At 40.2% G+C, this 72,089-nt stretch overlaps 1 protein-coding gene and 1 long non-coding RNA gene across 3 annotated transcripts; both read right to left on the reverse strand.

Annotated features, from left to right (window-relative positions):
• Window positions 1-4,164: 4,164 nt before the first annotated feature.
• Window positions 4,165-30,174, reverse strand: LOC134137957 (uncharacterized). Its single transcript, XR_009957783.1, has 4 exons — window positions 30,077-30,174; window positions 7,325-7,428; window positions 5,947-5,997; window positions 4,165-4,335 (listed from the first exon to the last, which is right to left on the reverse strand). It is a non-coding gene; the product is annotated as an uncharacterized LOC134137957 (long non-coding RNA).
• A 23,921-nt stretch (window positions 30,175-54,095) lies between these two features.
• Window positions 54,096-62,542, reverse strand: FAM110C (family with sequence similarity 110 member C). 2 transcript variants are annotated; one of them, XR_009957784.1, is made up of 3 exons: window positions 61,474-62,542; window positions 58,720-58,750; window positions 54,096-57,914 (listed from the first exon to the last, which is right to left on the reverse strand). XR_009957784.1 is itself a non-coding variant. In XM_062571133.1 (2 exons), the coding sequence occupies exon 1, from the start codon at window positions 62,540-62,542 to the stop codon at window positions 61,499-61,501; it is 1,044 nt and encodes a 347-aa protein (XP_062427117.1). In that variant the 3' UTR covers window positions 54,096-57,914; window positions 61,474-61,498. The 2 variants fall into 2 exon arrangements, 1 of the variants encoding a protein (XP_062427117.1); XM_062571133.1 differs by lacking the exon at window positions 58,720-58,750.
• Between the last annotated feature and the right edge of the window lie 9,547 nt (window positions 62,543-72,089).

The raw sequence follows: 72,089 nt of genomic DNA on the forward strand, positions 1-72,089 counted from the left end.
TGATGCCTACTCCTCAAACTCTGTCATCAAGTTTTGACATCTTGTATGTGTTCACCAAAGGATGTGCAAGCAAATTAAACAGAGGTGGAGCTACACTTAGAAAGTGACTAGTTTTCTCTCCATGGAGACACAGCTCACAAAGCCAAGCAGCAGAAATGCTGTCTTCTGCTGTTTCTTCTATGTGCTCCTGAAAGGGCTGCTGCTGCTCTCTGTCAGTCTGTTCAATGTCACTGAGCTGCCCTATCTCCTAGCAAAGACATTTTTCTGCAGAAAAAGCCATTGTTCATAGGCAGCAGAGCTGCTAACATGAATCAAGGGGCTTCTGACCGCAGGAAAGGGGCTGACCTAAGATCAATCATTATTAAGGAAACAGCTCTCTCTGCCCACCAACCAAGGCTGTGATTTCTCCATCACTCTTCATTCTCTGCTAGGTTTTATTTCAATTTTCAATGGCCACCCAACAAGTTTTCTGGTCTTGCTGCTCTCTGTGATGCAAGGAAATCATATAAACATAAATTTTTCCTTGAAAAATACAATGAAATAAAAAATTACTTCCTAAAATGTGCTCCTTAAGAAGTCTGCAAGGCTGTAGTTGGAAGACTGCAGATAATATGCAGAACTGCATTAGATGTATTGCATTTTCTGTTAAGTTTCAGTTAATGAAGGTGGCGTAAATTCTGGGAGATAATGGCAGTTCAAGAGGTTGTTGGTAAATCCTTCTATAGCATATTTTAATAGCAACTGGCTTTCCAGATGATTGAAATGAAAGATGTGGCAGTCAAAAATGCCCTAATCATGGCCAATGGATAAAGAAACCACTATGAAGGGCTATCCTGGGATATGAATAGAGTATACTTTTTTAGTACTAGAAAATTTGATCAGGAAATGCTTTTGCTTTGGAATGCCTAGAGATAATGGCTCAATATTTCCTATAACAGAGAGCAATCTTCACCCCAAAATAAGCATGAACTGTGAAATAATCAGCATAGTATTAGCATCTGGGAGTGAAAACCACCTCCTTGTGTCTGCATGAGCTGCACTCAGACTGGGAGCTGAAACGAGTGGCAGGAAAGATCGGAGTGGGCTCCCAAAGTATGCTTGCATAGAGGAACCAGTCAGTGATCTCTCAGCTCTTTAAATCAATGGATATGTCTACCCTCAGCATTTCTGTCTGACCACCACATATTTTTCACAAGCTACCATGCACTTTTATAGTATAATATGGATCCCCAGATCAGCTCTAGAGCACTTACTATGGCCTCTTAGGCCTCCGGTGGACTTCAAACTGTAACATGCAAACCATAAATGCGTATGTGTAACATGTATAGGGAACTGAGGTGTATTCATTTTTTGGAATTCTTATTTTTAAAAAAAGGCAAGTGAGTTCAGCCTCTGAAGCTGAAAAATGTGTTCCAGAATGGATCACTTACTTACTTCCATTTAGCTCTTGAATGGATGCATATTTTGAAAATGGTTAATATTTGAATACTTCATTAAATATTTATATACTATTTAATAATCATGAATTTAATAATAGTCGATATTTCACATTAAATGAATCTGGCAGCTGGCTTCTCAAAAGAACTTTTTAATACTTGAGTCCAAAATGTGGAGGATCACAACATTGCAACTGTTTGGGGAAACAATCCACATCCCTTATTTACAAGCACCCAGTAGCAGCTGCAGCAGCACAAGAAAAACAGAATCCAGCCTTTCTCTAGACCCTGTGCATTTGACGCCTCAACTTCCTGCATGGTCAGTGAAGAGAGAGAAGCACCGCTGGGAAGGCTCTAGAAAGCTGCCATGACCTAGCAAGCAGAAAACACAGGCCCAAAGGTGCCACAGCCTTTGCTGCTGGGGAAAGCCTGGGTGCCTGCTCTCTGCTCGAGAGCCAGGCTCTGAAGGCTCTCGCGAGGGTGCAGGCCTACAGGTTGAGGCTTCCCTCTGTTGGAAACAATGGTGGGTTTTGCACTGTAGTCAGGGGCTGAGATACGTGGTTTTGAGGCTTTTCTCAGCTGCGATTCCTCTTCCCTGGACAGTGCCCTCACGTTCAGCATAGGGGTATTCATATTCAGAGAAGATAAATCTGCGAGGTGGAGTTGGGCAGGAGGGGAGAGCGAGGAAGAAGAGGCTCCCTCCTTATCCTACCTGATAAGTACAGGTAGGAGCACAATTAGATAGCAAAGATTAAGCAAGAATCTGCAACCTAGTGATCTGGGCATGCACAGAGTCCTTGCAGGGGCAGAACTGCATTTTGTTCCCAGATTCTGCATATATAAATAGATCATTGCCAGGCACCGTCTTGCTTACGAGCAGAGTGTCATATGTAGCCACCGTGAGTTGCATGGACCTCTCAGTCCAAGCGGTGATAGAAACCAGGCAGTACTAAAGAGCAGATGTTCTTGGTGCTCTTGGACATCAACATCCAAATTTCACAGTTTTCTTTCCTTCCAACCAATCTTTTTCTTCTGTGTCACAACATAGAATTCTGTGTGGCTTTCACATTTATGATATTGCACAGTCTTTCCAACCATATTTCTATTTCTTTTATTCCAAAGCATGACACACTACTCATAAAATGCTTCACCCCCACCCTCCAAGTTTTCAGTAAAATAATAACAGGCCTGCCACGACTTGTGTGCTTCAATCCTTATTATTTCTGCCCTGTTCTCAATAGACATTTCTGTCAGGGAGTATAAAACTGCCAGATCCAAGTTGTGTGCCAAAGAAAACAGCTGGAGTTCGCAGAAATCCCTTAATCATTTCAGAAAAATGCTAAAGGAGGATTTTTGTAATTACAGATTTCATATTTTCTTACTTGATGTTCCACATTGGGCTGGGAAGATTTTTCTATTGATTCCGTGATATCACATAGGGCAGAGAATGCACAGCTGGCAAGTTTTTCACTGAAATAACTGTGTTGTATTGTTGCCACTCAGATTCATGAAATAAAAATTCTACGCATAACTTTTTTCAGCAACCTTTAAATTGTTATTTTCCTTATTAAATTAGAGCAGCATTCAGAGTAAGTGGTTTGGTGGAAAAAATTAATTATATCTCAAGTTTGTGGATTAGTGTTTGGCAAACTTAACATGTAACAAATCAATGTTATTTTATCAAGATTCTGTGCCAGATATCCTGCGAGCTAATATGCTGAGTGTAGAGTATGGAAAGAAGCAAAACTTTTGTCATAGTAGAAATTCATATGAATGCTCTGTGAGACCTTAAAAGTGAATGCTCTTTCTCCGTCTTTGATGTCCACAGTAACCCATTTCACAACCTCCCTGGAGCTTAGCCAGGAAGAACTTCTTAATATCTGAACTCCTGTTTCTGTGCTTCATAACTGTGCTTTCTCTTTAAGGAATTAAAATAGGACTGAAATTGATCTGATATGAAGTTCAGCAAATGAGCATTTGGAATCATGCTCAGAGAATCCCTCCAGCAACATATTAACGTTTTGTTGGCAGATGCATAGGTATGGCCAGACAACATGTACCTAACTTCTGGTGAAACACTCAAGTGTCCCCTGTACAACTGTTTCTTGTCTACTTGGATGTCATTCCTATCCCTGCTCTTGAGGAAGGAAGTTTGCTTAGCAGTCTGAGCTGGAGTACCTGCCTATTCCTTCTCTGTGAGTTTTTCGCAGAAATTCTTTGTTGTGCCCTAGGCTAACCTTGTGCTCACATAGGTATTGCGCAAAGAAGTTTATCTGACTTAGTAAAAGATAACACATATACTCACTGAGTCTCTCATTTTCTGAGATTTTTCTGATAGGAATGCTTGCTGCTGAAAGTGCTGAAAGCTCAGACTTTGGAAAACTGATTTGACTTAGGAAGTTAAATTAAAAAAAGAGAGAGAGAGAAAGAGAGAATTCCTAGCTCTATATTTATTTGTATACACATGTATAGTGATAGGCAATCATTATATGTGATTGAAAAAGTACATGAATTAATAACAGAAAAGAATTCAATGTATTATTACAGCAGATTAATGAACAGCTGAGCATATCATTGAATAATCAAATTTGAAGATAACTTCAATATAGTACAGTATAACTTCTGTCCTCATATCTTTCTCCATTTTTTATTAGAAGCTTAGTTCATGAGCCTATTTCTAAAACTTTTATTAAAACATTGCTGAAAAGTGATATATTCTGTTGTGTAATACTGAATTTTAGGACTTTCAGCCTAGCAATATAGAAAGCTGTGAGTCAGCAGCAGCGGAAGTGCAGAGAGTCTGCAGAGCAAGGCAGAAGTTCCCCTGATGCTCTGCCAGAAACCTGAGCAGAGGCTTAGCACCAAGCCAGGCAGCGAGAGGGCTTTGAGGCAGAGGTAACTAAGGTGGGATAAAAAATAGAAAGCAGAGAGAAAGAAAAAAGAAGGTTAAGGGCGATTTTGGTTTTCTTGCTTTGGTTTGTTTTGGTTTGCTTAGAATTAGGGGGCAGAAAAATTTGCTTCAGTCTGGACAATTTTGGGGTACAAATAATGAACTTTTCTTCACAAGAAAATGGTATCAGAAAAATGTAAACTCTATATGAAAAAAATAGCATATGCCAGTAAGAATGCATCAATGTATGCTGATGCAGCTTGTATCCATACAGAGTATAAGGACAAAGTTACAGCAGAAAAAGCACTTAAGTAGCAGATGTAAAGTAGACTTCACTGCATTGGGCAGATTTCCATATCTACTTTTTTCTCATCTTTTCAATTACCTTTTTAGATGCAGCTCTGCAGCCGTCTCATCTGACAACAGATTATGCTAATTGGGTTTATATAATTTCTAATTAAGGTTATAGATCTCTGTATAGGTGCATATGTCAATATCACAAGCACAAATGTGCACATGTTCATACAGAATATTGTAATCCTAAAAGCAAAAATACACACTTTTGTTAGTTACTTGGCCAACTGAGAAATGTAGGCAGTTAGTCTATGAGTAATAACGTGTTATGCTTCTTTGGCTTTCTTTTCCCCTCTTGCTATTTTTTAAATCTAAAACAGGAAAAACCAACTTTGTTTAACAGTGGAGCTTCTAGATACTTTAAAAAGAATGCAGCAAAAATAAATGTTTAGGTTGAGTGTGCTCTGATCTGTTTAAAATAATTCATGGCTGTCTCACTTTGGGTAATTATTGATCAGCCTCTTATTTTTCCCTTTTTTTTTTTTTTTAACTGCAGTGTAAGCAGCTGCACTTGTAGAAGGCTTTGCGAATCTGGCTAATTTACTACAGCTCAGCTTTAGCTCAGCCACAGCAAAGCTAATGAGGCTGCTGACCTTGAAGACAGGAAGGTTACAGGCCTCACAAAGTGCATATAGTACACTAAAATATGTTTGTTTTCTGCCTTTTTATTAAAATATATTTTTAAAAAACTTTATTGATATAAATAACAAAGAGTTCAGAACAAGAATTCAGAGATTAGACAAAAACATGTTCTGTAGCTATTCTTATGAGCCTCTTACTGCAGAGCCTGTGCTGCCAGCTTGTTGAAGATGCATTCAGCTAATGTTGAGAAATTCCTTCAGTTTTCGTGAAATGTAGCTCTAATCCTCCTTTGACTATCCAATCCTTTATCTTGAAATCAGCTAGCCAACAGGTCAGAAATACTGCTTTGGAAAAGAAGCTGAAAATTTCCATCTGTGCCTGCCATAGTCTTAAATCAAATAATATATTCAAGCCAGACTATATTTAAAACTGGTATTCCTTTATACATTAGATACTATCTTCATGCAGAACATTTTTAGTTTTGATAAGTAAATCATTGACCCTGCATCATATGGCTTGTTAAAGTGTTTGATCGTCCTGGCAATATAAATTGGCTTATATTTCTTATCTATTTCTCTGTCTTTCCTCTCCTTTTCAGCCTATATGAAATGTAGTCCAGTCTGATGTTTTTTTTGTTATACCTTGAACAGAAATGACAAAACCAAAACCCCCCAAGGATATTACCTTCTTCCAAAATTTCATTCTTCAGTGTTCCTTCAAATGTTAGCCTCCAGTCTGAAATAACCAATCAGGGTGAGAAGGAAATGTATCTGTTCATGCTATAAATACATATCTACTAGGAATTATGCTGAGCCTTTCAATTCACAAAGAGAACTAAATATTCTCAGTGTGGTAGCGACTACTTGTCACCTGATTTTGATCTAAAGGTGTTATAAAGGCTCTTTTGCCATCATCATGATTATACTTAATTGCAACAGAAAAGCTCTATAATAAGCACTTTCTGGACACTATTTTGAAGAACTTACAGGGTAATGCAGGTTCCTTGCTCATTACTGGCATCCTGTGAAGCATTTCTCACACTTCCTTTGAAAAATGTCATCACTGCTCTTCTGTCCTAATAGATGTCTCCTACCCTGCTGTTCCTCTTTAATTCCCTAATCCATTTTGGAATAAAGCCTGCAAGAATACTGCTGAAAGAAAATGAGTCTCTAGAGCTTTCTTTCTCTCACTGTAGTTGTGCAGAGAGTGTAGAATGACAGAGTGTTTGCTAACAATATGTAAATGGCTTTCCTACAAAATCTATATGGAGCAGGCAATGCTTTTTTTCCCTCCTTTGGACAGTGAGAAAGAGGAAATAGTCTCAGATAACTATTCTGCTATTAACTCTAATTTTCTTTGTCTCTATATCTTGTGCATCATGCTTTTAGGGTGATGATTCCACTGTAAAGACAGTTCCCCTTGGCTGACATGGCTTCCAACCCTTTTTGCATGGCTGTTTGAAGTGCGTGTAAGCCAACCACTGCTGCAGTGTGCGTTGTGCCACTGTGGACAGCACACTGTCAGATGCAATGGACACACTTAAACCAGTCTGAGGGGACCAGTTCTGCCAGGGATCATGCAAAAATAAAGCTGGATATGATCTTAAGAGTTCAACTGGCTGCCCCAAGCAAGGCAGGATCAGCTCTACCTATAGCATTACTTTTTTCAAATATTTCCAGGAATGGAGATTCAGTAATGTCCCCAGGCAATCGATCTGGCACTTCACTATCCCTGTCATTAGAAAGTTTGCCCTACTACCTAACCTGAATATTTCTCACTGCCATTTGAGGTCCTCACAGTGGGATTAACCTTGCTCAGTGAAAATTCCCACATTAATGAGAGCTGGGAAAAGTTTCAGATGAAATTATAAGGCATGTTACAAGTCTGCCTGTGCATTCTGCGTTTCTAAAGTGCTTTAAAGCATAGGTGAAAACTCAAGAGAGGTTGCATTTCTACCTTTAGTGTTAAAAGTGCTCTGTATCTTTTAAGTATAACGGGTAGCATCTAAATGCAAGGTTATATGTGCCCAGGACTTATAATCAAGTTGTGCAGTGAGACATACCTCACCACCTCTGAGTCCTCTGGAGAAGCAGCACAGGATAGATCGGGCATCCCAGTGTCCTTCTTGTACCCGTCATGCTGGGTGGTCCCATGAGTCATTTAACTCTTGCAAATGGAGAAACAAGATGGAATACATCACCTTTGGCAGCGAGGTGATTAGGAAAGCTACCTACACATAACATACCTTTCCCTGGAAGAAGGTTGTCCAGGGTCCAGAACAAAATCATGGGATGCTTTTTCTTAGAAATGGTAAATGGAAATTACCTGCTTTTGGATGTCTGTCAGACTTCCCCTATAAATTCTGGAAAAAAAAAGACTGATCTATAGAACAATAATATAGTTTTAAACTTTATGTAGATATGACAACTGATTGATAACTTGTAACTTCTCTCATCTTCTAGAGAGCATTTTGATTAACATAGTTGATTTTAATTTGAAGTTGTAAGCATAGCTACAATGACAGGGTTAAAAAGAAAAATATGTAAGGATTAGAACGTATTTAATCTTTTAAAACTTGGATTTTGCTTTGCTTATTATCTCATATCCAAACACTGTTCTGAATATGAGTAAGAATAAACTCTTTGGAGATAAAAGGTCAGATTTTGTCATTGGTTATATATGGCTTATATTTGTTTTAATATCAGATAATGTACATAGCTGATCTAAAAACATGTTTTTTTCCTGACTTAACAGAAGAATGTTCTTGCCTAGATTGCAAAAATACATGTATACACCATGCTGTGAGCTTTTATTGTCTACTGGGTCTAATGACTGAACTGCCAAAACTAGCAGTAGAGCTAGAATAAATAATGAACAGATGAAGAACTCATTCTTGTATGATAATCCAGAGTTCCCTTATCTATAAATAAGGATCCCAAGATTTGCAAATGAGGAGTACAAATGTAACATGAATAAATGTTAGGAAACTTACATCCCTGATAGAATGATATTATCTGACAAATAAAAATACTGGATACCTAATCTAAACAAGATGGACACACTGTAATAAATGTCTGTAGTACACTCTAAGTTAAATGTCCATAATAAACATGGAACATGCTTTACATATTGAAACTTAATGCAACTGTCTCTGCTTGTGTGCATTTTTTCGTGTTTATATTCACAGAAACTATTTTTTTGTATCCAAGTTGAGCAGAAGTAATATGAGATATCCTACAGATATTTTCATCAATGATATAGTAATTGCCAATAGCTCAATTTTGGTTTATTTTAAATACAATATATTTAAATGGTATTGGGAGATCTTTATTATTATGAACTACCATTTATAATATTCTAGAAGTACAAATATTTCTTGCAGTAACTGAAATCCAGATAAGTGTGGGATTTTTTCTCTTCCAGACTAAATATTTTTACTCAGTGTGATCCCATATTTTCTAAGTGAAAAGTGCTGGCTTCCATTAGGAACAAGAGAACATGTATAGGATACAACTATGTTAATTTAGAATTAGAAGTGATAACAGTGTAGCAGAAAAATGTTTTCAGATGGCTATCCTCTTGTGTCATGTAAAGAAGGAGCACTGGTAGATATTCTTCAAAAAATATTGCAATATTTGCAAAGACACTTCAGTGAGATCTTAAAAATCAGGCCAGATTGTGAACATGATTATTCTGCTACTTACAGTCAGTGGCCTCTTTTTAGTTAAAATAAAGCAGTTGCATTTTGCATGACAGATTACTCCTTTACACATCTAGCTACTTACTCTTATCTAGCAATACCATTGAAATAATAGATTTCATCTCATGAGTAATTTTGTCCAAGTAAAGATTGGCATGCTTACTTCAAAGTGTTTATACTGACATAGCTAATACTAATTCTTCTTTATGTAGATTTACACTGGTAAAGCTGCATCCATAAAGAAGTCATATTTCTAAGTTCTGGCAGCTATCCTCATAAAAATTAAGACTAATACAATGGATATGTTCGCTTGTCTTCTGTATTTGATGAGCAGAAGTTGAAATGGGACCTAAATCCATACTTGAAGCTGAATATGATATTGGAAAAAGATATAAAAAGAGAAGAATAATGACAGTGAAATGAGAGTAATAACAGATAAAATGGTTGATGCTGATGGAACTATATAAAGTGGAATAACCAAGGAGTCTTAAGATATGAATTATTCTTAATATACTTACATGAATTTGTTGCCTTGGCCCATCAGCTATTAGTCCACATGAGTCTTTCAACTAACATTTATACATACGATTAGGATATCTAGCGAGAAGATTAATGCAGCCCAAGAGATGAAATGTACAAATAACATTAACACTTTCACATAGACTCAGTAAAGATAAATAATCTAGACATTTCATAGATAGGAAAATCAGTAGATTTCCTAGTGCAAAATTGTTATGCCAGGAGATACCTTTGACTAGAGATCAATGCAAGGATATTGAATTTTGCAGATTTTTCTTTTACTTATTGCATTAACATAGAGCATGTAATCTGATAATAAATTAGAAGCTCTGAGCATATAAGTATTCACATCCTGCATGACCACAAGAATGCAAATTCAGTTTGGGTATGGAGGGCTCTAGAAATCAGAAAAACATGGGCTTTAAACCCTGACTGAAAAAAAAAAAAAAAAAAAAAAATCCTGTCTTAGCCTGGTTGTGAAAATAGGCCTGGAAATCATAATTTCCTAGATTATCTCTACATGGAAACTAATTGAGTTAATCTATTTTAATAATTTTGTAATGATGGTGATAAAAGACTGCTAATTATTTTCAACACATTTAAACACACCTTTTTTATATCTAATTAGAATAAATCTCCTGAGGGACTGGAAAATAAATTAACTTCTGAAACTCGATAGAAATCAGGAGTCTCTTCTATAGTAAATGAGGTGTGATTACTTTTATCCATAGTGAAAGTTAGCACTTTAGTAATTCTTCTAAACCTACAGATAAACTGAGTGACATTTCTTCATCAGTTAGGCCATACTTATGGCCCAACAAACACTCCAAGCCAATTTATATGGTAGATAACTTTTCCATAAAATTTATTAATAATGATAAAGTTTTATACATTTTCCAATTTTCCAAGAATGTTGAAAAAAATTAAGCCTGTGCTTGTATGCATATTTCAGATAATGGTTGCTGTATATAAGATTCACAGTGCTGGTTAGTTATACTCTGCATAACCATAGCAGTCCTCTTTAATATTTCTTGCTTTTCACAGGATTCATGACTCTCATTACTAATTAATTCTCTGCAACAGATATATGGCATGAAGGTAAGGTATTTAATGAAGGACTGTAAGATATAACCTAAATGGAAATAAAAAGAAAGAGGGAAAAAGTTAATTAAAATGCAATAATTTACATCACAAAATGAAAGCTGCCTAAAAAATAAATTGTATGAAAGACCTGTTTGATATTTGGAAGTTTTGTTGACTATGGGTTTTTTTAATTAATTATGACCATACACTCTGGAAATAGTTCAGTCTCTTCTATATAGAGTTATGTTCAATGAGATAATGAGAACTAATTTTTACCTCCAAGGTATTTCATCTGGAGTATAAATGAATGTTTAGCATGATTTAAAGCTGTGTTAAGCTATTTTAACATCTGTAGTATCAGATATGGGTCAGACTTACTGTCTTAACCCCTGACATGTTCTTTGTCAGTCTTTGTGCTTATAGGGAGCCATTCTGCCAATCTTTGCTTTTGAACAAGCAGATTAAAACCAGTGAATTACATATAAATGCCTTGCATGCTAATAGATGTGTAGTTACTAAAAAAAATAGCCCCTTTTGGGTTCACAAGCAATTACCATGGAGTTTCCTATAACCAACAATGTGGGAAACTGCCCTTTTACCACAAGGTGGGTCTACTTTTTTTTTCCCCAAATGTGTAACCTAAATAGGATGAACAGAGACAGAGAAAGAAAGAACTGTTGTTGGATGCACATACACTTGCTTTTGGACTATTATTAGAAGTGTAGCAAGTCTGACAATGCAAGTAAAAGTGACTGATACGATAACAGATAGTTTGTAGAGGGGGCTAGAGGAATGGAAAACACCATAAGAAACACCAATTTAAGAAAAGATATGTGTGGAGAATTTGTCATTAGTATGACAAATTCACCCAAAGACGAAGTTTAGGAGAGATCTGCAATATAGATTCTGTGTGAGCTGCCAGATTTCCAGTGAATATAGGACCTTAAAATCTGTCAAATCAGCATCTGTCTTTCATAGCATATGAAATACTCATGAGATATTTCAGTTCCACTCTAGTAAAGGAGAAAAAGACAGCGGCCATGATCTCTGCTTTGATGTTTGCAGAAAAGCTAAGTGATCAAGGATTTTTGAAAGGGTATTAGGAAAATTACATACACTCAAGTGAAGTCTTGCCAGGCTAAATTAACTATGCAGGATAAATCTCATTTGCAAAAATGTGGAATATAGATTGCTAGATCAATAAATTAAAAGAACAGAGGTTGCTGCCTGTTTTTTGCTCATTTTCTGCCTCTTGGGAAGAAGAAAAAAAGATATAATCTGTTTACTCAGTGGAATAATTACAATTTTGAAGAGCATGCAAGTACAGTACTAAGTAGTTACCCATCAGTTTGATGTTTTACTGAACTTTAACTTATCACAAAGTCATTGTCAATCCTGCACCTAGTCAATGAAAAGAAATAAATGTCCGATTGAAGCCTTATTTTCTGTTACCATTTCCTCTGATTTAGAAAGATGATCCAAAATGAGGTTTTGAATGGTTTTTGAATGATTTTTATATATTTTTTCATTGACTTTGGGTCCTGAATGAGTTTAAATGAATGAATATTCATTTAAATGAATATTTAGAATTTTATCTTTAAGGTCTGTGGGAGGAGAATGTCTCATACAAAGTAAGTTTCTGGTTACAGGTCTTCATCCGGGACTCAGTGAAGCCTATGAGAACCTTCCTTAAGATTTTTGTGGGCACACAGCTAGTGGATAGAATGGCCACTGTTCATTTCAGCTGTAACTACACTCTGTGGCAAAATAATGGTGGAAACTATTAGTCTGCTAAAAAGGTGCATGCTGAGGTATATCTTATTGTGTGAGAAAGATACAGGAGAAACAGCAAAAAAAACCAGAAAAATAAAAGAAAAAAAGCCTAAGTTGTATGTATGTAAGAAAAAAAGAGATTGGGAGATTGCTGATGAGCAGAAAAGGGGCTTGGTGCCCAGGAGAAAGCAACTTTATAGTACTGTTTGATTCCACATACGGGGCTCCAAGCAGAAGGAATCTTGATAGGGAAGGGAAGTTCCTCCCCTCCACTTTTAGGGAGCTCACATTTTAGTGGTGGCATTGCTGGAAACAGGGCTGTAGGTCTACTAGTCTCCCTATTAAATCAGTGTTGTGAGGGGGCCATGAATGCTCACATTTTTGGTGGTGTTGCTGTGAATAAATGGGATCACGTAAGAGAAATATCTGACTTCATCAATTTCTCTCTCCAATAGGAACAATGTATAGGACTCCAAGCCCAGCTGACAAGTCAAGATGGGCAACAATCTCTAGATTTATAGGTTGAGTATGTATGTATATAAAAAAAGTTTCTTCTGTGAGATGGTCCCTCTGTAAAACTCCTATTTCTGTCAGCTTAGATTAGCTTTCTAAACTTCCTAGCCACTAGCTACATGCTTAACAGCACAGCCTTGTAAATCACCTGTCTCACAAAGGCACTTATGTGGAAGAGCTGAACATCTCTGAAAATCAGGCCATTTCATTTTACTGCCTATGTACGGATACAGCATCTTCAATTAGGCATATAGAAATGTTAGCAGTGGGATTTTCTGAAACTTGATTGCTGCTTGCTTATCAGAGCATGCTTAGAAGGTTTGTTTAGTGCCAGGAAAGACACTATGGCAATACTTTACTAGCCAAATGGACAGAATGACCTTTCTGAAATGGCTCAGGAACAGGACGGGGCTGACGTGGGAATATCTATGCATGCAGGAGGATACACAGAAACTCAGAAGTTCAGCTGATGCAATGAATAATTTTCAGCTAAGAAAATGAACAACCTTTAAGGGTAAGTGTAAGGAGTTGGCTTGGACTGGGAAACGTGGCTAAAAGAAGAGGACAGCAACACCAAGCATGTGCTAAGCCGGTTGCTGACAAGCTTTAAATGATGCAGCAGGCTATAGTTTTCCAATTCAGAGATAATGTTCTTGAGGAAGCTGGATCCCTTTGCTTTTCACAAGCAGTCCTCTCCTGATACCTCTTTCAAAGCTTTCAGCCCTTTGCCAGCTCTGCTGTGTGACAGGCAAAATCTGTCTGTGTCCTCTGCACTGGGTTGCTGGCTCTGCTGTGAGGCCAGTTGCTCAGGGATGAGCTCTGGCCCTTAAACAAGCATGGCTGCAGCACACAGGCTAGGTCTTGTGGTGAGTAGTGGGTGAGGTAGTCTGCAGGATTTCTAGGTCAGCTTCCTGCAGAGGTCTGAAGATCTCTGGTTTATCTTATTTTTCGGTGAATGAGACAAGATTGTATGGAACAGATCAAATACCAGCGATATGGCTGGCATGTGCCAGGGGCTATGGCTCTGTCTGCAGCCAGCGTATAACCCCTGCCGAGGCTTGCTGCGTGGCGGGTGGCCTGCCCGCCGTGCCCCATAAACGTGTGTGACCTCCCTCGAGCTGCAGAGCAGGGTACAGCTTCTACTCTAAGGGTGTGGAACAACTTTGCCAGGCCGTCCTAACTAAACCTACAATCTGCTACCACGAACAGGGGGCAGCCACTAGACCTGGGATTCTGCAGACAGCATCCGTCCGCTGAACTCTCTCCAGATTCGTAACTGACTGTTGATATGAGTTAGGTTTCATCAAGTGGTTCAGCTGTACAAACTGCAGACACTGCTAAATGGTGTGAACTCCCCAGGGCATAAGAGGGAACAATACAGGTCTTTTTACAGTTCTAAACTAATTCCTGTGACGTGCTACGAGGGGAACAGAAGTATGATCCCCTTTTTTAAGTAACTGCAGTCTGAAATAATTAAATCTTAATTAGTGAACTGTTCTAACTTGCTCCAGCTCAAGGCTTGGGGTGCTTAGAAATGCCAGCCAAGCCATGTTTTTATTTGGATAATAAAGGGATTACTAATTTACCAAAGACTATTTAAATATTAATAGCTGAGGGCTTGTGCCTTGATTGAAGTGTGGGATTCTGCTATCAGTGAAATCAGTGGTTTTTTTTTTGTAGGATTTTAAACAGTAACAGTTCAGTGGTAAGAGAATAGTTACCTTGTGCTAACATTACTCTTGCAGCTATAAACACCAGATAGTCTTGCTATATTGACTTCTTAATTGTCACCAGTCTGCCTGTCTGTTTGAAGAAAATAAGCATCTAGAGGAGAAGGTGACCTGAAATTGATTCCAGAAATTCATGGTTGCCCTTGTCTAAAGAGCAGACTTAGAACCAGGTAACTCAGTTCTGCACCTTGGTGGCTGTGTTACAGCTGAGGTCACAGATGCCTCCTTCTCCTCTTGCAGATTGTGCCTGCTCCTCCTTGGCACTGACATATGATCTGGTTGCAGTTTAATTTAGTCGTAGGACTGGCATCGTACTCTGTGGTCTCTGCCTTCCCTCTGCTAAAGGATTCATTCCATTTAGAGGAGGATGAACAACATCCACGGTTACTGTAAGAGGGGCTGGACGGAGCTGGCAGTGAGATATAGAGGTTAAGATTATATTAGTAAAGAAAATAGGACCAGGGCACACATTCCCATGCTAGCACATGATTGTTCAAACTGACTGACTGGTATAAACCCTGGTATGGCTTTGGACTGTACCAACTACCTCCCTCCTGACGAATGCCCCAGCACAATCTGGATGACAGCATTTGTCAGGGCTGTTCCTAAAAGGCACTATGATCAAGGGAGGAAGAAAGTTTAGCCATATGGATGCAAGGTGTGCTCTGACAGAGCCTCAGGACCTCATTTCTCACTAGTCTAGACAAAGTTGGAGATGCCAAACATGTGGCCCTCTTTCTCACATGCACTGAGAAGCAAGAGCATCAGAAGGATGCCTTAGCCTTGATACTGTAATAACATAGCTGCTCACAAGCTTTACTGGCCTGAGATTTCAGATTTTTTTTTTTTTTTTTTTTTTTTTTTTTTTTGTAGTAAATGCTTAGGCTATGTACAGATTCATGCTGGAAGCGGGATGATACCTTCTCTTCTAGATGCTCTGTAAAAAGTCTGCACTCTTTGTGAAGACCCACACACCATGCTTTCTGCAATGCAGGTACAGTATATCCTAAATAAAACAACAACAGCTGGCAAATGTTTACACCTTGTGAGCGCCATTTCTTGCAATCAGAGTCAGTTTGTAACTTTGCCATGAATTACATAGCAACAAAAGCTAAAAGGCATTGTTTTATTCTCTGGAAAGAAAAATGCCTCTTAGGGTGCCTGGATTATCTTTAATGCCTTTGAAATTTAGCAGAACAATTTTCCTTGTGCTTTGGGAATTCACAGAGAGGGAAGAGAACAGCTATTAAACTGCTTTCAAGGAGTCTAAACTTAGCTAAAGCCTCTTCATGAATCCTTTCAACAATCAAGAGCACCAGCGGTAAAACAAGGTCAAAAAGACAAAAGCCTGTAGCTTGGCTTCACACTGTGTACAAATTAGGGAACTCACCACTATGTTTGATCTTTTAAGTAAAAAGAGTAGAGTATGGTTAAATTTACACTTTCCTTTGCCTTTCATCACTTCACCTGTGTATTGAAAGATTTGAATGGTGCCACTGCTTTATAAGTCAGCCTGTCTGGATTTCACCTACGTTTCTACACGTTCCGTTTTATGCTGTCATTGCTATATCTTGTCTTTGAACGGAAATGTTTGCAGTTTGGCCTGGTGAGATTTCTCTCCTTGATTGTGAATGCACAACCCAGCAGATTACTGGAGAATAAAATTTTTGCTTTTCTCCATAGCAGACTGAGCACCTATATTTGTTTTCTGTTAATGGGAACTCTTAGGCACCCTGGTCCATGAGCCCCATTCTGATTTCACTGAAAACTGAGGGTGGACGGCACTACAGAAAGCTGAGACTTACATGCTGATAATACCCAATTTGGCAATGAACAAAAGACTATTAGAAGGCTCTACTTGATGGGGAATCAAATTTCCTAAGCAGCCTGCCTTTTATGTGCCTTCTTTGTGGAAAGAGTTAGAACTGCTTTGTTGTTGGTGCTTTTTTTTTTTTTTTTTTTTTCTTTTTTTCTAAGGATTGCTACATTGCTAGTGCACTAATTAAATCTGGCCATTTGTTAAGCAATCTAAGTTATCTTCATTCCCAGCTGCTGCACAATGGTACCGTAATAGTTGTTTTTACGTAGATGGCTTGATTTTCATGGTAGGGTATAAGGTAATGAATTGTCTGTTAGAGAAATCTAACTATAAATGCAACAATATAAACACAGATTAAAGTAATGAAATTCGTGATCATTATAACACTGCTCTTCTATTTTATGATATAGTCAATCTGTCCTCCTCTGAAAGATAAAAAGCCAGGTTTGATGACTACTAAACAAAAGAACAGATGTTGCCTGCTCAAAGTTGAATGTACAGAGTGTAAAACCATTTCATATGACCTCTTAAGAGTCCTCTGTAAAGGATACATTTATAAAATATTTTAGATTGTGAAAAGAAGATAATAATAAGACTGATTATATTAAGTCTCAGCACTTAAGCTCAACACAGTATTTGACTGTGTATTTTCTGAGGACTTCTCTGAAATTTTCACAGGCTATTGCTGACAGGAGGACTCTGTCTCTCTGAGCAAGAATATGATAGCTGCATTATAATGACTGCAAGCCTGGATGTGATACAGATGAGCAATTTACAGGAGGCTTTTCCCAGATATGGCTTTCATAGATAGATATTACAACAGAAAGACTATCTGGGAATCAGCACTGATAATCATATCAAAAAGAAGCATTTGGGCAATAATAAGTAAGCCTTCCTATGGTGTTGTAACATTTTTTCAGTATACGTATTGGGTATTAGAGGAAGGATATTATCAGAGCATTCTCATGTAGCTGTTGTTGGTCAGTCTCATAGCTCTGATGTGAGGCATAGAAGATAGGAGTCACGTGAAAAGATGTAGCTTCACAGAGTGGGCCCATCCCTGTATCAGCTAGTTGTCTGAACTCCCTTTGTAGTCAATGGAGAGAAATGCACATACAAAAGTAGACAACCCCTTAGAGTCAGCAAGGGAAAAAATAAGGACCTCCAGAAAATGATAATCTCATCCTGTCTAATGTAGGTGGGTATAAGGTAAGTATTTATCATCTTCCACTAGAGTCATCTCTCTAGTGACCAGAAGAGGAACTTTAGGTGACTAAGGGACATGACTGAGTTTTAGTTGTCTAAGATCTGGTGAGATGAATCTTGTTCAAACATTAGTGGAATTATGTCAAAATACAGTGTACAATATGGCTTATTTTCCTCTGAAACATATAACCACTTTCAGCTATTTATGCTGCATATATACTAAAGGGTGTACCATGGTTTTAGAAATACTGGGATTATTAAAGTTCTCCAGCATTTGAAAATATGTGAAGCCTTCTGCACCCATTCCTCAAACTCTGTCTCTCAAGATGAAACACTTTCTCTTATTCTCTTACCTTTTCTCTCCATCTCTCCACACTTGTCTGTGATGGTAATGTTAGACTGTAGCTTACTTTCTGCCTGACCAGCCTGATTTTATTTCCAGGTTTTGAACAAGTTAGTGATTGTGGCTCAGGATGGATGTTCTTATTCTTTGATCAAAATATGATTTTTGAAGTTCTATATATCTTTTCATATCAGCTAAGGTTGCAGCTTTTGAAAAAATCTAAAGGAGACAAAATCAAACCAAAACAAATCCCAAAGTGTCTCCTCCATGAAGGAGAAATTAAAGTAGCTTTTTTGCATCTCAAAATTCTAGGTGATTATTATTAATTCAGTTGGTGAAAGCAGTCCTCACAGAAATGACTTAATGTAAAATGAAGTAAGGTAAATGACTCAGAAAATAATTCTTTTGTATTCTGTGCAAAACTGGTTTTGTTCCTGGTTTTCTGCTTTCTGGTCCAAATGACATGGAATGCAGATGAGAGCAGTAGACTCAGTCACAAAGGGAAGAAGGTGTTTAATAGTGCAAAGCAGAAGCCATTCCAGATGTAGTGCTGGTATGTTCCAAGTGCTGGTCTATTTAGTTGCCACCCCTTAAAAAATATTTGCCCCAGTAAATCTGATCCATGCTGTTCGAAATTACATCTGGTACATGCTGTTCCAAATTACATGAATCCTATGCAGCAGATTTCCTCAGTATATTCCAATACCTGGTTTCTCTCCAGCTATATTAGGTCCCACTAATGCTTGGATTTGTCAAAATACAGTGACTTTGGATAAAATGAGAAGGATAGGGAAGAGAAAAAGAAAAATCACAAACATTTCATTTTTTATGTTGTTCAAAGAAATTGAGGCTTTTTTTCATGCAAATACTGAATTTGAAAAGCAACCACTTTCTGATAACTTTTAAAATGTCTCTAATGCTCAGTTTTTAGAATGTCATATGGCAAAGAGGGAGGTGTTTTTTTGTTAATATGTATGCTCACATTTTTGCCTATATAAACCTTCTCTCTTGAGTAAAATGTTATTATGAAAGCAATAGATTATGTCTGCCTCCTAAAGCAAATCAGGACTTCCTTGTTTGCTTTACAGCATTATCAGAATGTCCTTTTTGAACACTCAACTATTTCATCAGTGCTAGATCTGAATTCTGTAAATTAAATGGAAGATTTTAGTTTGATTATGGAGTCACAGAAAACCTTAACCTGATTTCAGTAGAATGCATTGAAGTTGAACCTTTTTCACTAGTGGGCCCTGTAGAGGCTTTTTACAGAAAGCCTTTCCGTACTTTTAGCCTGTAGATCTCAAATCACTTTTTTTTTTCCTCCATGGTATGATATACCACAGGTTTTAGGTATCAAAAAATGTGTTCCAGTTAGATGGAACAACCCCTGCCCAATAAGAGTGTCAATTATACTGCTTTTTTCATGATTACCTATAGACTGAGTGAAAAAAAAATGTATGTCCTTTACTGATTTTACCTTAGAAGATAAATGCTTCTCAGCAGACAATGAGCCTCAGACAGGCAAAGTGATAAGAAGTTGTACCTCTAATGGTAGAGAAAAAAGAATTGCCCTTTCTATTTGTCGATGACCTGTTTCTTCTTCCAAAGCTGAAAAGGAGAGAAATTGGAATCTTGCTTTTTTGTTATTATTAACTGATGGATGATACTTATTCTTACCTTCATTAGTTCTCAAGATATTAAAGTTACAGATTATTGGCATTTTATATTTTAACTATTTATTCAGCTAATAGGAGTGTACAAAATATATATACAAAATGCATAAAATCAGGAGGAAAATCTCATATTTCATATTAATTTTACTTATGAGTCCATTTACAAACTCCTTGCGAGCCCAAAATTAAACAATAGACATAATTAGGTATTTGCCATGAAGTAAGAAGAAATCTTTTCTAACAAATTGCTGAAGACTTTTTTGTTGGGCAGGGAGAGGCATTAGCATGTAGACTGTTCTCTGTTAAAAATAGTTAAAAACATAGTCTCTAACTCTCATCAAAGTTCCAATTTACAAAAATCATGTTTACTGAAAATTTCACAAGGTCTGACAGTTTTGTTTACTTTTTACTCAAAAGCCCCAAACAATTTTATCACTTAGTGAATGAACTCCTATAAAATATATGTGATAAAATTTCAATAGAAATATTATGTGCAAGTTTTGTATTTCTTTCTTTCATTTTACTTCCCTTTTCTTCTCTAAGTCAACTTTTGAGTAAAAGGCCAAAGTCTTTGTACTATCTGTTGTTAGTAGTAGCCTTGATGGTCTAAGGATATGAGCATGTCAGGATTCATAGGGAGAGACAATATCGCTATTTGACTGGTTTAGTAGGAAAAATAGACTGGCTTTCAGCTGCACAGACAATACCTGAATATTCAGGTATCTCAGTATTTGTTTGTTTCTTCCAACAACTCTCTACTTTGAATTTCCTGCGCTCTGTTGATTCTTTTTCTAGTTGGACAGTCATCACAAACAAAAATTTGTTTTAAACTTTCATAGACAAAGGTTTGTTTTCAACTTTTATCTTACTCTGAACAATATCAACTAGAAAAGTATAGCTTGACACAGTTTTGTGGTATTATGTGCTATACACATTTTGTACTGCACATTTTTTTAAAAAATGAAATTCAATATGTTCTTTTTTAAGAACGTAAGAAAATTTACAAATAAAATTCTGGTCTTTTTGAAGTCAGTTTTGGCACTTGCTACCATACATCTAGAATTTCACCTTTCATGTGTGAGGCTTGTTTGGTTAATCATCCGTGCCTGAAGACCAGGATCTTATCAGGTTCTGAAGCAGAACCACTAGTGTCATAGCAGTTGTATTGATTATTGAGTTACACATATAACCTCGGGAGTTATTAAGGAAATATGATTACAGTTTTAATTTTGACACACTAAACCTATAGTTTATTACACACGGCAAGCAATATACCTGTTGTACAAGTAATACAGTATCTGGAGCTCTTCTACTAATTATATATAGATCCCTTTACAACCATCTGACTACGGATATATATAAGGGAGTAAAGAACAGATATGACTTGCAGAAGTACAGCTTGAATTTTGAAAACAATATACATAATATTAATCTAATATGTAAGCAGAGCATATTAACTGTGGTTGCTGTGCACTTTAGAAAGTTCAAATCTGTAAGTGTGAAGCTTGCTGGCTGGATTTGGCTGCCCCTGGAAGGCAGGCACCTCCCACTTGAACTTAGTTGTGCAGTAGATGGTAAGCTGCACTGTCCTGCCAAGCCAGATGCAGCACTTTACACATGCAGAAATATAACTTAAGGCCACATCAAAAATTAGCCTGGTCCTTGTAAGCTAAGCAATTTTTTGGAGTATGTCACTTTGATGTTTAAATATCTGGTTCTATTAAAGTTCCTTTGAAGGCAGTTTTGTAGATCTTAACTATAACTGTTTACTTGTTTATGTCAGTCACACAGCTTGAGGTGAAAGAAAGAATTAACTACAAGTATACACTAGGAGCTGCTGGGACAATCTATTATACATACATTAAAATCTAAATTTTAGCCCAGTTCTAAAGAAACACAAGTGGATCATCTGTCACTTACTTTGAGGAGGACCTACATTTACAAAGACATCAATTTGACATTGTAAAACAAAAATTGTGAGAAATCCAAAATAGATTTTAAGGGAGCAGAGAGGAATATTTTGTGGTCCTTGTGTGATGAGTGAGAGAGAGAACACAAGGAAGATACTTATGTTTTCAAACTCAAAAGAACTTCTAGTACTGATCACTTAGAAACTGAGAAATTTGATGTGTTCTTCTAGTTGCTTATATAGATCATGAGATCACTCTTTTTCCTTAAGTGCTCCCTTAGGTTAATGAAGAGCTGAAATGAATAACAGTATAAGTTACAAATAAGTAATTCACTATAAGATTTGCTGAGTGTCTGAACTTGTTTAAGACTTGTCATCTCAGCCAGGCATTTGAGAATGGGATGTTACACTTTGGACTATGCTTAGGACCATCAGTGATGTTTATTGATGCTGAACATTCCAAAATATTAGTACTTGGTTTGAATCTCTAAGAACTACACATGTGACCATGGCATGATATAAGCACAAACTATTTCTCTAGCTAGTAATCACCACATTTTTGAAATCTTGACCGTCTGTGGCAGATTTCCTATTGATTTCAACGACATAGGATTTTCACAGAAAAAGTTCAACAGAGACCATGAATGGACAGATACTCAACTAGAGAATTCAGTGGCATACATAGCAAGTTAATGTTAATATACTTGCGGTATGTTAAATCAGCAAAGACTTCAGCACATGCCTTTTATTTCATATGGTTACTACAGAGCAAAATGAAGGAAATGGTCTAGATTAAAAAAAATCTTTAAGACCTGTTTTTTTTTTTCCTCCTTCAAAATGATCATAAACCTCTTGTATCTGAAAAAAAGTATTCTATGTTCTAAGGATTGTTCATTAAGAGAATTATTTGATAACAGACACTTGGACTGGGATTTACCCCACCTAACTTCAACTACATAAAAATTAGGAATCTAGTTGAAGTTAATCCTCTAGACTTCCACTATAGTCAGTTGAAGGAGAAAGTCACACTGAGGATGACTCATTCCACTTATCCACTTATTTTAGGCAACTAAGATGGGAGGAATTTCTCTCTTTGGAGGCACCAATTTCTCTTCAACAGCTGTGCAGGAAATCTGCACTGACAATCTAAATTAGACAGTTAACTTTTAGATTGATAAAGTGAAGAGAGATGACTCCTTCCTTCCATAGTTCAAAACTTCAGAAACAAACTAAAAGATTAGGCTTCTCAGGGTTTATTCTTGAATTTTGTGAAAATAAAGAGTCTCTGAATTTTATAGAATTGTGGAATAATGGAGCATAAATGGGACCTCTCAGGGCCATCTGAGCCAACCTCCCATCTAAAACATGACTGACTTATACAGACTGCTCAGGGCCTGTTCTGGTTCAGTTCTCAGTAATACCAATCATAGGGCCACACAGCCTCTCTGTGCATCCTGGTCCAGTGTTTAACCAGTATCATGACAATTTTTTTTTTCCTACTGTTCCTTTGTGCCAAGAGAGGAACTGACTGGATAGCAGGAATTTGCCTTTTGCAATTTGTCTGATGGCTCTTGTCCTCTCACTGTGAGTTTCTAAGATGTCTAGATCCTTTTTCTTTATAAACTGCTACTGCACAGCCATAGACAGGAACAATACCTCCCTTTTTCTTCTCTCCTCACAGAATCACAAAATCACAGAGTCACAGAATGGCTGAGGCTGGAGATTACCTAGTCCAACATCCCTGCTCAGCAGGGTCACCTAGAGCATGGTAGACAGGGTTGCATGGTAGACAGGCCTTGAAGATCTCCAGAGAAGGAGACTCCACAACCTCCCTGGGCAACCTGTGCCAGGGCTCCGTCACTCTCACAGGGAAGAAATTCCCCCTCACGCTCAGGTGGAACTTCCTGTGCTTCAGTTCATGCACGCTGCCTCTTATCCTGTTACTGGGCACCACTAAGAAGAGTCTGGCCTCATCCCCTTGACACCCTCCCTTCAGGTACTTGTACACATTGATAAGATCCCCCCTCAGTCTTCTCTTCCCCCGGCTGAAGAGGCCCAGCTCTCGCAGCCGTTCCTCATAGGGCAGGTGCTCCAGCCCTCTGATCATCCTCGTAGCCCTGCGCTGGACTCTCTCCAGTAGCTCCATGTCTCTCTCGTACTGGGGAGCCAAGAGTTGGATGCAGTACTCCAGATGTGTATCCTGCAGGCTGCACAAGCCCAGCTCCCCCACTGTCTCCTCTCAGTAAGTGGAGTAAGTGTCTCACTCAGCAAGTGCTCCAGCCCCAAAATGTCCCGTTGGACTCCACCAAACTCACCCCAGTTTAATAATGTCATTCTTTAACTGGGGTGGGGTGCTTAAAACCTGATACAGCACTCCAAAAGCAGTCTCACCAGTGCCAAGCTTGTTTTGGTGCATCTTGCCTAGCTATAGCATATTATGTGTATATATTATGTTTGAATGAAACAGATTAAATATGGCAGAACTCTTTCTGCTGTTTATATCTAAGTGACACAATGTTCATGTGAAACCCGGGGGTAAAATTTGTCTCTTAAATACTGAGATTCATAAATTGCTCACTGAAAGCCTGGATTTGCTTTCACTGTATCAAAGAGAGGAAATTCTTCAAGCCTCTGAAAAATTAAAGTGTTACATCAACCAAGTTCCTCAAATACACAGCATACCTATATATTGGTTTAAAATTCCATTTTTAATAACATGCACATGAAAGCAAAACTATTCCACTGAAATCTGCGAGGTTATGAGGTTATTCTCAGTAATGGCAATGGAAGTGTAAGCACAATCTAAATCAGTGTCTGGGAAAAATAGTTGCTATATCTGAGACATAGAAAATGTTTCATTATGTTGTCTAAGTAATAACTTGACATTACATTGTTGTTTGAAGATTGTTCCAAAACTTGCTGTTTCTTGAGTGTACCATAGCACCTGCAGGGCTGATATATGTGCAGTGAATGAGAGATCGTCTGGAACAAAGCTGCCTTTTAGCCTAGAATAAATGTCACTTGTTCTTCAACCACAAACAACGGAGTAGGGATGAAAGCCAGGTAAACGTTTCATAGTATCAAAAGTGATTATAACAATAAGACCTTACAGGGCATATGATTTAACTGCCTTTCCAGAATCCAGGGCATTTGTCTGTTCTTTATTTCACCGTGACCTAATTGTGGTTAACTAGCTTTGTTTTACTAGCTGAAGAAGACATTGCAGCTGATCTTACGAAGCTATGCAGGACAGTATCTAAATAAAGCATCTTCTTTCTTTGCCTGGCTACTCACGTTTGATAACGGAGAGTGAGGGAACACTAAGCAGTGTCTAAAGGTCCCTTGCTCACCTCCTGTCTGTGTAGAGCAGTGTGTTACTGTTACGTGTTGAGTGTTACCAGTGATGCCTGGTGAACCTCTCCCCACCAGGCAGTCTCTCAGGTGACTGTGACCCATGGGAAAGCGCTGGGTGGCAGGAGAGGGACAGCAGAGCTGGGCTGGGGAATATGCTTTCTGGCAGGGATAATCTGAGAGTGGTACCTAACAGGCTCCTGTGCACCCCTGTGACTGTCATCTCACCATGGCCTTCTGGCCAGGCTGACCACCACTGTGGAGCACACGAGATTGCAGCATAGTGTGGGTGCATTAGCCTTGTCTCTGAGAAAGGATAAGGAGGGAATGACCTGCCTGCATGAGCCTTTCACTCAGTTTCTGAGATTTGTCAGGACCGTTGAGAGCCTAAGGAATAAAAATAGACAAATGTGATATTTTAGTCCTTGGCCCCTTCTGTGAGGGCATGATATGAATAAACCAGGCTGTGGCAAAATCGCTATTCAGCCCTGAGCCTGCCAGATGTTTTCATGTCCTTTAAAATGCGTATAAGTGAAGGTCTTTGACAGTATAAAAATTAAAATTGGCCCATTAGTTGAAACATTTTTGGATACTTTGTAAGCTAGAAAGGGTTGGAAAGAAATCTGCTGGCAAGAATATGGTTGCTGACATAGTGAATCATATCATTTCTGATAATACAGTCAAGAAATACCATTTTATAGGCCAGAAGACTGTTTCTGAAAAAGAAAAAAAAAGAAAATAATTTTGTCTAGCTTGGCAGCATGATTGTCATATAATAGAAGCAGTGTGTGCAATAGGGAACACTGAAGAAGGAAGAAGGTAACTAAGGAAGAGCTCACACTCCAGGAGTTTCTTGTTGAAAACAGCTCTGAGAAGCAGACAAATAACCATGAAGAAGGGTGATGATTGATTTGGGACTGGATTTGAGTTCGGTTCTGCGTTTGGGCTTCTGGCACCATACAGCATCTTTGAAAGCTAGTGAAACTTTAATTTTTCTTCACCCACTTGGGAAAGGTCATCTGAGGGCTTCCTGTGATACCTGGATTTTCTTGACAGAAATATCTGTGCGGGCCCAATGTTGTACGCACCTAATGGGCCCAACAATTTTGGGAATTACCAGAATGGTTCTTCATAGTAAGTTAGGCATCCTGAGAATGCCAAACATGAAACAGAAGCAAAGATCATCTGTGAAGTCCAGGCACTAAAATCAACTCTCTCTCCTCCCAGAAGTGTCAGACTTCTGAATTTATGCTGAAGAACAGCTTTACCTCTTAATATTTCTGTGGTTTCTAGATGCTAGGCAACTCAGAAAGCATAGAAAAAACACAGGTGGTATTTTTAAGTTGTCAAAGTGAGCATGATGGAAAAAAAAGAAAAAAAAACTTTTGAAAAGAATTGTTATAGAAGAATAGCAGGAAGTGGGACCAAAGGGATGCCATGAAAGGCTGCCTGGAATTCATGAGTGGAATAAATTCTGTGCAAGAAGCCTTTTTTCCTTTTTATTTCAAGCTGGTTCTGTTTATCACTTCAGCAAAATTTCCTGGAGACAGTTTGCCTTTTTTTCAGGGTTGAAAAACCCCAGGAAGAATCCCATCTTTTGTTTTCAAAGAGCTCTGTAGATACATAGGCCTGCTACAGAGGCAGCATATGTGCAGCTGAGCAGGAGATAACAAGTTTTCTGCTAATATTTACACTAAAATACAGCAAATTTTCAGCACAAATACTTCATTTATCTGTAAATATACTATGATTCATTATTAGAACTGACTTCTCAGTTAAATTTTCTAAGTACTTTTTACAGAGTTGCTGCTGGTCTCACCTAACTTAGGAAAACCACTAAAGACAAGTGTGGCCTGCCCAGAAGTAATGTCTTTATGTAAGACCGAAGAAACAAGGAGTGAAGAGAACAGGCATTCCTTAAAATGGGTCAGCATTGCTGGCGTGACTTTCTGTCTCAGGAGGTCAATGAGATTTGCTTAATGTTATTTATGGTGATATTTTCAGGATTTTAGGAGAGCCTGAGAGGTTCTCCTCAAACAATCGTATGTTATTTTTTCATTAGTCTTATTTTGAGACTTATGATATGGCTTCCAGTCCCTGATATTCTTCTGTTGTAACCTGCTGCCAGAGCTGACATGCCCCCCATGGTTATAAGAAAACAAAACTCCTAGGTATGATGTACACACAGAATGAATTTAATAACTGCACTTACATTCAAGGTTCTTCTAAATGTAGCTAGTTTTTAAAGCATTTCTGGAGTGCATTTTCCTCCAGGTGTCAATACATACCTCAGACTTGTTAAACACAAATAACCTATTAAGTTACCAACAGCTTAACAGTGAGTATAAGATTTCCACCTCCTTTCTTATACATTTCAGGTACCAGAAAATGAGAGCTCCTAGGGCTAAAAGTGAGTCACAAAGAAGCCATTCTGGCCATAGTAAATTAAGGCCTCTTCATGGGTTTGTTGAACTGTGATGACAGTTACTGCTGGGAGACATTAAAACCTGTGAAAAGTGCCTATTGAGTGGCTGGAAGAAAGGGAGAAAAACCATCACAATTTTCAGGGAGTCTGGTTGGGTGAGGACTCCACCATTAAAAGACAAAAATGTAGTGAAGAAGAAAAGATTTGTCAAAAATTCTGGTAAAGGTAGATCATATCTGTGTCTGTACTTCTCTGCATGGGAAAAAGATTGAAACTCAAGCTTTGGCAGAATGTCTACCAGGTAAACTAACAAAATTGAATTGTAGAGGACACCTACCTAAAAAGCTACACACAGTGCAGATGAGTTTGCACTGACTTGTATTATGGTAGCTCTTCCCTCATCCAAACTTTTTGTCTGTAAAGACAGAGGGCTAGAAATATTTTTTCTGTGTTCCCCACTTATCATTGAAATGAAGTAACCATGCAGAGCAAGAGTAAACCCTTTTCAAAAGTGGAAATAATCTTAAACTGTAAAAGGACTTTGCAGGATGAAAAAAAAGGGGGGATATTGGCAAAGATTAAAATACTCATTTTTTTTTAGAATAAAATCTAAATAAATCCAGAAATTAAATTGTTTTTTGAAGTAAAGAATGAAAAAGAAAATAAAATATATTTTTTAGCAGGTATGTGTTTTTCCAAACCTTACCACTTTATAAAAAGTAGCAATAACAGCGTAAGAAAGCATGTGACACTGGCTGGTTTGGCATTCAAGGAAAAGAGTATTTATTTTCTTTAGGCACAGGCAGCAATACAGTTCAGAGGTTTCAGTTTCATTAAAAAGGAAAGAAAATACAAATAAAAATAGGGCATACATTTTTATTATGGAAATTTGGGTTTCAAGTTTCTTTTCTTTTTTTTTTCTTTTTTTCTTTCTTTTTTTTTTTTTTTTTGAAAAAAAAGGCAGAACTAGCACAGTCTAGCCTGAATTATTTTTGTTTATTTCCTGATTTGTGAGCTTTTAGTAGGCATTTTCAAGTCTCCCTCCACAACAGTGAGGGCTGATAAAGCTCATATTTATTACTTTAATGACCTGAGATTTCCACATAATCACTTAACTTGAGGATCAGGTTTTCAAGCACAGCATTAAATATTGCAGTACAACTTATGTTATCTGATAAGACTGTTTCCTCTACAAAACTAACCAAAGTGCTATTGCACGCTCCAGCAAGTACAGCGAAGTTAAGTGACTTGGCATGTGAGGGTCTTAACTGGTGAAGAGGAACATTTTTTAAAAAAATAAATTTTCTCTAAAAAGACCTACAAAGCGACTATCTATTTCCCATGGTGTCAGAGCAGAAACATATTGATATCTGAGCAGGAAAGATAAGCCCACTGGCTAGATGCTCTTATCTCATTTAGAAAACAGTCTCGTGACTGAGAGAAAGAGTTAAAGTAACTGCTTTTTCCAAACAGGAAAATCTACCAATGTAACTGGCCTGCTTGCTTGACTTGAGCAAATGCTATTCCCCTCTTAGGCTGGTGGAGCCATTAAGTGATTTAGATAATAAGCTATTACTTGGTGACTTCCTATCACTGCTATGAGAGAAAACAGAAGCAAACTCCTGTCTGGAAATTCCTAAAGAACTGGGGATTCATCTCATGAGGAGCCTGGCGCAGCACCTAATGTTTGCCAGATCCTCATGACTACTTGATGACTCCTACATTTACTTATAAAAGGATTAATTGAATTGACACAAGAATATTCCTTTTACAGTACAAGCAAACAAGCAAATAAGTAAAAAAAAAAAAATTGTTAGACATTTGTAGTAGTCAGATTAAATCTCCATCCTAGCAAGAGGTAGCTGTCTCCTTTCTGATCTGTGTGGTAGACAGCCTGTTTCACCAAACAGATTGCCCTTTCCTGTGCTCTGCAGCAAAAACCAGCTCTGTTCTGCAGCAAAGTCGTATATCGTAGATACGACGAGAATTATTTTAACCATGTGCTCCGGTGGTGTTAACATCTAGCTTGTTCTGCATCCAAAGTGCTTTCCTTAGAGCTGCTGCCGGTACCTTAGTACCTTAGTCAAATGGTCTCACAACCAAGTTTTTAAAATTGTAGACCTTTAAAGTTAGGAAAAGAGTAAGTCTTCAGTAAACACTGAGTTTTAAGACAATGAACAAATAGGTAATCAGTAATAAATCAAAGACTTTAAGCTAGTTTTCTCTGCTTTCACATGTTCTAATAGGCTATTTGTTGACATTACTAACTGTTGATTAGATCATGAAAACTCAAACCATCTCACCTGAATTAGCTATCAGTATAAAACTTTACAAATTTAACTCTGTTGTTTAATGCTGAGGTATTTTTCCAATACACTTGCTAATAAATATCACCAGTGTGACCCCCCCCTCCCCAGCACCTCCAGCACCCTTGTTTTGCAGATATGAATTTACTGAAAGAAGGCTGAGGATCCTATCTTACGTTGTATGCCCCACTAACACCATCCAGAAGGGTATTCACCCTCATCACGATTCAGTCTTTGTCACGTATGTGTACAGCAACCATCCGTCCACCACAGTCATCAAGGCTATTCCTGTTGCTGCCCTGTGACAGTAAACCCACACTCAGGCTGTCAGATAATGCCCCATAAAAGCTAGGTAATGCTGGGCTTGTGCAGACCGAAGAGCTCGGCCGGGCTCCAGCTGCAGCATGCGGAAGGGAGCACACTCGTAGACCTCTGCAGGACTGCACCCACCAGTGTCACTCTACCTTTATTGTTCTCTGCGCCTTTCGAATCTGTTTCATTTGTTGCTCTCTGGGTGTTTTGTTCCTGCAAGCTGTTCAGCAGGTATATTCCTCTGCACCAGTCTGGCTTCTGTTTTCAAGGTCAGTTTACCCATGGAAGGTGATACTACTGTTGTTCTTCCCAAGGGACTTCTACTAAAAAAGCATCATTACACTACAGTCAAGCCACTGCCAAGATTTACGATCCTGGAAACTTGTTTTGACACTGTTGTTTTTAAGCGAGCCTGTGTTATCAATCTGTAGAAAAGGGGAAGGCAGTGTTTGCTAACTTACCTTGCTGTTAGGTCACTACTTCACGTATCAATGTTGTGACTGCATTTCAGTTCATATTTGTGAAGCCCTGGTAAAATGTTTAACACCTGAGAATGCTGAAGATTAATATTATTTTGCCCTGCTGAGCACACTGCTACTTTAATGGGACAGGGTAGTCTAAACTATTCTTGACAGCTCCTGGATAAGCAAATAAATAAAATCAAGCAAGCCCTCATTGGATTTGTTTCTGCAAGCAAAGGACTGAGTGTTATCTGGCAGAAGGGCATCCTTCCTTCTGCATGTGTTTGCTTTAAAATAGTTTGAATCATGACATAACTTGCAAGAAAAGAGCTAAAGGAGCTGTCTTCACATTGCTTTGCAGCCCTGATACCTTGCCACCTTTATAGTAGGTGCAGAAATGTTACTACTTGTGATTTCTTTTCATTTTGGACTAGCAACTGCTGATTTGAGGAACTGGAGGCACTGGAAAAACAATGGCAGGGCAACAGTCAGCTACAGTGAGGGTTTACGCTGTGGGACGGATGGGTTGAGCTTTGTATTCCCCTTTGTGCTTTCTTCAGCCCCATCTCTAACTGTGCTGGAGTCTGATTTGAGAAGTAAGAGCCCTGAGAGATGAGTATCAGTTCAGGGATGGCTCTTGTCTTCTTGCCTGGTGCAAGTGCACTACAATAAGCATTTAAAGAAATGCATTTCTTTTGTTATCTAGGAGTCACGGACATGCTTATGTCTGGACTGCCCCACCTCATCTCATTGTTAAAATGGGATTGTACACCACGTGCTCCCTAAAACACACATCTGCAGGCAAGCCACAGACACTCTAATTAGTTGTCTTTGAAATACAGTATAATGAGTAATACAGCCAGAAAAGAAGAAAGTAATTTGGAAAATAGCAGAGAGAAGGGGTACTGTACTTTTCAAACACCATATTGCTGTATTTGTTTCTGCTTGGCCATATTAATAAAGATTAACAGTCAAAGACAGAAACAATCTAACTTTTTCCAACAGTTTCAGAGTAAACTACAATGAACAGAGGGTTTTTTCTTATTTTATTGCTTGCTTGAAAAAAGTTACAAAAATAGCTCACCTTCTCACACGTGCAGTCTTTATTTTCACCCACTGCAAGAAATTCCTAGGCAGTGCAATTTCTCATGGTTCCTGATTTCAGCAAAGGGGTGAGAGATTTACTCAGACTGCCAGGCTCCAGCTTCATATGCAGTCAGTGGAGACAAGAAATTATGTTATCTACTGTAAGGTGAGATTCATTTGTCCTAGCTTAAGAATCTAAGACTAAGCTCATGTGTAAGGATTTTTCAAGACTATGATATGTACATTGCTAATCTATGGCTGATTTGCCTACACATCATTTTTTCCCCCCCTACAATGCCCCAAACCATTCTGAGTCATGGTGTGATTATGTCTTTGAGAGGGATCGTTTATTTCCCCTACCAGCTTGATATTTTTAATTGCATAGGCTGGTACAGAATTACTAGACTGAGTATAATAAGCTAAGTAAATAAGCCATGTATTACATATTTAACCTGAAGCTTCAGAAATCCATATATTTTTTGTAGATGTGCATCTTGTATGTACTTTGAAGTCTAGGACACCTATGGTTTAAGAGGACTGTACAACCTTCTTAATTTTATACAAGCAACCTTATGAATTAATGGAACTTACAGCTTCAGTACACACCTACACTAATTTTCTTGCAGTTTGGGAAATGTTCCTTTTTTTCAAGCACAAGTGCACATTAAATATCTCAGAGAAATAGAATTAATAATCCCTATTTTATGGCTTGATTCCAAAGGGAATCAAACTTCTGATAACAGTGAATTTGCCGTGCATTTACACTAGCAGAAGTGGCACCAACATCTGCTGTTTGTGTTTTAAGAATTACTGAAAATTTATTAGACCAAGTGAACAAGAAACTGAGTGAAGGTATTCTCTACCTGAGAAAATGAATGGTCTGTGTTTTATTCCCTTTGACTATCAAATCAAACAAACATTCGTCTTACAGAGATATTTTCAGTTTTGCATCATCCTCCCCTGGATCAGACGCTTGGGATGGAGAAGCTGCTGTCGCCAGCATCACCGTGAGGCACCACACCAAGATAGGAGTTACCATCCTCCTAAACTGGCTGGCACAGTGCTGACTCCCTAAACCTCCTCCAGTCAAAGTGAGCTAGCTTAGAAAGGCCCTTCTGTTCAGGTCAGCCTGGTTTATTTCTGGTGAGACAGGTAAAAGGGAGCTCTCACGAGCAAGATGTGAGACGGCAGTAGCCTCCAGCAGCCAGCATAGGTAGCCCCAGGTGGAGATGTGCATCATCTGAGCCAATAATGCGCCCCTGTGGCCAAGAAAGCCAATGGTATTCTGGGGTGCATTAGGAAGACTGTTGCCCGCAAGTTAAGGGGGATGATCCTGCCACTCTACTCAGCCCTGATGAGGCCTCATCTCAAGTACTGCATCCAGTTCTGGGTTCCCCAGTACAAGAGAGACACGCAGCTACTGGAGAGAGTCCAGTGTAGGGCTACCAAGATGATCAGAGGGCTGGAGCATCTGCCCTGTGAGGAACAGCTGAGAGCTGGGTCTGTCTAGCCTGGAGAAGAGAAGACTGAGGGGAGAATCTTATCAATATCTACAAATACCTGGAGGGACGGTATCATGGGGATGAGACCAGACTCTTTTCAGTGGTGCCAAATGACAGGACAAGAGGCAACAGCCACAGACTGGAACACAGGAAGTTTCACCTGCATAGGAGGAAAAGCTTCTTTACTGTGAGGGTGACAGAGCACTGGAACAAGCTGTCCAGAGAGACTGTGGAGTCTCTTCTGGAGATATTCAAACACCTGCTTGGATGCGATCCTGTCTAACATGCTCTAGGTGACCCTGCTGAGCAGGAGGATTGGACTAGATGATCTCCGGATGTCCCTTCCAGCCTTACTGATTCTATGATTCTATGATCATCAGTTTTAACAATGTTCACAGAATCACAGCGTGGTTGAGGTTGGAAGAGACCTCTGGAGATCATCTAGTCCAACCCTCCTACTCAAGCAGGGTCACCTGGATCACATTTCCATTGTGTCTGGATGGCTTTTGAGTATCTCGAAGGAAGGAAACTCCACAACCTCTCTGGGTAATGTTGTATATGAATGTATATGCATGAGGTCTCATAGAGCTCACATGGAGGCAGCAGGCAGACTCGGCCTGGGAGGAGGATATGGTGTATAATTAATAAGCACTTTGGGGAATTAGTAAATAGCAGTGGCTGGGAAATCTCAGCCTAGCAAAGCAGTCAAGTATCTGTTAAATTTCAATCAAATCAATAGCTTATGGGCTTTGGTGGGTCTAATTATGTGACTGAACTTAAGAGTGTGTTTAAGTACTTTGCCTGATTCATGATTGAAATATTAATTACTAGTCATGTTTTATATATTCTAAAGCAAGTAAATGTGAAGAAAACTGAAGGTGATACCACCCCAGCATGAATGCTACTACACTTGTTTTGGGAGAAACAGGTAATTGCTGTTCCAAATGGAAAAATAACCGTTTGTTTTGAGTAAAATATTTCTTTTTGGTTTCTTCTCCTTGCTCACTTTACAACACTCTGCCATTACTGTATTTTTGTTTGTCTTGCCCATCTCCAGGTCTCTTTCATTTGTTTTTCTTCCTTGTTTCACTGTTCTGGGAATTGGAGTTAAAAGCAAAACAGAGTCTCTTTGAATTTGCAGCACATTGAATTAACTGCGACAAGCAGCCCTCCCTCCCCCTCTCCTGTCCTGCTGTTTGTGAGCTGAGTGATTATATCAACAGGGCTCTTGTTCCTTGCCCTGTCCTGTGTGTTCTCCCTTCTTTTTTTTTCTGCCTGTCACTAGCTTTAATTCCACATGCTCCAGTGAACAGCAGCTGCTGATGCTTGATCTAACCAGCACACAAAAAAAGCTTTTATACAGGCTGCAACCTGAGCTCCTGCAAACACATTTCTAACTTCCAGCTGGTCAAGGTGCACCTCTGCTCACTTTTCGCTTTATCAGAGGGCTGCAGGGGACTGTATTAAACAAATTATTTACTCTCATCCGTATGCAGCCTTGCTGGCCTGTGTTATCGGGGGCAACTTTTTATATTGGAGGTTGCCACCCAGAAACTAAACATGAGATAAGTAGTCTTGAGAAAAAATACTTTTCTTTGCAGTTGTAAGGTCACTACAGGATCATACATTCTGTTCATTTACCCAAATGAGTAGTCAGGATTCAAGTAGTGGAAGATTCTCAGCACTGACACTAGAGTCCCCCAATTCATGTTTTTTCCCCTTTTTGGCAGCAGAGCTGGGGATCCAACATGGGTAAAAAATATGAGTAATATGCGAGGATGTAGTTCCCCAAATCTCATCACAGGGTATGGTAGCAAGGCATAACCATTAGCTCTAATGCTACTTGCTTACTGCATAGTGTTCTTAAAAAGGACTTCAGAAAGGAGTCTGATCCTTAGCAGAAGCTGACACTGAACATTACTTCTCTATCTAGGAAGTCCCTTCTTTCCTTTCCTTGTCCTTCTGGAAGAGAAAATATCATGAAAAGGCTGAAAGGAGGGAAGTTGCACATAAATATGCAGGAGGAACAAAAAAGGCTGTTAGAGCTGTTTCCCTTAAGGTTTCTTCACTGCTGCCCATTAATGGCTGACAACTAGATGGTACTTTTGCAACAAGGTGGCTGGGACTTAAGCTGTGTCTCATTGACAAACTGGGCTCCTTCTTCCTCAGTCACTGCTGAGAAGGACACTGAGGTCCCATCTTAGCCTCTGCCATGAGGCATGAATCCAGACTTTTTTATTTTAGCTGTTTATTTTTGTTGACACTCTGTATATTTAGCAAAGAAACAAAAGTGTCTTTATGATGAGTGGACATGATAGACACTTCCTTGCTCTATAGGATCTCCCATATGTTATCATCTAATAGGCATCCTTCTGCATTGTACCACTTTGGGGAAGATTATAGGACTCCATCTTTCCTTTTAACTATATTATATAAAGCATCTGAGAAGATGTACCAGCTCCAAGAACCTCATTCAAATATTTCAGATATGATAATGACCCATTTAGAGTACTAATTAACATTTCATGAGTTTCATATCTTCCTCAACTAAAGTTGAGGAATGCAGTTGAGTTTATAAAAGAAAAATCACAGGCCAAATGTAAATTTCATAAATGCTTGATAAAACTTCTGCAAGAAGGAATTTTGCAGAGGCCTTGGGAGCAGGCACTTCAGAGCAAATAAAAGAACCTAAAGCAAGACTTTGAAGTCTGACCTTCAGAATGTATTACAATACACTGGATGATAAAGGTAGTACCACAGACTGGGACAAAATGTATCTAATTAAGCAGTTTTAAGCATGCTTTGGCATTCTGTTCAAATTCACTTATACCAGAAAGATTCTCAAACTTATTGCACAGCCTTTCAGTGTTATTTCTCAAAATACTGCTTTTTCTAACAAACAAAGCAGCACATCATCAGTTATTTTATAGTCGAATCCACTTCAGTTGTGTCATTTCCATCACAGCAGTGGAGAGGCCTGAGAGAATAGCAGTTAGTGGTAATCATTGATTTGTTGAGAACTATATGGCCAAGCATGGCCTTCTGAACTTTATCTTAAAATCAATAGATAAAATAATCTATTAAAATAATTGACTAGACATAAACTGGAATCTTGATTTCTGGGTGGACTAAAAAGTATGCTTTCTTTCTTTAATTGACTTCTCAGAATCATAGAATAGATGAGATTGGAAAGGACCTCAGGGTGTCTGTAGTCTGACCACCCACTTCTTCACACCCTCCCATCAGGTATTTGCATATATTGATAAGATCCTCCTAAGCCTTCTCTTCTCCAGGCTAAACAATCTCAGCTTTCTCAGTGTCTCCTTATATGAGAGATGCTCCTGTCCCTTCATCATCTCTGTGGCCCTTCGCTAGATTTGCTCCACTATGTTTATGTATCTTGTATTGTGGAGCCTAGACAAGGACCTAGCTCTCCAGATGAGGCCTCACCAGTGTTGAGCACAGGAAGAGTAGGGAAAGATCACCTCCCTTCATGTGCTGGTGACACTCTTCCTAATGTAGCCTAAGATGCTGTGGGCCTTCTTTGCTGCAATGCCACATTGTTGGCCCACATTCAACTTGCTGTCCACCAGGACCTGCAGCTCCTCCTCTGCAAAGATGCATTCCAGTCAGTCAGTCCCCCAGCCTGTACTGGCATATGGAGTTATTCCTCCCCAGGTGCAGGACTCTTCAATTCCCTCTATTGAACTTCAATAGGTTCTTCTCTGCCCATTTCTCCAGCCCATTTCTCCAGCCCATCGAGGTTCCTCTGAATGGCAGCACAGCCCTCTGGTGTATCAGACACTCCTCCCAGCTTGGTATCATCAGCAGACTTGCTAAGTGTGCATTTTGTCCCATCCTCTAGATAATTAATGAAGAGATTAAACAGTACTGGTCCCGGTATGAGCCCCGGAGGTACTTCACTAGTGACCAGCCTCTAGCTGAACTTTGTACCGCTGATCACAACCCCTTGAGCCCAGCAATTCAGCCAGTTTTCAGTCCTCCATGCTGTCCATTTATCCAGCCCATACTTCATCAGTTTGTCTATGAGGACGTTATAGGAGAAAGCGCCAGAAACCTAAAGTTGAGATAAACAACATCCATTGCTCTCCCATCATCCACTGCAGAAGGCTATTAGGTTGGGGTCATGCATGATTTCCCCTTTGCAAATCCATGCTGACTACTTCCAATCTGCTTCTTGTCCTTCATGTGTTTGGAAACTGTTCCCAGGATTTGCTCCATCTCCTTTCCACCACCCTTCATCTTCACTGGGAGGCCTATAGTTCCTTGGATCCTCCTTCCTGGCCTTCTTGAAGATAGAGCTTACATTTGCTTTTTTCCAATCTTCAGGAACCTCCTCTGATTACTGTAACCTTTCAAAGATCGAGATCAAGAGTGGCCTCACAAAGACATCAGCCAGCTCATGGGTGCATTCCCATCAGGTCCCGCGTCCTTATGTATGTCCAGTTTGTTTAAATATTTCCTAGCCTGATCCTCCTGCACCGAGGGCAAATCTTCATCGCTGCAGACAATGGTCTCAGAGGCCTGGAATTCCTGAAGGCTGGTCTTACCAGTAAAGGCTGAGGCAAAGAAGGTGTTCATTACCTCTGCCTTTTCCATGTCTTCTGTCCCCACTCCCACTCAACTGGTCCCACATTTTCTCTAGCCTTCTTTTTGCTGCTGATATATCTGTAGAAGCCCTTCTTGTTGCCTTTCACATTGCTTCAGATTCAACTTCCTAACTCCATCCCTGCAAGCTCAGACAGTGTCTCTATATCCCTCCTGGGTCACCACTCCTTGTTTCCACCGCCTGTATGCTTCCACCTCCTGTATGTTTTACTTTTATGTCTGAGTTTAGTCAGGAGCTCACCCATGCAGGCTTCCCGCTGCCTATGAAGGGATGGAACATTCTTGAACTTGAGGAAGGTGATCCTTGGAAATCAGCCAGCTCTTTTGGACTCCTCTTCTTTCTAGGACCATGTCCCATGGGAGTTTTGCAAACAACTCCCTGAAGAGGCCAAAGTTTTCTCTCCTGAAGTCCAGGGTTATGATTCTGCTTTTTGCCTTGTCTCTTCTCAGAATCTTGAACTCCACTGTCTCATAGTCACTGCAACCAAGGCTGTTCCTGATCTTTACATCCTTGAACAGATCTTCTGCTTTTGAAAGCACTAAGTTTCAAGTAGAGCGTCTCCTCTCATGGGCTCATGTTTCTGAATTGCATAGTTCTCAGTGGGTGAAGGCAGTTAGGTCTCTGCTAGGAAATCCCAGGAATGGACTATGAGGAAGATCACATCGGTTACTGAAAGAGAGACATGGCAAAGGTGGATTCCTTCTTATTCCTTACTCCTTGCCTGGGCTCCTGGTTCAAAGATCCAGCACAGTTGTGCAAAATGGTAACTGGCACAATTTGTGCTGCCAATGCACACAGCATGAAATCTTTCCTAAAGCCACTGTGTCACCTTCAGCAAAACTTTTCTGGCACTGGCCCCATGCTTCATGTGCTTGCTTCATAAACTGTTCTATGCAACAGAGAAGATGCAAGGGCGGGGAAGGGTGAGACAGGCACAGATGGATGGAGGAGTTTTAGGTAAGAGAAGAGGAGCTTTACAGGGTTTATTTCAGGAAAAATAAGAGGTCTTTTGAAATTCTAGAGACTTTCACCTGTGAGATCAATTCATTCATTTCATGTAGGTCTAGGTGTATTGCGAGCACCTGCTTGGGGAAGAATGGTGGACTAATTTGCACAGATAAACCCATGCTGGATGCTGGGACTTGCTGAAGGAGAGGATGTACATTTACTCCCGGTTCACTGCCCTGTCCAGTGTAGGAATCACACTTTGGAAGGTGGCCACACCAGACTCCTACGCACCTATGACACAGTAGTTCAAGGGTAGGTGGTCTATTGTGGCCATAATCGCTTTGGTGGTCTGCAAGGCTATGCGTCCTTTACCCACACTTGGCTATTTGCCATTACCAATATCATGAACATTATCATTTTATTTTAGAACATGGATGCCCATGTGTGCCAAGACTATAGGGCACATATCTCTGTCTAGTGACCTGTAGGGCTTGTGGGTCTTTACGATCTCACCAGTCACTGCTGATAATCCAAAACACCAGTGCCAGCTGCCTTCCTTGTGTGTAGAGAACCCATGTATTAAGTCCATCATCTTCCTTCCTTCTGGCTTCCAGCCCTGCAGTATGAACATCCACATCATGAGGATACTGACCCATACTGCCGATGCTATTTTACTTCCATCTGTGTCCCAGGCCCTGCCATCATGACTGTTATTCACAGTGAGCATAGCCACGTCCTCTATTCCTGCTGATTGTCATTGGGTGTTCCCAGGCCTGCCAATATTGCCTGAAAGCTTGAAGTGGCTTGCAGTAGAGAATGCTTTCAGGACCACTAGGTCTGCTGTACTCTCTACAGCTGAGGACAGCTCTCTGAGGACAGTAGAGATCCTTTCCAAACTGAATGCTACAAAAAGATGGACTCTGAATGGCACTTACAACTAACACTATCTAGATAGTCATCTTGCTTCTCCCAATCTCCAATACAGAAGATACGAAGTTACTTTACCCTTCTGTCAAACAATTCTCTTCTTTTCTACCTTCTGTTCATACTTGCAGACAGCAGATTTCCTCATCTATTGCTATAACAGTGCATAGCAGAGTGGACATACTTTACAGGTTTTGCCTAACATTGCTTCTCATTAAAAAACCTTCTTACATGAAAATAAATTGTAGACAGACCTACTCCAGACTCCTGAACTGTAGCTAAGTGCCAGATGCTTGATAAAGCAATCCCTCCGCAACTAGTTCTCACTAGTTTTTCACATTTTCAGTAGAGGAACTAGGACATGGACCTGTATGCCCTAGTGAGTGCCCTGGCTGGAGTTATATTTGACTTCCTGTCTGTGTGCCATCACAAGATGTGTCAGTGGATTGATAATGTAAGGCAACAAAGTCTTTCAAATTCTCAGGCTTTTACTTGTTGGTGGAAAAAGATGTATTGCTTGCTAAGCTGTGTGGCATGTGCTTCTTGCAGACTTAATACATGTTTGGGGATTTTTTTTTTTTTTTTTTGTATGGGACACAATGCAGCATGCATCTAGCTTGGGGCATCTTGCAATGTGGCTCTCTGTATGGGGCAGTCTGGCAAAGTCTTTGGGAGCTAAACTAAGAGATCAGTACAGGTGTATAGTCAAGGTGATCATTCACAGAATCAAAGAAAGGTTGAGGTTGGAAGGAACCTCTGGAGATCATCTAGTCCACCCTCCCTGCTCAAACAGGTCACCTACAGCACATTGCCCAGGACTGTGTCCAGACAGCTTTTGAATCTCCACGGATGGAGACTCCACAGCCTCTCTGGGCAACCCTCCAGTGTTCTGTTACCCTCATTTTTACAATATCTATAAATACCATTTTTGTCTAAGATATGACAGATGGTTAACAGTGTAGTTTGTCAGTTTTGCACTTCATGTGATCTTCAAGGCTTTCAGTCTTTGCTCCCAGGCTTTGCAATACTCCCAACAAATTCATTGATCTCCTTGAAATGTCCTGCCAATTTTAATTTATTCCTTAATTATTTTACATGCCTCCTATTCATTGGCCATGTCTAGTTTCTACACATTTGTGCACTGCACTGACTGCACTATAACATGCAGTTGCCTGAGTATTATGTAGCATGATTAATGATGAGTTCTTTTTAAAGCCAGCTTTGCTGCTAGAGAGATTGAGTGTAGTTATCTGGGTGACCTGAATTGCTACATGAGCTGCAGCTGCTAAGAGAAAGTGAATAAATGATGGAATTATGAAACTGTGTTTTCTCTTGTGTAGCTAAAAATGGCTCCAGCCAAATAATACAGCCTCTAAGCTTGCTTTGGGATGTGGTGAATCTGTCTATTTGTAATTTCTCTCAGGAACATAGTTAAAGAATCCCTTTTCTGAAGGGCTGCTTTGCTGAATTTTATAAGGATTGGACAAGAACACCATCATCTTACAGATGAAATAATTTGCTTGTTGAGTTTGCCCTCTGCCACAGGATATTTTCTCAACTGTCTCATACTAAAGGCTTAAAATAGCTCCAGGAACATTTAGCCAGAGCAAACCTACTTTGCTGTTTATGATGCCTGGCAGTTTCTAGCAGTGCTTGGCCTGCAGCATGGTGTTACTAGGGGCAGCAGTAGCACAGCTGCAACAGAAGACCACCTCTGAAAGCTATATGGAAAGCAATGGCTCTTCCATTAACATGGAATATACCACCAAGAAAACTGACAGTAGTTCTGACTTAGTAAGCAATCATTGTCTGGCTTTGCATCCAGGTTTTGTACAGTTCTTGTTTTTCTTGTTTACAGTGAATGTATAGACAAAGCTCTTAACTCAAAAACATTTAGATGCATAACTCCCTGTTGTGCCAAGGAAATGATGATTCTTTAACGGGTAAGAGCACATCAAGTCCTGCATCCCTTTGGAAAAGCAAGAAAAAATTTTGAAGACATCTGCCATAGATCAAGGAAGCTTTATTCAAGTAATTGCAGAGTTGAAAGGCTGTATTCACATTTTCTACTAAGGATTGCATCAAATCTTTATTCTGGGAATCATAGAACAAATGGAAGGACAAACTAAAGAGACGCATTTATTAGTAACTATAAAAAATTTGAGAGTGTCAATTTGTGTTTGTGTGTTCTTAGGTTCACAGCACCTCAACAGCAGCAAAAGGAGCTGCCCTCAGAAGAGCACAATAAGGTAGGTCCCTAGTTTATGTGAATCTGGGCAATAGTTTTCATAACTGTGGCCAGCTATTGACCATGCTTACATTTGCAGTGTTCAAACTAATGAGTGTGAAAAATTCATTCAGACTCATGGGACCCTGAGGGGATCCCTGCAATACCAAATCCAGCGTTCTGCCATGTAGTCCTAGCTACTCGTTATTGTGATTCTGTGATTGTCCCCTACAGAAAAAAATGTTATATTTGTTATTTTTCATTTTTCAAAGACCTTGGCCTAATTCTCCTTTTCTGAAGTGAAAGAGTGAGATTAGAAGCCTCATTGGCTAGAGATTATGTTGTTAATTTTTAGAAGAAAATCCTCCAAATCGTCAACTTAAATTTTTCAAAATCATTGAAACTGTTTCAATGTTTCTAGCATTTTGGTCTTGTACAAATTTAAATTAAAAACCATTGAGATTCAGGATTTACTGAAATTTTATGGTGAATTTTTTTTCTAAGAATAAAATGTTTTTTGCAATAGTTCTGAGATTAAAGTTTTGACATTCTTACCAATATGGTGTATCCCCACCAATACTTAGTAAAACTTGTGATTATTTAAGATTTACAAAGGACATAAAAGACATGAAGAGTTTATTTGTCCTTTCTCTTTGGCTTGTTGCCTAATTGAGAATGTAACTCTAAATATCTTCCACATCAGCAGGCTTTGGTACAGCTGTTATGTAAACATATGTGGAAGTGGCTATACATAACCCTAACAGTCATTATACAACATAATGATTGTTAAATCATTAATGTCTGCGAATTCCAGAACTGTTGTGTTCGCATTATTCGTTTTAATTGCTATCTAGATGGTGCTAATTAGGGGAAATCCATGATAATAAAATTAGTCTAACTGTGGTCTTCTATCATGGCGGTAAAATTCTCTTAGGAAAGTCACTGAGGAATTCTGAAGAGAAATTGCTCCTAAATGTGCTAAGCAAACAACTGAATGGAAAGAGATGTGATAAACTCATCATAAAATCATCAATTAATGTTTTAGAACATTAGCTGTGTTTTAAAATCATCATCTTTTTGCCTATCTATCAATCTGTCTATCCTATCATGGTTCCCTATGGCTACCCAAGAAATCACAAGTATTTCTGATTTTGGAAAAGGGAAGAGAGCCTGCATGCGGCTGAGGTTTATACTTCAAATTGTTATTATTATTTTAAGATTTTATTAACTTTTTATTGGTTGAAAGTTGAGGAATCAGATGAGGTATGTATATTTCCAAACAAGTCTGCCAAAAAAACTAAGTAAAAGGAAATAAAGGAAGAGAAATGTTAATGTATTTCAAAATGCTGTTGTATCCTGTAAATCCTAAAAGAAGGAATCTTATCAAAAAAGAGACTGAACGATTTGTCATTAAGAAATGTGTTTTTATTGATTTTTTTTTTAAGCCAAGTTCAAATCCATACAATCATTTGGTGACATAATGTACTTTCCCTCCAGCACTGCTAATATGGAAACTTTGAAAGAATAGTGAAAGCTAGCTCAGGGGATTTAAATACTGAGTACATGCTGGGCCTATATTTTCAAATATAGTATTTATAATTAGAAATACAGATCAAAGTTATCAGAATTTTGGATTGCCAACTACAAGAAACAGATTGTTAAAAAGGAAGGGTCCGGCATTTCTGTAAAATTGACCATCAGAGCTGTCTGAAGTTGGCCTTTCTCAATCATACCTATTAAAAAACCTTCCTTACTTTTGAATTCTAGGTCCCACATTTGTATCCAAATAACAAAATAAGTGACCTCTTTTTTTTTTTTCCAGAACTGGAGAGTATTTGCAATGGTTAATGCCTTTCATGAAAATTACCATTGAGTAACTGCTTATGTTGCCCAACTACAGATTGAGATATCTAGCAGTTTTTTTCAAAATGTTTGCTTTGTTTTGACTTGTGCTTGTGGACTTTTCTGTCATTTCTTTGAATCTCTTAGAATACGAAGTCCTTTTGCTGCAAGTATCTCTCGGTTGCTGCTTGTGCAGTGTTGAGGAGCATGGGAATTTAGTGGTGCAGGGCTTCACAGCACCCCTGTGCTGGCACAGAGCACCACCCTGGAGCCCTGCAGGGCATCTGAGCTCTCTGGAGACACTTCCCACAGCACAACGCCTGCTACTACTAAGAAAGTGACTTACTGGGTGGTTCACCCAAATACTGAATCTTGTTCTGATTCCATGTTTGCATTTTGTCCTTCACAGCCTTTAATCTTTGTCAGTTCAGTCATTTTTCCTTCCTCAGAAAATGTGCACAGTTCTAAATCCAATGACATCAACCTACCGATCCATTTAGGGCAGTATGTAATCTTCACAAGTAACCAGTTCAAGAGACTTCAGAGACAGAATTATGTTTATACTAAAGAGAAAAGAGCCCTTAGGTCTGAAGAGCTGAGGAAAGGAGCTGAAATGCTATCAGCAAGCCACCGGTTAATTTTTGTTAGACAATAATAAAAGACACTAGAGTCATTTTTAACAAGCTATTATTATCATAAGCCTTTATCTTAATAATTAAACAGACCATTATTCTCCCCCCACCAAACCTCACATGACATAGCATCACATAAGTCAAAGCATTTTTTCCATTCCTTTGATCAGTGATTCCCTTTTGAGATATCTCCTCTCTGCTCCTTCTTTGATCACCCTTGACAGAGTGCTATACTATAGAAGATATTTCGAAGAGCAAGGAAAATACCAGGATATAGAAAATATTTATATGAAAAGCATATAAATCCATACACTGTAGGCATGCTTCCAAAGCAGAAAGTCAAAATAAAAGATGTATTTGCTAGTGCAAGGAAATGGCAGAAATGAGCAAAACTGGCCAGTGTCTTTGTGATGCTGCAATTCATACTTTGCCTTAGGGTTTCAGCAAACAGCATCTGCACAACCTTGATGGCTAGGAATCAATAATATAGATTTCATCTGCAAACAGATGCAATCTCTGCCCCTTTATGGGAGGAGCAGCTAACACCTCAGGCAAATACAGCGTATGACTTTCAGGTGCACCTAGCAGAGTTCATGGAGAGTGTTGTGTAATGCGCAAACAGCTTTATTTTCATAATAAGCACAATGAAAAATCAAAGGGTAAGATATGAGGGGAAAAGACTCGAGGAAGGACAAACTAAGGGCAAAGTATAAAATAATTGATTTATAAATTGTTCATGATATTCATGTAAGTAGAGTTTAAGAAACATTAGCAGAAGGGTATCATTTTTTCAGGGAGGATTATTGGGATGTATGAAACCCCTTAAGCTACCAAATCTAGCAGCAGATCATGAGCTTTATTTTAAAGTATTTTATGGATTTTTATTTCCTAGCCACTTTTATTTCAGCCTAATGTTGTCTGTGTTTCCTGTATTTTTTTTCATTTATTTTCTTCTTTTCCCTCATTCTCCTTTTGTTTCTCTTTCAGAGATAACAGATTTTCCTTTTATCATTGGCTTCTGATCAAGCTCCCAATTTTGATAGGATTTTCATTTCTTTTTGCCTCAATTTGCCACCTATGAAATAAAGATGGCATTGCTTAATTAATACTCAGAGGCAGCGTTACAAGAGTTCCCAGATTACTGTTTGTAAATGACCTGAGCGTTTTATAAAAGTAGTGATAAAGCCATAGTCAGAGGATTTACACTTGTTAGAAAAAAAATACAGCTAAAAATGACATTGCTTTCACCTCCCTGTTTGCTGCAAATTGTATTTAACATATTTGATCACTGTACATGTACATCACAAGACCTGTCTTCATTTTTCTCTCCTTCTGACTATAGTGCAATTGTGAAAACTGCATGCAAACTCAAACTCATGTTCCAAAGTGTCTTTCATTTGGTTACACATTAACTGCTGCAGTAAGTTGTACGTTCACATATTATGATATCATCCAAATTCTAAGTTAATTTGAAAGCTTAATTTTCAGTGCATTACCACTGAAATGATCTGAAATATACAGAGAGAAATTTCTTTTTCTACAAAAAAATCAGGAAATATTTATATAGCAATAGAGAGACATTTCTAATTGCTTAAAAGGTATTTGGCTGTCTGGAATGCTAACAAATATTGAACTTTAATTCTAATAGACTAGAGAAAATATATGTATTGTGGTTTTAAGATTAAGGGAGCACAGCGCCTATACTCAATAGTGCTAGTACAGAATGTTTTGCAAGATTAATGATATAATGTGAGCTTTCTAAAATTCTTGTCACAGCGGTTCTGGTCCTTACCTATAGCAGAAAAGTAGTTATGCTTTGGATGCACTTCAAATTATTTTTTCCTCCTTACAGTTCAACTGAACAAATAATAATTAATTTGGTTGAAATTATCCATGGAAAAAAATCTTTTTTTTTTTCCCCAAACAATGAAAATGAGCCTATCTCAATGACATGTTCAAGTCAAGAGCTACAGCTTCTGTACTTGATTTCCCATTTTTCCTTGTGGGCCAGATTCTCTGGGCATACTACTTCCTCAGCTATGTACTGTGATGTTTTTTGTTGACCTGTGGTTCTTCTTTATGGCAAAAATACATTTCTTTTCACAGATTTGCATTTTTGGTGGAGAGTCAAAATTTTCTGGGGGAAAATCTGTTCAGTACTTTTGTGTAAAGCATGAACTGAATAAAATTCAAGCTTCATTACGAAATAAATTTGTTGGAAACATTTTGACCAGTTTTACCATTCAGAAATCTAGATTTATGTACAATAATGACTCACACATCCTTCCCCCACTGATTTTCAACACCTTGGCTCCTGTTTTCACAATCTGTTTTTTCCTCTTTCATTCGGAGAAACACAAAGGCAGTTGTAATCAATCCCGGCCCTGCTTTTCCTTTCCTGTCCAACCCTTGCTTCATTCTTTTGGCTTAAGACCCAGTTCTTTTCTGAGACGGGAACACACTACTTGATCTTTCAGATTTGTCATCTGAGTTGTGCCCTATCAAAGAGCTATACCAAATGTCACCGCAGCTCAGTTAGCACCACTTTGAACTGAGGGTTTGGAGTTTAAAATAGCCGTAAGAAGGGAGACTGAGAACAACAGACACGAAGGAGTTGTCACCGACAGCGGCACCCTCGGGAAGTTCATTAATATTCCAAGGGTAGGTTTATCTTTAACTAGGCTGTTCCTAAAGAAGAAAGTACACGTTTTACACTTTATACACTGGTGTGCTACTGCCTTGACACGTTTCCTAAGCTCTGCTAGCTGAGAGGTGCTCGAGTCCCTTTGCCGCATGAGGATATTCCGTCGGCGTTGGTGTTGCAGCATTTCTTCCTGGGGATTTTAGATTTGACAAACTGGAAAAAGAACTGATGTCTGTAGCCACATCGAGATGGCAGTTTTCAGAAACAGTCGCCATTCTGACCAAAGCGCTTTATCTCAACAAAGGATAAACAAAGTAATCACATCTTTCCCTAAAATCCCAGCAGACATGGCTTCAGACACACGAAGAATTCACAACTGCTTCACAGGTTACGAGCATCAGTTGAGGGTGGGTTGCTCCTGTCTAATTTTAGCCAGCAAAGGTTAGCAGTGCGGTCCAAGCTGGCTATCCAGTACTCAGTTATGAAATACAGGTAGCTCCAGAAGTGACTCATTCCTCCTCCCCAAATCCATCTGAAGAGCAATGAGTCACTGACCGCAGCCAGGAGCTGGGGCCATGAGCTGGGGCTAGAGGGTTAAAGCTAGGCGAGATGTGCTGCTGCTGATAATGTTTGTGTTGGTCTGAGCATGCAACAAATCACGGCACCTCTGCCGGGAACGGCCTGCGGGAACGGCCTGCGAGCGAGGCGTCATCGCCTCTCCTTGGAGCGGGCTACGAGCACGCGCTTGGGCAGGCACGGCAGCTCACCCGACAGGCGCTGGCAAGTTAAGCAGCCGGGGCAGAGCCCTCAGCACCCGAGTATGTTTGTATAGCTGGCTCTGAGGCGCTTTCGATAAACAGGCGTATGACTCTGGAAAGGCTGTGGGTGCTTTTCTAATGCTACACCATTTCAAATAGCCCAAGCTATTACTAAATATATTACTAAGCCCCTCCTCTTGACTGCAGAATCAAGAGGCTCTTTTCATCTGCAGGTACTACAAAAAACTAATCACTTGCTTAGTGAATTGCATCGAGAATCTTTGAGCTGGAAAAGCATAACATCATGTAAAGGCAGTATCTAGTCTCCACGACTTAAAATAATTTCTCCAGTTGGCTGTTTTACCTTAGAAGAACATCAGGCTTGCACAGCATAGTGAAACTGTCTTCATTATTTTCAATAAGATCCAAATAGTCCAGGTGACCATTCTCTTTATTCCTGATTTATTTTTCTTGCATCTTCACACCGTTGAAAATCCCATCCTCACAGCTACAGATTGATTCTTCCCACAGTCTGGGACCTTTCCAGTTCACCTTGTTCCTTGTGTTTTTAATTCTAGAAACCCCCTTTTTACTGCTTTCATTTTCACTTCCTCATTCAGCCACGCTAGCTTTGCTGTTACTTCTGATGGGTTTGTCGCTACATAGCACACTTCTCCCTGGGGAATACATCCATTTGTTTGCATATTTTGTGTTTCCAGCCTGTCTTCTTCCCTGCCATCACACTGTCCCATTTGATTTCGCTCCGGACTGCCTGTGTTTACTTCCTGCGCTGATGGAATTTTTGATCGCTTTATGTTTCATTCTTGATCATAGTGACAGAGGTGTAATCTGGACTGTTTAGGTGTCATCACTTGGTCTCCAGCTATGCCTTTGAGGTTAGTCACAACAAACAGAAGCACATTTGACTGCTATGGAAGTTGCATCATTTCCATGTTAATACTATTTCTACTGGGTGAAGCTTTTGTTTTGCAGTCACACCCAGAATTTTAATGTGCTGCATGCTATACACATACAAGAAAAGATAGTGCCTACACATGGCCAGACACGCTGAAAACAAAAACTCCTCTGAACCACCAACATGGATGAATACCAAAATGGAAGAAAAATATATTTTGGAGAACTAGTATCCTTCTCATTTTTACCCAGATTCATGATCTGAATAGTCCTGAATGTTTGGATGGTTTTGATCTGTATCATGATGTATTCTTGGAAAGATTAAATGTGATTTTTTTCTTTTCTTTTATTTTCTTTGCTGCTGAATACATAGAAAAATGTTGATTGAAATTAGGATAAGAAAATGAGTCTTTGGTCAGCATTTATTTATTTTAGCAATGAGCTAAATCATTTTAAGCTGGACCCAAGCTGGAAATACGTGTTTGCAATCTCTATAGAAGGACAAATACAAGATTGTTTGAAATAGCAAAGCATTCGCTTGGATGAAAAGAAACCTTGTCCTTTCCTTTAACTTATTTTGTTTATGTAGTAGGCATGTGCCTTGAGGCTGACACAGCTGCTCTGCGTGGACCAGCTACAGTGAGTGGTTTTAGAGGCCCAGTCAACCACCCCCTCTTCCTGGCAGGACCTCCTTTCACAGCAGTCTCTGCCCCTCATTCACCTCCTGCCACACAGCCGACAACCCAGGAAGACGCCCAGAAAAGCTCCAGCTAACTCAGGCAGGACGGGAGGTGGCCAGGGTGTTTTCTTTTGCACTTCGGCATATTTCAGAGGCTGGACCTGACTGGTTACTGTGACACAGTTGGTGGATGGCGACTGTCTGAACTGCAGAGCTGTTGCTTTGAGAGCAGATTTGCATCTTTTAGCCTCTGTAAGTTCTTGCATCATTGCAGCTAAAATGCTTTAAAACTTTGTGTGGCCACTCTTATTTCAGTTGGTTTTCTGTTTAGCTGAAACCTGTGGCAAATTGATTTGAACTAGACAGAGAGAGGACTGCTGAAGTACAATCGCACGTATGGAAGTTTGCAGCAGATTAACAGAATTGTTGTGAATCTTTTTTAATTCACAATTAAAGAAATTTAAATAGATTTTGATTCACACCTGTAGTTAAAGTTATGTAGTCTCTAGGCATCCAAACTGCAAACAGAACGTGAGTTACGCTCTGTGGGGAATCATCCCTTTTGCAACTTACTACCTCCAACCTTGCCAGCTCTGCTAAACCTTTAGATATGCTGTAAATGCATTTCTTAGGGTACACTGAAGAAAGTGACCTGATAATTTTGGAAGGCCTTTTCTCATGTCTGGTTTAATTAAATCTATGGATAAATATTCAGACTGTAGGTTTTATATATTATGCACGTGACAAAAAAATCCACATAAAATATATCAAATTATATAATTTGGGGAGCTAAACGCTCCCTCCAAATTTTTTCCTTATATTTCCTAGAATTCCATAGGAGGACACAATTTTCTGTTACACTGTATTAATGTTTGCAATGAAGAGATCTGCCATATTTTCCTATGCACTGCCGATTCATCATCAAAGTTAGTTTTGACATTGGTTGGAGTGTTTTGCATATGAGGACCATGGCTAATGCTGAGGCCTCTGTCCTCAGGTAAGATGAGAGGCTCTTATAAGACAAAGCACATTGATTTATTCTATAAATTTGAACATTAGGAGCATTTATGTGTAATGGTCTGAGAACAGATAGAAGTAGCAAGAGAAGTGGCTGTAAACAGGGATTTTAGACAAAGTGGCTGTGGAAGAAAACCATCCAGTTGAATACAAAATAGTGAGACTTAGTATCAGCAAGTAGAGAAGCCCTAACTGGGTGGCTTTGTTTCCTTAATGGTTTCAGAGCAACATAAGATGATATATGAATGTCTCACATTGGAGGAACAAGACAGTTGCTTTTAGCAACTGGAGTGTTGTACATTTAAATGATTTAAATAACTGAAAATAGAAGAAATTCAGGGACTCTAAACTATGACTCTTTTTTGGAAGATTACACTGAAGTTCTTCCAGGTGTCCTCCTGTGGGAAGGTGGCTAAATCCAGCCTGAGCAGGGAAAGGAGGAGTTCCTGCATCCACAGCAGCAGCTGCAGAGCTGTCCTCTAGGGCCAAGTTTGAGGTGAAACTCCTCAAGATCTGCTCTTGAGGATTATGCGATTGTCAGACTTTGTATAGTGATTGACAGTAAAACATTAAATCCTTTTTGGTAATGGGGAGAAAGAAAGATTGCTGCTGCAGAGCCAGTAGAAGGAGGCAGCTCTGAAGGAAGTGGAAAAGGCCTAAGTGTGCCTCAATCTGTTTACAGAGCAGGTTGGAGAAGTAAGTTATACTTCAAACTATGAAAATAGAAGGAATATTTCTAAAAGGCTATAGAAAAAATAAGGGAAGATTAGAAAGTCAGGTAGACTTAGCTCCATTTTAGCTGAGCATCTCACTTTCATTAAACCCAATAGCTGCCCAGAGATTAGATCAGCTTGTGTTTGCAATTCAACCCAGTAGAATAAGTTGTATTTCATGTTTGTTGATGGTGGGTGTGATAAACTGCTTGCTTTTTAAATTTACTTTGCTGTAGAAATTGAATGTTGAGTGAGGGCTGGTCCCTAAGAAATGACGGGCAGGCTGCACCTTTCTTACAAGTTCAAGAGTTTCCTGGCTATGTTGGGTCTCAGGCATGAGTGCTTCAGGTCCATTTCCTTTTTGCAGTTCTGCTTCTGAAAAGCCTACACAATTTACTTTGACTGGCCTGATGTTCTTCTTTATTTGGATGCACTGGAGTTCCTAGAAGATTTAGACTACATTTTACTTTGAAAAAAAAAATCTTATATGGTGTTTGTTTTTGCAGTAGCTGCACTCTGAGCTCTTCACAGACAAAGTGTCAGATCACAGCTCTGAGAAACTTATCACTGAAATGAGCTAAAATCAAGCCAAGGATGATGCTACCCACAGGTATTGAAGAGTAAAAGAGAAAATAATAAAAAAAATCATGCTATAAGCTATGCAGAAAGAGCTATGTACATGAAAAAGGACTGGAGAGTTGTTATAGTAAATTCTCTACTTAGCTATGCGGTTCATTTGTTCCTTGTCACTTTGCATATTTAGTTTTTAGTTTGCTCTGGAGAGGGACAGATAGAAGTTGAGCAGAAAGATTTAAATCTTAACTGGAAACATTATTCAGGAAAAAAAGACTGTACAGGAAGTAGCAAATAGTGCTTTGTGTAACATAATCACCCATGAATGAGGTCGTTGGAAATGTAAACACAGAAGGGGACTGTCAGAGAGGGCATGAGATGAGCAATTCAGACTCCTGACTAACTGGGGAAGTGTTTAAGACTTCTTGCTCACCAATGACAAAAATAGTGGTGGTGTAGGAAGAGGGTGAGTTAAGTGGGAGGAGTAATCCCAGCAACCTTCTTAGCTAGCTCACTTGTGCCAGTATCTTTTTATCTTGACTCTGATCCGTTCAGCACTGTTATGTTGCTTAACACCTGATGAATAACCATCTGTTTTTGTGGTAATTGTCAGTGCTTACTACCCTCTGGTTCTTGCTACAGCCTGTGGAAAAAAACAAAAAATTGGTGTTCCCATGGGGTAATTGGTTGTTGAAGAAAATGGAAATTAAAAACAATCAAAGCTCTTAGGTCTTTCTAATCGTATTATTTGCTGAAACAACCTAGCTTCCCTACAAAATAGCAAACTGATTTTTATTTTATGTTCTTGCAAGAGCAACGTTGATTTCCGAGATGGATATTATGACTCATTTTGAGCTGGAGTTTGTTTTATCTCTGTTACTCTTTGTTTATCTGTTATATAGTGAAATTTTACTGGCAAGTGCAAATGCTCAAAACGCACACTACCTTTTGTCACAGAGACCTCCCTAGACTAAACCACCTGTTACATCATTGCCCACAAATGAGCTGAAAGGTCCTTTCTAATCTCACTTTCCAATGTTCCACTTAAGTCAACTGATTGCCCATTTAGTCCAGCAGAGAATTTGGCCCATGATAACTTAGCTATTTAATATTCAAAGCAAAACAAGGAAAACCAAAGCACAATCACATGCCCCCCAAAACATGCCCCCAAATGAACAGCATTGTACTACTTACTTATAAAACATATCTAAGACAAATATGGCTAAGCCACTAAAACCTCACAATATTGCTTATCTGTCTGCCATTGACATAAAAAATACTTTGTCAAAGCCCTTGTTGTTGCCTTAAGGCACTAACATCTACAAAATACCTGAAAAGATCTTTTTCCAGTCACTAAATCTTTGCAGAGTTTCTTTCCAAAACCCATTTATGATCTTGAGATGAATCAAAATAGGTGAATCAGTAAGCTGTGGAGTTTAAAGCCTGTAGGTCTATCTTGCTTATAGCAGACAGACTAAGAAGCTTGCAAATCTTTATTTCTAGCAGAAATTCACTGGACTTCATAAAATGTGGGATGAAAGTCCTACGTGAGAAAGGACTGCAGGAGGAGTCTTAATATAATAATTGCATTCCTAAATGCTCAGCTGGGCTGTAGCCTGAGGATGTTCACTGGCTGCGACTGCTCCTTCATCCCTAGGGCAACAGCACCAGTAATGGGTTGCTGAGGGACATTCACCTGCCTAGAAAGGGGGAGGCATAACTTGCATTGTACCCTCCACAGGTGCAGGTCAGCCAGAATTTGCGTGGGGAAGGCTGCACATCGGTGATGATAAGGTTCCTTTCAGTTTTTTATGGAAGCACTCAGTTTGCGCAGTGAGCATCAGTTAGCTTTACCTCCAGCCGCGTTCAGATGTTTGTCAATGAAACACTTCTGTCTGAGCAGATTAGACCATACCAAAAAGATAATTATGCAGCCGGAGTGTATTGGTCTCTGGTAAAAACCTCATCATGATTGCTGCTGCTTTCTTCAGAAAATACATACACAGGGAATTATCTCTGTCACATATATTGAATTCTTCCCATGGAATCTAGTCAAAAAAGGCTTGTTAAAAAGACTCCTGAGATACACTTTTTTCAAACAGAACTTCAAATATGTTGTGACCTTGGACACTGGTTGTGTTTGTTGGTGATGAATATAGTATTGCCTGAAACATGCTGTAGTTTCTGAAAGTTTATAAAACCAAATATAATACTAAAATCTGGGAAAAATTACTACCCTTCATAAATAAACTGTGTATCTTTTCAGTTTAGTTCTGAAATAAAAATACTGAAATACTGTGAAGCAACCCTAGCACCACCTTATTTCAAATTTATTGACACTAAAAGTTACCTTCAGTGCTATCTCCTTAAGAGATTCCCTGCTCTACTTCTTATCCAGGGCCTTGGTATGGTCCAGGGAAGTAGCCACACTTAAATGTGTTCACAGCCATTTAATAGCAGGCTCACTTGCAGAGAAACTAATTTGGTAATGAGATCCTGGCTTTAAAGTAATAGTACCCTAATGGAAACAGCAAAATAAAAGTATATATTTTCAAGCAAAAACTATTAATTTCCAGTGTTGCATTTTTATTTATATGCATTCAGTAATATACAGGTTTTTTTGTATGAAAATAAACATAGCAACTTAGAAACTTCCATACTAGATCTGACCAGTACTTGACTTCACAGCATTCAAAAAAGGATGAAAAAAACCTTACAGCAGGCAACACAGGATGACCTGCTCCCAGGAGAAAGCTTCTCCTTAATCCCCATCAATATGATGCTCAGCTGATTTCACAAAGCATGAGGACTTATATGCCTTGAAACATTAATACACATTTTATAAAATAATCTGTACCTGTTACTTAGAGAGTCCTGTATATTAATATTTACACTATATTACAAGAATTACAGACTCCATCCAATGCCTTTACTGCAAATAGTAGCTTCTAGGCCATAAAAAACAGACTATCTTTCACCTGTTGTGCTATAGCCACGGACCTTGCCCCTTGTCACAGTAATAGTGCATTTTGAAACACTGGGGTATAAATAGATGTTAGCACTGCACACTTGCACTCACATTTGACTATTTAAGTTTACACAGCTCTGGTTAAACAAAACTGTTCAGTTTATGACTTGTCTTCACCCTCAGCCCTGATTTTAGGTTTTCAAGAAGACTAATCCTAACTCGATCAGCAAAGCTTTTGCTCATTCCACAACAGCCCACTTTACAGAAAGAAATCCTCTTCCAAATCACACGTCTTTTATAATTAAACAGAAGAAAAAATATGGTAATTGATAGAAAATGGATAAAATTAACATTTTTTCTCATTTTGAGGGATATGACTGAAACACCCCAAAAAGGAAAGAAAAGCATGTAACAGTAACAGGACCTGAGGAAGAATAGTGCTCCTACTGCTGTGGAATAAGAACTGAAGATATCAATTCCCAAGATTTATGGAGAAAGAAGGATTGTCAGCTACTGTCTTCCTGGTATACTAGGAAAGGTAGGCTATTAGCCTATCCAGCAGATTTTTAAAGAAAGAGAATGTATAGCTTATCAGGGAAAGATCTCAGAGAAGTCCAAATCTTCTCTGAAGTAAATAATGCCATGGAGAGTTTAGGGTTCCTATGAAAGTTTGAACAAAGACAGTTAAATTTTGCTACTATCAGTGTGAAAAATCACCACAGCACTGTTAAATAGTGCATAAAGTTAGAAAGTGGGATTAAAAGAAATCAGAAACAGGCCAATTCTGATTTCACTAATATCTATCAAAAAATCTTCCCTGATTTTGAACAAGGCTGATGATCTGTATTTTCAGACAAATTAAATACCTTCCTTCCTACCATTTAAAATCCACTACCAATGCATCCTCCCATTTCTTCCTGGCAGAATCATCTTAACTTTCTAGAACTTCTGATAGAAAAAAAACAATAAACAAATATAAGTTTGAAAATTAAACTAAAAATCTTTCTCTGGAAACAAAGCAAAACAATTCTCTTCTATTGTGGTGAAGCACTGATTTGTAAGGCAAAAGATTTTTCCTGAACTCCAAGCTGTCTACAGGCATTAATATGTATTTTCAAGGAAAAGAAGTCATTAGCTTTTGACAAAAGCATTTAAATAATTATATGGTACAGTACCTTACAAAATAAGCATGAGAAGTACAGATATACCAGGTTATGTTCCTGACTAATAAATGTAGATTGTGTTCCTTAAAAACTGCACCTTCAGTGCATAAATCTTATCCTATTAGCAGCATCCTGAGATGTAGTTTTCCAAGAATCATTCTTTAATAAAAATGTAACAAATACACACAAAATTTAATTATTTAACAAAAATATCCCCATGTACTAGCTTCCCTCTAAGTCTGCAGAAGCTCAATAATGCAAACTGCTTAGTTTTCTGCTAAGTGTAAAGCAGGCTCAACAATTATTTTATCTGGAAGTGTTATCTATCTATCTATCTAGACAACTTCAGACATGTAGACCTTAGCATATAACACTAAAACAATAAAGACAAATGCCCTGCATTCTCAAACAGTTACTGTAATTGAGAAATAACTATCCAGTGACTGAAAAGCACATTGAAGACAGATGTAAATTCAACCAGGCAACCTTGCTGTGAATTTCACTGATATCAACTGAAACATGTGATAAGCACTTAAAGGGCAAGTCTGTCAGCGCATGGAGTTTGTAGAATTTAAAATAGAAAACTGTTCTTCCTACAATTAATGCTTTACACAATTGTTTTGGTTCACTCCTGCCCTTCTCACTTGCACAGACTTATTCACCAAGACTAACAAACACTTATAAATGCACCTCAAGTGGTTAATTTATTTATGCTTCCACCCTGATGTGCTGGCAGCTGTTATGGGTCAGAACACGGCAAGCACTGTTAGCTTAGCGCTGGCTATGTATAACCCTACTGGAATGTGGAGAATGAAATCTCATTTTTCTGGACTCGTTACAGTACAGGTCTGACAGCCAGGTAAAGTCCAGTGCTGCAAACAGGACACTATATCCATGGTAACACAAAGTAAACTTTTCACCTCTGCAGCACTCTAAGTTCTAGTTGTTGCTCCTTTGACTTCAGGGCAGCCATCACAGATCTGGCTTTCTGTTTGATTTCTTTTGGTAGTTTATAATATTTGCAAATAAACACTTTGGTGTAAGGCAGTTTTTAGTAAGTAATGACTGACTGAGGTAAATATCTAAGGCATAGCCAGCAAATTCTGTGATCTGCAAAGGATCCATTCACTACAGTGATGATACAAAGTACTTCTAGTCAATTTTAAAAATATATTTAGCTTGTCCATTTCAAATGAAGTATTACTACTTTAGTGATGATATTGAGTAAGTTGCTATCTATACTTGGGGTCTTACCCCATCCCAACTTTTTTCTGGCATGGTTTTGCCTGTGTCCTAGTATGCCTTCCTGCACAGTGCTACTCCAGACCCATGCTACATCCCATGCCTGGGATGTAATTTGCTAATGTGATTCTATAAGCCCTTTACTTGCGCTGCAAAAAATTAAAGATGTTAAATCGAAGGCTTCCAAATGCTGAAATACAACCCACTCTGGCAGCATCAGAGACATGTTGCAAACCAAGTCAAGGAGTCTGTGTAAATGTAAATTCCACTATTTTGGAGCAATGTAATATCCACACAAAATCATCTCTGATTTTGGACTACCTGTTTCTTAGAATTGTGCTCCTGAACAAACTTTAGGCAAAGTTTTTAATTCAGCATCTGAATTAAAAAGCTGGCTGAGCAAGCTACTGAGCAGACTAGATGGATACAAGGTATTCTAACTTGGTTTGGACACTCTTGAAGAAACAGAGGCTTGGCAGGGTTTTAGCTTACAGCATATTTACTAAGTATCCCAGATAAAGCTGCCATATTAGCCCTCACCAGCCAGGCAAATAGTGTCTAATGATGTCAGGCTGAGCCATGTTTAAACAGCCCTAGAAAGACAGTGCCTTTGAATGGCCGGGTGGAGCCTGTCTGCCTGCAAGGAACGCCTGACCCAGGGGTCATTGCCATCTCATTCCCACTTTCTCCTCCCATCACTGCTGACACATGCATCGCTGCAAAGAGATGGGTGTGCAACGCAAACCTTCTGTCATATCCCCGCATGGCATCCGGGGGTGGTGATCTGCTGCTGAATGTTAAGGTCTGTTGTAGATAGCAACCATGCTTTGCTTTTCTGGGAACTTTCACTTCCTGCTCTCCGCTGTGGCACAGTTCCCAACCTCTACTTCTTCTTGTTGTGCTCTTGAACATCCCTGTGTTTGTGGCAAAGAGTGAGGCTGCCTGGGGACAGGGGAGAGGGAATGAGGCAATAAGAAAATGCTAAACTTGGACAAAGTAGTCATGAGCCAGAAGAGGAAAAGTTCCTTCCTGTGTTTGCTGTTGTTCATCTTCCAAGACAGGGATCCTAAATAAAGAAAAAAAAAAGAGCATCCTTATTTATCACATCAGACAGGCATAAAGTGATACTCTTAAACTTTTATTCAGTTGGTTATTGCCAACATGATCAGTTCTTTTCCCATTGGATTTCCATTTGAATAATGAACAATTGAATGGTTTTGAAACTCAAGACTGAATAATCTGAACTCAAATAAGGAAGGAGGATGTACGGTGGCTTCTTAGAGCCAGTCAGGATTAACAGTGAGAGGAGCCAATCAAAATGAATTCCAGAGGTGAATTTAGGCAACTTCATGCAGTGAAACAGTGATGCCCATCTCACTGAGGACTTTTTTGAAGCTCACAACCCATGCTTAGACTTTGCAATAATCACTCTGATGAAACAAATGTGTTACGGAACTTGATGCTTCAAGCAGCTGTTTTATTTACATAGCGCCCCACCTGGCCCAGAAGAATTCATGAAAAATTAAGCTGAGAGCATAAAATATTAATAGAATGTTCACTGGCCCATAAAAACCCTGCAGTTTTGAAAAGGTGTTTTACACGTAATGAATGCTGGATTTTAGAAAAAAAGCTCTCTGCTTCTCTTTTACAAACAAGTGCAGCAATTTTCAAGCCTCTGTGCAAAATGAGGTGCCTCATTTGGTCTTTAGACTGTGGCTCACAAGCTCCAAGGAGACTACATCGCCTTACATGCAGTAGGTTTCCTCATATTAGTCCCTTAGCATACATGAGTCCATTGCCAGTTAATAACAACTAAGCAAACTACATAAAGCAAAATATGTGAATATAATAAAACCATTTAGATATCAAACCTGATGGCCCATTGTCAAAGAAAGTGTAGCACTGAAAGAAAAAATTAGCATTTGGGTATACAAGAAACACAAATATCACAACTCTCCATTTGGAGACTGTGGTGTGATAATCACTCTTAGCTTAAATTCCGCATTATAACTGTAATATTTAACTAATGGTAACTCTTGGTCACTCTTGGCCTTTATTCTGGGCACTGTGTGCTGATATTTTTAGCTGACCTTTCTGGTTCTGTGGCCTAATGGATAAGTACTTTCTCAGTTTTCAGAAATTAAGCTGGAAATAATGATAGCTCTATTACTGACATATATCTGCTGAGAGGCAGCCCTGGGATGTTTAAAATTAGGCTTATAATATGAACTCTGAGGATTAGTGTTTCCTAGACTGCCAAAAATAATGGTACCAAAGAACATTGCTGCCAGTGTAAAGCCCTCCCTCATGTTCTACTGTGACTATAATTTCAGTTTAAATGGTAAATTGCACCATTTCTAGGGTTATAGAACAGCCAGGGGAAAAGCAACTCTAAAATAGGTATTTCTAGATGTTAAAATTATTGCAGAATGACTTCACCTGTTGCTTGAATACAGCTGGTACTTACTCCATGCAAGTATTTTCACTACTCTGTTAGGCTATGTGCTATGAACAGCATCCTTTCTGAACTGCCATTTTGTCTTAGACATTTACCCCCAAAATGACACTGACTGAGCAGATGTGAAGTTACATCAGCCAGAATTTTGACTGTCCTAAAACAGCAGTGACAATCACAAACTCCTCCAGCTTGATTCCTGCTGCGTCTGGTCCTTTCCCCCATTTCATTGCCCCCAGGGCAATGAAAAGCTTTTTTTGTTTGTTTGTTTTTCTAAGGTTTGCTCTCAGGCTTATCAGCAGAGAGGACTTTGGAGGGCCCAGTCAAGTAGACCCTGACCCTTTTTGTCTGTGGATTCAGGCCAGGCAAGAGGGCCAGGCAGCAGCTGATGTGCCACTGCAGCACAAGCTATGGGGCTGCTCTGGGGCTCAGTCCCAGGAAAAGCCTCCCTGGTCCTGCAGGAAGCCCCTTTCCATCCTTTGCCTCTTCCTGCTCCAGACATCTTGGGGTGGTCGTTGTGATCTCGTCTCAGCTGTGGTGCTGGACACCCCGAGCACCCCGCAAATAAACAGGAAAAGGGCCCAAACCTGCTCTCCTGAGGGGGCTCCAGCTGGACCCGCGGTGACAACTGCGGCTGTCACCATGCACTGGCAGGGACCTTCAGGAGCCAACATGCTTTTAATTTCATCTTTCTTCATGGAAGTGGGGCTGTTTTTGTCATGAGGCCCCTGTTCACAGTGGAAGAAAGCGAGCACTGCCTTCTGTGTGCAGCGTTGTGACAAGCTGATAGCTGCAGGAAGCTTTGCAAACCACTGCCTGCATCATTTTGTTTTCTGTATCTCCCTTTCCTTTTATCACAGAAGGATGAGCAAGGAGGAATGATCAGCTCAGGAGAGCTCTTTCTTCTCTGTAACTTAATTTGGGGAAGGCTTTGTCACATAACAACGCTTGTGTAAGTTGTCAGCCTGTTACCTGACAACCACTCTTATCTCGAAGGGCTTAAAATGTTTGTGTGAAAATGTGTTCATTTCCCTTCTTCTTCCCTCTACGCTCAGGAAGAAAATTGTCTCTTGAGAAATATCCAGATTTTAAAAGTGATACAAATTGCATGTAATTTAAAATTATTTCAAGTAAGTTATATATATATATATATTTACATTATATAGATTAAAGGAATCAGGAATGACAGCCCCATGTCCATGTAAGAAAAAGACCCAAGCATTACATTTCTTCATGTTCATAAGGCCCAAATTCACTATCAGCAACTGTATCTACACTAAATGATATCCTTTCAATACATAGATTATGAACTGCAAGAAAGTATGCATGCAATCTTTGCAATCTTTCATCTCAAGAGGCAACTTTTAAATACCACATTGTAAGCATAGTGCCTATTCAAAGAGCTTCATGTATTGGGAATACTAGAATATATTTCTTTTCAGTAGATCAGATTCAAAGGAAGCACTAGCACAGCTTTTTCTAAAACCAGCTTTTTCCTGGGCTAAGTTTGGCCTACTTATTTATGTGGAGTAATCGATCTCCAAACCTGGCTGTGTCATGTTTGCATTATCTTTCGTTTAAGACAGTACAGTATCTCTCTATGCAGGGCGAACCACACAGCCGACTGCCAGCTGCCGGTGCCAAACCACACAGTGAAACCCACAAAGCTTCTCCCACTTCAGGAGAGCGAGGTCCACTCAAACCAAACAGGACAGAAAACTGAAAGCCTCTGAAATGCAAGGAGGTCAGCCTCAGCAAGCTTTTACGGTCCCAGACAGAAGCTGTGGGGAGAACTGGTTGCTGGGGACGCTGACCCTACTTAACGTGCCTGATGGTTTGTTGCAAGCAAAAGAGGGGAAGAGAGCGAGCGAGAGCGTGGAGGGGGAAGCTCTGACGGTGCAGTATACATACAGTGCACTCCTAACCATTAATAGTTTCAGTTCAGTCCGTTTTATCTAAGCAACCACAATTAAGGGTTGAATAATTTTCTAAGGTTTTCCTCACATTTAATGTAGCAGAAACTGGAGAAAACAAGGGGATAACAGCCCCTTGTTTAGCCCTCCTCAAAGGGCTAAAACAAACCAAGAAAAATCACGGGAAAGAGCAAGAGAAAACAGACGCGTATAACCTGCGCAGGCGAGGCTTTACACGCACACACGCGCGCACACACCTTGAGCGCCCCGGCCGCAGCGCCGTCAGGCCAGCTCCCGGCGCGCCGCGTGGGCCTCCTTGGCTTTCTTGCAGGTGTAGAGCCACTTGATTATGCGGGCGTTGCGCTCGACGACGGAGGTGCTGCTGGGCACCTGCTCGGCCAGCTCGTCCTCCAGCAGGCCGTCGTCCCCGCTGTGCCTCGTGAAGTCGCTTTCGGACGTCGCCACGCTGACGCTGCGCACCTTGAAGGAGACGCCGTCGGAAACGGCGGAGAAGTTCTCCCGGCCGAGGTCCTCGATGACCTCCGCGTCGAGGCCGCAGTACTTGAAGAAGGTGTCGAACTCGGAGAAGGACTTGGAGTAGCGAGAGCTGATGTCCGAGCGGGAGCGGTGGAGGCCGCCCCGCCTCACCTCCCGGGCCTCCGCAGGAGCGGGCGGCAGCTCCGGGGGTCTCTCGCGCTCCCGTGGGCGCTCGCCGGGCTCGCTCGGCTCGTGGTCGTCGCAGCCGGGCTCCCTGCTCTCCGCGCCGCTGGCCGCCTCCATGATCACGCTGGGCTTCTCCTTTGGGGGCCCGTGGAGCAGCCTCCGCACCACGCTGCCCCGCGGGCCGCCCTGGCCCTGGCCGCGCACGAACTCGCACTTCTGGCGGTAGATGACCAGGGAGTCGGGCCGCAGCTGCCTCCGGGGGTGGCTGCGGCGGGCGGCGGGGGGCCCGCGCGGCGGCGGTGGCGGGGCCCGGCGGGTGCACGCCGCCCCGCCGGCCGCCTCCGGCCCCGGGGGGCCCGGCCCGCCGCCGCCGCGCGCCCGGCCCGCCGCCTCGCGCTCCGCCGAGCAGCTCTCGCCGCTGCTCTCCGACGCGGAGCCGGGCACCCTCGCGGGCTCCTGCTTGCTGCTCGTTACCTGCTGGCTTTTCACGTACTTGGCCTTATCGGCCGCCAGCCGCTCCACGGCGCTCCTCCGGCCCGGGGTGCCGGCCTCCAGCTGCCGCCGCAGATACTCCGGCCCCTTGCTGAGCAGCCGCACCGTCTGCGAGGAGCGCAGGTCCGAGATGGCGTGCATTCCCACCGCTCGGCAGATTTCCGTGGGCATAGCAGTCCCAGGTGCACTGATCCCGCTTCCAGCCCTGGATGGGGGAAGGGGGGGGGAAGAGGGAAAAACCCCGCAGAAACAGCCTCTGCTCCACAGGCAGCGTCCGCCGCGTTTACGCGCTGGTGACAGCCGGGCACCGCGAAACACCTCCCGGCAGCCGTGGCCTCGCACATCCACCTGGCAGCTGCGCCGGCCCCGCGAGCCCAGGCAGCCAATCCCGCCGGCCGGCACGGCTCGGCTCGGCTCGGCTCGGCACGGCCCGCCGCTGCACGGCGCGGCCCGGCTCGCCTCGGCCCGCCGCCCCGCTGGAGGAGTGGCTCGGGCCGGCCGCGCTCCCCTGCCTCCAGCAAGGACAAGCCCCAGCTACAGTGTGTCTCCTCCTCTGGAGCTGGGATGAATCAGTATCCCGGAGGAGGGCTGGGGAGCCCGCGGCGGCCGGCACGGGCGCGTGGGTTGTGCCAGGGTGAAACTCCAGCGCTGCGCTGCTTCCCGGCAAGCGGTTCGGGTACAGCCTGTGCCGCCCAACCTGGGATATCCGCAGCACTCTCTCCTGCCTGCAGCATTTTCTCCTGCGCCCTTAGGGCCGGATCCTGCCGAGCACAGAGCTTCCCCCGCCCCAACCCCGGGAGCTGGCAGCTTCCACCTCTCCACTAACAGCACCGAGCCTGCCAGGTGCTGTGCTAAGAGGAATTTCTGCTGTTGTACTAAAGCAAAGCGACTCAGGCTTCAAAAACACAGAGCCCGGCAGCCTGAGGCGTGCGGCGAGCCGTGTGCGAGCGCTGCCTGCTCGCGGTGGCAGGCTCACCGGGGGGAGAGCCGCCGCCGTGCCCCTGCCTGCTCCCGGCAGCCTCCCAACGTGCCAGTGGCACCGGCAGGATCAGCACGACACGGCGTGTTAGCAAGCTCCTGGCCCGCAGCTGTACGGCGCGGACGCGCCTGTAAAACGCTGAGGGACCGCGGCAATCCTGGTCGCATTTTCCAAGGGTTTGCGCTTCCGAAGCACAGGGCAGATTCCCAGCGGAGCAGCATCCCTTCAAGGGCTGACGGCTCTGATCAGGCAGGACAGAGCCCTGTGCTGCAATTTAAACATCTAAAAATCAGACACCTAAATCGGAGGGAATCAGCTGGTGCAGCTGTTGTGTCTAACCATGTAATCGCGGGTGAGAAGCACCTCTCCTGTGGTCACCGATAACAAAATCATAGGTAGTTAATCTCCTAATATAAAAAAAGACCCCAGCTTGTATCTGCAAGTGTTTTCACACACAGTGATTTTTTTTCCTATTATTCTGGTGAGATCAGAGCATCAAAATGCTTTGGGGAACATTGACTCAGATCCATGCTTTACAGTCACTAAATTGTGGCAGACAGGCCACAGACTGAGAGATGGATATGGTGCTCCCTGTCCTTACTCGGAGGTTTTACAGTACACTGCTTTGCTAGTGGGAGCAATCTGCTCACGGCTGGGCAGCTGGAGAAGAGACATACCAGGCACCGTTATTTTCAGCACAGTGTTTGGTCCAGTGTTTGGGTGCACGTTCACCTCCGCAGCCGCTAGGAGCAGGGCGGTGGGTGCCTGATGGCTCTGGTGCACAGAGCTGCTCTTTTCCATGAGGGAAAGCAAGAGCTTAGGAGCTTCAGCCCCCCAGCGTCTGTGCCCTCCACACAAAGTGAGTCACTCCGAAAGGATCAGCCACATTTTTAGCCTCCTACCCTGGTAAGCCTAATTAACCTGGCTGACAGCTTCCCACTGTAAAAAAAGGGAAGGTTAAGACCAACTCTAAGGCAAGAGCCCAGGCTAACCCTACAGTGAAGATCCACCCAAAATAACATTCAGTAGAAATACTCCCTTTCCATCATGGTTATACAGCTGGGTTTCCCCTTGAATTTACATCCTCTTTGTTCCTAAATGTACAGGTCCTAACTCAGAAGGTCCCTTAACACCTGCTTCTGCCGGTTCCCCTTGACAGAATGCTTAAGCAGCTTAAATATATGGCCCTGCACTAGTGCATTTTGGGTTAGGATACTTGCCTGAACCAGGACAAAAACTCATGATGTACTTTGAGATCCCTTGGAGTAAAATGCTCAGGGGTAAGTGAAGTGGGCATATATTCTGAGAAAGACTTTTTTTTCTTCTACAAATATACAGAGAGAGCTGGCTCATACAGCAGCTTACTTAAAAATAATGCCCTCAAAAACTAAGGTAATACAAGTATAAATATAGTTAATGACTAAGGAGCCCTTCACTGTAAAACAGTTCAGGCACAGATGCACAACAGTCTAGTTAGTATCATTACATACTCAAATGCTTCATGGGATGCTGGGCTGATGGAGAAGGCTCCTTTCTTCTGTCAATGAAACTTAGCAATAAACCAGTAGCTGTGATGCACTTACAACTACGATTAAGGTTTCATTCTTGTTTCCATATTGGCTAGTTTGTCTTAAATTTTCTCTTCAACAGTTTGGAGTTTTATGACACTGTAAAATGTACCAACATATTTTCACAGTCCTTCTTATATTTTAATTTGTGTTCCAGTGTTTTGTACTTTGTAGCTCTGAGCTTTAGGACCTTACAAAAAATCTCAGATATCTGTGATTTGTTTGCATTCATCTGAAATAATGAAAAGAATGGATATACATGACTATTAGTAAGAGTACTCTTATTCAGCAATTCCTATTCATGTCTTTATTAAAACTCAGGATGTTTATTCATATCTTGCTATATGCAAAAGCCACCAGCAAGAGTAGATACTATTTATTTTTGTCACTGGACAATAACCGTTTGTTTAGAGTTGACATACAAACTGAAATCAAATATATTCGCTATTTTGGATGAAATAAACCCTTTAAACGTTAAAAAAATGAGAAATTTTCATTTTGCTTCAAAATTTCTAGATTTTAGCATCAGCCTACAAGACAAACCTGGATATTTTGATGAAACATTTTTCACTTTCTTTTTAAACTAATTTCCTTCCCCTTTTACTGGAAAAAAAAAAGTGAGATTTTATTTTCCACAAAGTGAATGTCACAAGAATCTTTTTAAGAGGAAAAGCAGCAGGCCTTTTCATCTGACTCTCTTGATAGGTGAGATTCTTCCCCCTTCGTGTTGTGAATCCAGGGTGATGATAACGGCCTCGAAAGTGTGCGAAGAATCTTGAAAAACTATGAGAAACTACTGTGAGCAACAAAATTATTCAAGTCTCCCCTTTGATAACACATTATCTAATGTGTTAATAAATAATATTTGATAATAAATACATTATCAAATATGTTAGTATATATAATTACATTATATAAATACATTTATATCAGAATTAGCCTGTTATATTTAGTGATACACTCTTAAAAAGAGCTAGCCGTTGTTCAAGGGAAGGAGAGCCACTGCATTACTGCTTTCTGCAAAGGCTGAGTGAAATACAGAATATTATAAGAGCCAAAACCAGAGAGTCTTTGCCCCTGGCCCAGCAGAGACAAACAAATGATAAAATAGAAGTAATGAATGCTGCAACATCCATCCCTCAGCCTGTCAGCTGGCAGCCAGTCTCTGCTTGGCAGTAATGCATTAAGCAGAAGTAAGAGGGGCAAATCCTGCACACCCTAAGCCTTAGCTGTCAGCATGAATTTTTCCACTGAATGGAAGTTTTATAGAACACCTCTGAGTCAGCTGGCAGTTGACATTATTGCCAAATACAAAGCAGTTGAATCTGTCTTCTATGTTGAGTAACAGAAACCACTTTTCATTTTGTTTATATTAATAAGAAATATATCCGGGACACCTTTTCATGCTGCTGACAATTGGAAAGCCAGTAAATCAGAGCTGCTGCAATGTGACTGCAGGTAAGAAATATAATGTGTGCAATACTCAGCTCATTACTATCTACTGCTCCCACCCAGTTCCCAGTGTGAGCAACACGCCTTTGATTTATAGTGGTCAAAGAGCAAAAATGAAGCAGGTAGTACTACGGTGCCTGTGGGAGGTTATAGGCAAGGAGCAGATGGGAAGGAAAGAAGCAGGAGCTCAAGTGCTAATGCAGATGAGACAGACCAATTTCAGAGATGCTCGAACACCGCAGTGTCGCTGGGTGGATGCCTGTTGCTACAACCAGCTCTTAACACCCTTAGCTTTGCTTAGCAGCCTTTCGCACCTTCATAATTCCTGGCTGCTTGCTTCAATAAACCACCTAGCATTTTAGTCAGAGAGCATCTTCCTCCTAAAAATCAATCCAGCTTGTTCACAATTGTTACTAATGGCATTCACTTCTCAGTAGAATTATTTTCGACATCCTCCATGTTGAACTTCCCAGATTGAGAAACTGTCATAGATCTTAAGCAGATTGTGCAATTTCCACCAAATCAACTCAATTCACTGTAGGGCGACTTTTTAAAAACAAACAAAAGAACCAAACAACCGAGGAAGAGTGAGGGAAGAACAGAATGAGAATGAGAGATGAAAGGAAGGCCAAATGCAAAATGTGTCACACTAAGCAGTGCTAATGGGGAAAATGCAAGTCATGACATGCTGCCTTCCCCTCCCCTGTCCTTTCCTCCCTGCAGTACATCTGAGCCTAGGCAAACTTCCCTTTTCATGTGTCTGATTTGCCTCACGTATATAAATATAAAAAAATCCAGCCCAAAGTTGGTACCTATCATATTTAAGAATGTGTGTAAATTGAAGAGAGTATTTTCATTAAAAGAGACTGACTTATTTAGTATGTTGTTTGAGGGATCACAATCATTTAATATTGTATAAATGGATAGTGAAAAGCTAGATTTGCTACAATGCAAAAGAGCTGTAATACTGCAAAGGAAATAGATGAGATAACTCCCCAAACAATTCTGCTCTGTACAGAAAGGGAAATTGAAATCCTTCATGAATGTATACTGCATGTATTAAAATAACCTTTGTACTCAGTAAAAGGCTCTTTTCCTGTAAGGTGGTTAAATGTCCGCACACTCTTGCCCTGTAATCACAGTCATAGCATGCAGTTCAAAAGCTGTGCACCTCCTGTGGAGTCCGCTGCTTATTCTCACACATGCAATTCTCAGGTTACACCTTCCAGGTTAGGAAGTATGGAAAAGGTAGTTGATTACAGGTCTCCTGACCGAGGATTGGCTGTTGTCTCCTATTGGGTGTAATCTATAGCCTGCTAGCTGGGGTACTCACCTGGCAAGGGGGACAGGCCTTTTTTCTCTCCCAGATTTGGAGCAAAGGCTTGAAATCAGATTTCCTGCACGGTTGCCATAAAGATCCTATAGTTCGTCATCACTCAGATTTTGCTGTTGAAAGCTGTTTTATTTTGCTTGCCCAGTTAGAAATTTACCGAGGCAGGAAGATAGCAGGTGAAAAGTACTAATTTCATAATCTATCACCCATGCATTTAGGAAGCAGGAAAGCACCACTGAATTTTTAATTAGCCATGCAAAATAGAAGGATCTGAACAAGCAGGGTAGAGAAAGTCCCCCACTGAACGGCAGTCAAAGTGTTTCCTGGAGGTGTGGGCTCAAATCACAACATAACTCAGCTCTTTCACCTTGCAGGTGAATTTCACTAACCAATGGTCTGTTATAATATCTCTCAGTCTCATTTCCCATGATAAAGGCTCAAAGTTAGAAACCAAACTCCAGCATAATATTCATATTTGAAAATTCTTATGATAGGTAGGAACTGAACTACCTTCAGTTCAGCTTAAGCTTTATGGCCCTCTTGAACAAGACCTACTGGCTTAATGAAAATTTCTCGCTTAGACACCAACTTCTAGAAATCCTATTCCTTGCCTTATATATCTCATTTATTTTCTGTAGAGCAGACTAAACATTTTATAGAAAGTTGGGATTCACTAAGCTCAAAATGTTTATATTAAAATAAAAAAATTAATATATTTTTCCTTAGCGAATGGCTGTGGGAGTCTCAGCACTGTGTCATTTCCCACCACAACTCAGCATGTAGGACTCTTCCTTGTTCTAGTAGAAAAAACCCCAGTGAAAGAGCACACTTGTAGTGGGCCAAGATAGCGTTTGATGTGCTCTACATTTTTAGTATCTTTTAAGCTCCAGCAGTGACTTAAGCTGGGCAGCTTTTCTAAAGATGGTTGCAAAGAAGATGGCAACACACACATACACACACAAAAAATCACTGCTAATCACACAGCTCCTTTAAATGTAACCTGCAAATTCTGTAGCTTTTTGAACAAAAAAACCTCAATGAGAATATTCACAGAGATGTTTGGAATGGTTTTGAAATTGGACCAAAATAGATTTGACAGCTTTATATACAAATAATCAATAAGCACAGAAAAATCCCAGCTGACATATGAATAGTTACGAATTTCAGAAAGAAAACTAAAATCTATTGAATAAATTTGTCCAACTCATGGACACAGTTCCTAACATTTAAAGAAATACATGCATGAGTCAAACACCAAAACACTACAGATATCAGCACAGTGCCAGAAGTTGTAACATATGAATCCCATGATCTTATGACTAAGATTTTATCACTTCCATAATAATAATTGTTGCCTTCCTAAGGTTTTGTTGTGTGTATGAAATACTTAGAAATAGCCATCAATCTCTCAATCTTCTTTAAAAGTGGTCTTTACTTATGTAATCTATAAAGAACTGACTAAAGACAACCTATATACTTCCTATATATTAATCTAGCTCTGGAAGAGATCTTGGATGGTCTCTCTAGCAGAGCTACTGACCATATAATTCTGCATGTTACCCTTCCACAGAAGGAGCCAGTGCTCCTCACTGCCAAGGGGCTGGTCATTTTCTTTTCTTTTCTTTTTCTTTTTCTTTTTTTTCCCCAAGGACTTGAAGTCTTTCCTATAGCCCTTAACATATGAATTTGCAATTCAGCAATTCAATTCTTGATGGACATGTGGATTGTTTGTCCTATCGCTTTCTAAGGATTTTTGTTCAGCTCAGACATAAAAAGCAAGTATCTTCCAAGTCTGAAAAGGATCCTGCTGTCTGATCGGTATGTATTTACTGAGAGGACCTATAGGCTACATAGCCTATGCTTGATTTGGGAGTTAGCAAGTGCTAGTGACCATTTCCCAACCAGCAGTTGAAAGTGTGTCCTGTTTGGCTAATAACACAGTTAAATAGTTTCGATATGGTCAAATTATGTTAGGGGAGTCTCAGGACCAGAGAATAAGCATGAGCATGTGGATGTAACCGAGTCTCCTCTCTACTCTCTCTCAACCGATACTCTCTCTACTGCATTGTCTATTTGACCTTCTCAGGATACTCAGCACAACATGCAATAGTTTTGTACATATACTAATTTTGAGTTTGACTGAATCTGTTTGATAATTTTCAGCCTTAGTTAAGGGAGATGAGTAAGTTCCTCTTATACTATAGTGTTGTGTTTTAACTAAGACTGGGAACATCTGTGTTGTAATTGGATTCTGTGACTTTTTTTAAAAAAAACATTGTGAAATCATGCCGTATGCAACAAAACTAACAAATGCCCTTCCCTTTGGATTTCAGTCTTTCAAAATACACTGCAACATCACCTGAGATAAGTACAATAACAGAATAACATTCCCCATAGTCTTGAGATGACCCTATTACAAGTTCTTTGTAATTCCTAATTTATAGTAATTTATCTTGAAAGCGATAAAGGATTTCTTCTAATCTGATTGACTCTGAAGATTACATAACATCTTAGATAACAAGAGTAAAATGGCTTAACTCTTCTGTATAATTATATCAATTCCAAAGCTATTCAAAACAAATAAACATAAGCCTCAGTATTCAAGCTTCGTTAAGTTTATGTTGCAACAGCTACATTAAACAAAACTCCAGATGCAGTCAGATCTTACCATGCTGGTGTTGAAGCAACAGCTCTGGACAGAATCACAGAGTTATTCATACTGTGGAGTTTTTTGGGGAATCAACGGTCCAGATTTCCTTAACAAATATGTCAACAACTACCCTGCAAACATTTACTCATGTGACAGTAAGATGTTCAGCCTTACTTGAGCGGCTATATAGCCACTTCAAATTTCTGATGGAAACAGTAGGAAAGCAGCTTTCTGAGAAAGGAAGACAAACAACTTGCTGTTACCTCCTCCTATGTAACACTCCAGTGCTGCCTTGTTAGGAAGACTGACAAAGTTCACAGAAAGCGCAGCTCTGCCTTTGGGACCAGCTCCTGCAGCTTTTGGGGAACTGCTAGACTGCAAGGATTCACATGCAAATCTTATTTCCTGCACTGAGAAAGATGATTCAGTGAGCAGAAAAGAACTGGAAGCATTAGAGATTTTAATATTTTATGCTATTCAATATTCAACCAGGAATTTACCTGTCATCAAGTAACCATCTACTTATTTCTTGCTCTTTTGCATCTTTGCAAGTATAGCTGGCAGAGGAGCCTTAGTTATGACATCCTCTCTCTAAATCAGCACATATTTTTAAGACTTCCTAAGATATCTTTTGTAGAACAAAATGAAAAGTGGAAAACTATCCGATTTTCGAAAGTAGATGTCGAAGGCTTTTGGGGGGTTTATCAGAGACTGAGCTGCATGGTAGAGAGTGGTGTAAATAATGTTCAGGACTTCTGGGAAAAGGGACGGGGGAAACGGCTATTGGAGATCTTGGCCTTGTCTAATAATCAGTGGAAATTGTGCTGGAGGATTCTCTGTGATTTGGATCAGGTATCCAGAGTGATTGCTGTGAAGGTTGCTTTTGAGAGGGAAAGACTGTGGAATCAGACAGGGTAATGCGTGTAACAGTGCAATGAACTAGAAGAGGCTAGAATTCGTGGTGAGGTGATACAAGGGATGTGTTGTGACCTGCCAGGTGGAAGAGGCCCAAAGAGGGAAGGCGAGCACTCATCCCCTGGCCACCCATGCTGGCCCTGGGGCAGGGGGCTGCAGCCACCGCTCTCTGTGGCAGATGTTTCTCCTGGGCACTGCTCAGCAAGATTTCATGCCAGGAGCCCCAGGCTCCTGTGAGGCCATACGGGCCAGGCTGTGCCACTGCTGGCTCCTTGTGCCCTTGGCTCTACCCCAACCTGTTTTGCACCCTGTGTGCTCTCATGTTACACCCTTGGGCAGGCAGCTCTCAGGCAAGTTCACCCTTGTAGACTGCAGTACAAGACTCACATTGCAGATATTTTGGACTAAATCTGTCCGCCCCAGTGGTAATTATATCTCAGGAAGAATAGTATAGGCGTCCAGAGCAGATGAGCCCAGGGCCAGTGCGGATAGCCAGGAGCTGCAGGGTGGGAATGGGTCATATGCCCTCACTCAGCACCTCGTGGCCTTGGGAACCGGGGGCACCTCCTGGAATTAATGCCACCTACAAACAAACTTAAGCTCAGAAAAGGGTGATAAGTGGAATTTGCCCACATTATAGGACAATAGGAAATTTTAGGTTAGAAGGGACCTCAGGGGGTCTTTAGTTCAACATCCTGCTCACAGCAGGGTCAGCTATGAGGTTATATACTAGAAATAAAAACAGTATTGCAGGGAAGGATTATATAAAGACCATATAGATTTTGCAGAACAAGAGGAGTAAGATAAAAATGTTAATAGCT

This window comes from Rhea pennata, chromosome 3 (genome assembly GCF_028389875.1).
Source record: "Rhea pennata isolate bPtePen1 chromosome 3, bPtePen1.pri, whole genome shotgun sequence".
NCBI classification, from domain to species: domain Eukaryota; kingdom Metazoa; phylum Chordata; class Aves; order Rheiformes; family Rheidae; genus Rhea; species Rhea pennata.

What these genes read in the sequence shown, in the direction of transcription:
- FAM110C (XM_062571133.1), bottom strand. Translation starts at nt 62,542, where the DNA reads ATGCCCACGGAAATCTGCCGAGCGGTGGGAATGCACGCCATCTCGGAC.